Below are 72,089 nucleotides of genomic sequence, written 5' to 3' on the forward strand. Positions count from 1 at the left end.
GCATTGTTGGGAAAGAAAAACACTGGTTAAAGTTACTGGCCCAGAAATCAAAATGCTGCAGAGACAGACATTTGCACCCCTTGAAATTTGCACACAAGACAAAGGTGTCTATAGGAAGAAAATTTAAGTTCCGAGGCTACATACAGGAAACAGTTACAAAAACATAGTCACCTCAAACACAAGTTGATAGGTAACACAGGAGGGTGTCACATCTCTATTCCCGAATTTCAGCTAAGTGTTTTTAGGCTGGTTTTGTAATTTACATTAGAAAATGAAGCTTACATTACTGAAGATGGGAAATTAAAGTTACGTTCTTAAGGAGAGGAAACCTTCCCCTCGGGTCAGTTTTCAGAGGCTGTCACCTAGTTAATACATGGCTGCCATTACCTTATTGCACTGGAGTGCCCGATGAAGGGCAAAACGCCCCCGCTTCCACGCTTAGCACACATTCAGTACCCTCGACGGCGATCAAGAAGACAAGATAGCTCGAAAAATTGCCCGCTTTTGTACTCGAGAGGAAGGTTCGAGAGAGATCTGGACTAATACCCTACACGCCCCCAGTTTTAATTGGCCAATTAAAGAAAACCCTGATTATTTGAATACTAAATTCCCAAAATTTCTAATTGATTACTTTTCAAGTTGGCGGAAAGAGATCGAAGTGTTGACAACTGTGATACACCAAAAAAAAAAAATCCAGTCAGTTTAGGAAACCATAAAATAACACATCACTCTGCAAGTAGTGACATCTGTTGACCAACATCCCAACTTCTTGCACTAGTTCTTGCAAGTTTTAGGAGTAAGATGTCAGTTCACAAGGAGCTTGATTTGAATGCACGGGGCAGGTGTACCCTCGTTTCTACAGTCTCAATATAGCCTATATGGCATATTTAGATATAATTACAGCTACTCAAGCTGCTTTACGAGACTGTACTTCACTTATCATCCTCTTCAGTTCTTCAGGTTTAATTTCACTGTCATCAATGTTCTCCTCCAAACAGGCAGCAAGAAGAAAAATGACTTTAGTTATCAAAGTACACATCTAGGAAACTTTAACCCTCTGAACAACAACCGAAATCCACTTAACAGCTAAATTAATACTTTCAGTATAAAATTCTTATTACTGGGATTACTGAAGTTTTGCTAGTAACTGTACTCCTATCATAGTTTAACAAAACAAACATACTTATTGACCAGTAAGAAGTAATGATGAACTTTTAATTCATGTTTGAAAATAAGAAGTTTCAACAGCAAAGTGAATTATTCTCATGTGTAGTGGATACACAACATTGTGTGTATGTCTACCCCTTAAGTTATGTTTCCTGGTACGGAGTTGGGTATGAGGCGAGGTGATATTGCATGGCATGTTTTTATAGCCGGTAGCCCCTCCAGACACCAATCCCATTTGAGGAATCAATGAATATGAAAATGAATAGTTATGAATGATTGATTGGGTATGGAGGTAGAAGAATCAACTGTGGCCAATGAATTAAAACTCTCCACAACCTGCCTGGAAGGGAAAATTGAAAACTAACAGGAAACTCTATTCTCAGGAGAGCCGCAGGTTGGATGCACACTAGGGTGGGCCGGAAAAACTGGAATTCTTTTTTCCAAGTCGTAATAGCCGGAGAAAAGTTCCTAATTGGGGGAGAATAGAATGGGGTAAAAAAGAAACAAAGTAGGTTCATTTCTTCCGGTCGCGCACGTGCTGTAAAATTTGCATAAATTGGAATCAATAATGATTTAGAAAAAAGAATGGTTCAAATCGGTTAAGGTCTTCCACTCGCGCAACAGCCGTAAAAAAATCTAATAAATTCTCGCGCTCGTCGTAACTCGCTCGGGTCAAAGACCCTGACGCTCAGCCCACCTACCACTTTCGCCACCACGCCGTGCCATTGTTGTTTCAGTCTGCACATATCCCTCGTGTTTGATGTGTGTTTCATTCGCTCTTCCAGTTACTATTGTGGCTTTTGCATTTACTGTATTTCGATGTTTGTTCTGTGTAACATTGTGACAACGGTGGTATATTATGGCTTTACCTCAGAAACTCATCACAAGACAGGTATTTGATTGCCCTATATTTGCTGCACCTAAAGACTTTTCTCGGTTCGAGTAAGAGTCGAGTAGAGTTATTATATTCAAATATTGACAAGTTAAGCAAGGTAGAATATTATCGTAAAAATATACATTTTCCGAATTTATGCAAATTTTACAGCACGTGCGCGACCGGAAGAAATGAACCTATTTTGTTTCTTTTTTCCCCTTTCTATTCTCCCCAATTAGCAACTTTTCCGCGGTATAACGACTTGCAAAAAAGAATTCGAGTTTTTCCGGCCCACCCTCGTGAATTCAGAGCCCATTCCACTCAGTATAGGTACATAACATTACATTTAACAAATATTGTTATTCTGTTGCCCCAATTACCAGCTGCTTCATAAAAGTGACAGTAGCAAATATCACTGTTCCTTATTCACATACATAATTCCTCCGCGTTTTATTCATCTTCCAATATATCGCAATCTGGACAGCACTAGAAACACTACATTAAACTAAAATATTCAGAGTAACGTATGCTGGCCCCGTTTGTTAAAGGTAGCGTGCCTACCTCTTACCCGGAGCACCCATGTTTGATTCTTCTCCAGGTCAGGGATTTTTAACTGGATCGGAGGGCTGGTTCTAGGTTCAATCAACCCACGTGATTAAAATTGAGGAACTATTGATGGTGAGATAGCGGCTTCCATCCAGAAAGCCAAGAATAACGCACAAGAAGATTCGTCGTGCTGACCACACAAAACCTCATAATCTGCAGGCCTTTGGGCTAAGCAGCTGTAGCTTGGTAGGCCATGGACTTTTGGGGCTATTATGCCGATGGATGGGGAAGCAAACTGTAACTTATAAAGAACAGTTTCTGGAGTAAGGCATGAAATAACATTTTAACATTCGAAGTGACAGTTAAGTTCATAGTCGAGAACTTCCAATTCTTCTGCTTCAATGAAGATGAGAAGTAGAAAGAAACTGATCAGGGACATGAGATAGCTTGAATTGATGAAGCGAGAGTCTGTCTAACTGAAGAGGGTTTCTTATAGAAAAAATGTAGTTAAATAAATAACGTATCTCCTTCTTGAGAGAAATGTACTTTATTAAAATCCACTTAAAAAATTAGAGGGTTCTTCTGTATCTGCAGTCCATGCTGGCTCGCATTTAACAAACCCAGGTTCCTAGATAACTTTCAACCTGCAAAAAACAAGCTATATATATTAAAACAAGCCCAGCATACAAATTATGAATCACTTTAGCCTATTGAATTAAATATTAATAATTCGAAAAACATGCCCATGGCTATGCCCTTAAACAAATTCACAATTGGTCATTATTGAGTTAAGGGGAAATGACAACTTATTGTGATTCTACTCAGAAGAACAACAGGAGGAGTTCCTACCCTTCAGTGAATAAAGCCATTCATAAAAAAAATGGAATGACAACAAAATATGATGACGGATCTATGCCTACATATCTTTTATCACTTTTGTACAGTGCATGCACAACACACACCAGCTGCTCAGAGTTATGAGAGCTAGATAAAACTAGGCCCTATTAATTTTGAGATGTGTAACTACACCGTCTTCATTTATGTATTTCTCATTAACCTAAGACACAGGTGAAGTTGACAGACTAGCTTTGTAATGTTTGCACTTGCCACTACATACTCACTGGTCGTCCACATGTATGTCTCAACTAGTTTTCCTTCTGATATCAACCTGAAGTATTCACATGCACACATATCGCCAACTTTGAAATATTTCCTGTCTTCTTTCAGACTGAATTTTCTGCCTGGTGAGGAAAATTAAATGTCTATGTCGAGTGGGAAATCTTCTTGAAGCCTTGAGTAATGTTCCACATTGTGATTGTGCCTCTAAATATAGTTGTAGTAGATGTACACTCACTCAGAAAATGTCATGGGATAACGGAGCACTGATGCGCAGGTGTGTTGTCTACGCACCACACGCCCCCTGTGACAGCGACAGTTGTATAGAATACCTAATGAGCAGTGGCTGTGCAAATGACAGGTGTAACATGGAACGTCGTCGTGAGGTGACACCGTTTGAACGGGGTATTGTGGTAGGTGCCCGACGGATGGGAAGTCGATTTCTGAAGTGGTGCCGGAATTTGGCTTCATACGATCAACCGTGTCCAGGGTGTATCGTGAATGGTTGAATGCGGGTGTCACCGTCCACAACAGACGAACCACCGGCCGTCCAGCCACCCTCGATGACCGTGACCGGCGACATCTGAGACGGAACGTCACTAGTGACAGACGGGCAACCGTGCAACAAATCACGGTTCAATTCAACACAGGCCGTTCTAGACGCGTCTCCCAGTGGACAATCCGTAGCAACATGGATCCTATAGGGTATGGGAGCCGGCGCCGCACACGGGTGCTGCTGTTAACCCAACGTCATCGGGCACAACGACGCGCATTTGTCGCCAGTCACCAGGGATGGACACTGGAACAATGGCGTAACGTGACATGGTCGGACGAATCACGATTTCAACTGCACCATGCCGATGGGAGGCACCGTGTATAGCGCAGACCACGTGAAGCGCTGGATCTTGCCTGCCTCGAAGGTGCGGTACAGGGCGCTGGTGTCTCTGTTATGGTCTGGGGTGCATTTTCCTGGTATGGAATGGGACCCCTAGTTGTTCTGGAAGAGACGTTGAATGGTACACGGTATGTTGTGCTGCTCGGAGACCATCTCCACCCATTTTTGGCCTTCGAGCGCCCAGACGGTTCTTCGGTGTTTCAAGATGAAAACGCGCCGCCACATCGCTCCCACGTCGCCCAGGAATGGTTCCAGGAACATGCAGCGGAGGTCCAACGACTGCCATGGCCACCCAGTAGCCCCGATATGAACCCTATCGAGCTTATCTGGGATGTCCTGGAATGCAGGCTCCGTGCCATGGATGATGCACCCACGAACAGACCAGCATTGGCGGCTTGGTGACGATTTGGTGACAGCTGCGTCCAGAGGACTACCGGGGACTTGTCGACTCACATCCACGGCGTCTCACTGCTGTTCGCAGGGCCAGAGGAGGCCCCACACGCTATTAGGTGACTATCCCATGACATTTGCTAAGTCAGTGTATACACAATCTTAAATTCGTAAATACTCTTATTAGCACTGATAATTTTTGAGATTGCTTTTTATGTCCTACTACTTGATAGAGAGAAAAACATGTAGACTTAAGACAAGTTTTCTGTTTGTTGCTTGTAAAGATAAAAAACATGAAAAACTTGTTATTGCCTCACAACTGGAAGTAAAGGGTAAGACCCACGCAGGTGACTCAAGAGTGAAGTGAACAAGTTGTGGCAAAAACCTGTTGTGTAAATTGCTGTATACTTTTTGAAATCAGCACAGTAATATAACCTATATGCGAAGGGTAATCAAAAAGCATGGTTATGAAGCTTGAAGTGAATCATCTATACCTTCTTCCATATAGTAGTGATAGCACACATATAAGGTTATTATTCAGCGTAGTCTGCATAACAGATTGGGCACTTGTCGATTCGTGGGTTGAGTTTGAATATTCCCTCCTGGTCAAAATCCTGTCCTTGCGGGTGTGGTGTGGTATCTGTTCAAATCTATTTCTACTCATTGTATATGGTGGTTTCCTTAAAAAAAAAAAAGGGAAATAATTTGTTGAAAATGTGGAAATATTTTACTCTTAATGTTTACTTTTCAATTGAAAAGGTGGAAATACTTTACTCTTAATTTTTAATTTAATTTTAATTACAGTTCAATACGGACCATTCAGAATTAAATTCACATCTCTTAATGACTGAATTTGTATTGTAAAGGTGGAAATATTTTACACTTAATTCTTAATTTCATTGTGATCCTCTTGTTGTCCTGAATCAGCTCCTCCACGTCCGGCTCCATAGCTAAATGGTTAGCGTGCTAGCCTTTGGTCACAGGGGTCCCGGGTTTGATTCTAGGCAGGGTCGAGAATTTTAACCATCATTGGTTAATTTCTCTGCCACGGGGACTGGGTGTATGTGTCGTCTTCATCATCATTTCATACTCATCACAACGCGCGGGTTGCCTACGGGCGTCAAATCGAAAGACCTGTACCTGGCAAGTCGAACATGTCCTCGGACACTCCCGGCACTAAAAGCCATACGCCATTTCAGCTCCTCCACGCGAGATGTGTCCATTTCTGTTGATGCTGTGCTGGATCGGCCACTGTGATCCTGGTCGGTGACTTTCCTCTACCTACCGCAAACTTTCGATAACATTCTGCAACATGCTGACGTGACATTTCAGTCTCTCCGTAAACCGCTAGCTGCCAGTGAATTTCAGCCTCAGTTACACGTTTCGACAGCAGAAATGAAATAACCGAGCGGATTTCTTCATGAGACCAGTTTTCCAAGTGAGTCGCCATTTGTGTTCACCTACAACAAGCTCTATAGGTGGCGGGTGACAGAAACTCTGCACAGTTGCCAACCACATGTATTACAAGTACCGCACACTACTAATTTCTCTCTAATAGATTAAACTGTAGGAATATCAGCCCTTTAGACTCAGGTTTTGATCATCGCTCGCAAACAGCATATATATTAAATTATTAGCTATTTAATTATGTTTCTGTTCGTATATGTTTATAAAACGTAAAACCTAAATGTAATCATATTGCACATCGTAAATGTATGGCAAAATGAATATTACATTTCTTTGTTTTATTTTAATCTACTTTTCCTGTTGTGGTTGTAATCTAATGATAGTTGTAGCGATATATCTTCCCATGGAAATGAGAATTTAACGTGTGGAAGCTTGGGGAAAAGATACTGGGCTATGCCGAGGTCACCTGATACGACAGTACCTGGGTTGAGATTTCATTGTTCACATGTTATCATTTAATTTACACATCTTCCAGTGGATACTGTTCCTCCGTTTTACGATTGAAAGAAATCTTCGCACGTCCTCACACCATGTCGTCATACCGGGATTACTGAAGTACAACTGGACAACGATGCGCTCGTAACAACAATCAGAGGGAAGAGATCGGCAATTCGAAAAATGAGGGTACGGGCAAAAGTAACACAAGGTCCATGAAGGGCATCAGATATCCTAAGACTCGAAAACCTAAGACGGGCGTTGTAGGAAAAAATAAGTGTTGACCAAGGAAGGTCCGACAGAAAAGGTCAAGGTGAGTACCCTTACACAAACAAGTGGAATCAATAACCGACTCATCTATGGAATCCGTAGTCGCCAACATACGCAGCCAAGGTAAAGCCTCTGGGCACGCTGGACCCCCTTTTACGACTGGACACCTCCCCCAACCACAGAAAAGCGCGAGAACTCCATCTGGCTGATTAAACTGTGCATCATTAGTGATGTACTGTACCTTTCCAAGGCATCAGTACATGAACCAGTTACCATTGTTCATAAAAATGACGTTAGAATGGAGCACCATCGGTGAGCCTCGAACCCAGCCAGGTTTGTCGAAGCCTCACCCTCCCCTACTAGAATAGTTCGCTAGCCGAGTCGGTATCGCATTTTCGGGTCTGTGGACTGTCCGATGGGGCGGTAAGTTCTTTAGTAATAGTCTCTATAGTAGGGGGGAAAGTTAATTATGAGAGGAATACCATTTCATTACTAATGAGAAGAGAGACAATATCTTGTATAACCAATTTTTACTTATACTAGTGAAACACATTATTTACACGGGTATGCCATACAAACACTTTACATACAGTAATTTGGGTGATCTTGACGTTTAAATGTTCGGTAGTTTTTTTCTACACTTCATTATATGTTTAAATATTCAAACTTAAGAAGCGTTCCCTCTCGAACTATTACACTACCTCAGACTCAGAGAGGCGTTTTCTCTCTAATTATTTCACTTTACACTTACATTAAATCACACACATATTTAATCAGTATGGACACACCCCGCTGTAAATCTGTTTACCTGCCAAGAATTAATTTATTCAATTTGCATCAAATTATGATATAAGTTTGCTAGTATCGTATGAACTGAAATAGGCAATTTACACTCCCAATCCTTTGAAAGTCGCGTTACAACCCTTCCTTAAGTTAAACGTTGCCAAATATGCAGTATAATAAACACGCTCATTTCATTAGGATTTTTATCAACACATATATCAGGACATTATTTACACAACGTTGCTACCTATGGACAAGCACTTAGCGACTTCAATACCAAAACATTATAAACATAGCATTATAACACTTCCTGCAAGAAAAGGGGCAAGAACAAATACATTTCACATACACAATGAACCACAGGTGGCCTTAGTCACCTGCCGCTTGTGACAGTAAGCTTAACTGTCTCCTGCAATGAACTCAGGACCTTCTGAGACAGGGTATATCTGACCTGGAATTCCCTACACGCTGTGAATAATTAAAGAAATAAATTGGAGGGGTCCTTCATTTAATGCTCATCTGGAATCACCGCGACGTTGATAATACTTAAATCGATGCACGTACTCGCTGCACCGAGAGGCACGAAATAGCTCCTTGTATCTGTTTACTTTCAGTGTAGAAAACACTTTTCTTCGTCCCTACAGCCAGGCTCGTAAATCTATTCAGCTGATGGCCTTCCAAGACCCATTTCTAAAGGGCGGTCACTGGGCCGCCTTCATACAATGACTTCGCGGTAAACGACCTTGCTTTCTTGTTCTCGAGCCACAATGGCCTCACACTCAATATCGGCTATGTCCGGCCGTAATTAACATATTCACAACACGAGATCCACTTCGTGTACATTACTAAAGAGTTCCAAGGGAACTTCACATTTTTATCTCACAGTATATATCACGGCTATGGCATACTCATTCGTTTCGTTTCTCCTCTCGATACCTCGAATACCGTGCTATTTATTGATGAACTCCTGCCACACGGGTCCAAATTAACTTGCGCATTCGCGAACTAATTAATTAACGATGTAATATACCCACTGTCTCGGTGCCTTGTTCCAGGTGCCTTAGTTACTAATTAGGAGGGATCTCTACCAGGTGAAGCGCACCAAAAAAATGAATTACTGGAAAATCTTGATGACTCGTATATGTTATGGAAAGACGATACCTGGAGTCATTTTTACAGAATATTTAAGCCTTCTCTACTTGACAGCGCTTCACACTTAATTAAGCCAAGGTCCTTATAATTACGTCATGCATTATCGAACCCTTATACAAGGATGGAAGTAAAATATGGTCGTCCCAAAACCATGATGAAAGTATTCTATAAAAGACTCAAATAAAATGAAATTATAATTATTATCCCTCTGAAATGGCGTGCTTGCAATCTACGTTACATCTAAGTGAAAAATCTACATATTTACAATGTAAAGATGTAAATACTTGGAAATGTACTCAGCCTTCTGGATACCACGTTCACAGCTTTACAGGAGGGCACGCCATGGGCTTAAGCTGCTTGCATCACGTCATCGGCGATGTGAAGACCCATGATGACTTCCCGGCAAATCACGAACATAACGGCTTGATCTGGTATGACGTTCTCGACGTTCTCTGCTACACCAGGCGAAGACAGCAAGGCGTCTGGTTCTCTCTAATATACAGGCAAAATTCTGGCATTCAGCTGGACGTCGGCGTTCACTCCGGCGTTCTCGTAGACATGTAAATGAGGGGAAATTATCTCAAGTGAATGCGTTAGTTTAATACACATCACAATTTGAATATATGGTTGGATCTGCTCAATAGCACGAGCATTCCAACCCAATGCCGGTATTGTCTCTGTAGCCCGACACTGCTCCCTTCTCATGTACCTATTCTTTTATAAACAGCATACAGCTATTCTAGGTCCTGAATAAAGAATGTCACTGGTTAGGCCACTACTGGGTTAAAATTTCTCGTCTCACGCGACCACACTTCAAGCATATTCTATTTCACCTAGTCATGCGTAAGTCAGGCTCTCAACTGCATCATGGATTTATAGACGTGACACTACCCTTAATTATGCCGACACTGAGCCGTTCACGCACTTTCTTTGTATCTCTCATTTATGTCGAGAACACACACGCAACTCCACGCACTGAGATACCTGGCCATTGAGGTTAGTTGAGCCGTATTAGTTTAGGCACATATGAGGCTCGACGCACGACCTCTTCGACACACGGACAGCGGTCATTATGGTTTCGTACCGTTCCTATTTTATTAATTTGCGGCACACTGTACACGCTAACATCTCACTCAGATTGTGATTATTTCCACATACTCACAGACTTTAATGAATCACTGCATTACACTGCTCAGATTACAAGATTATTTCTTCACAAACGACTCACACACAAACCACGACGAAATACTACCGTACTGGCGTTACACTGAAAATGCACTGGGTAGTGTCTCCTTCTCAGCTCTTGAATATATAGGCGCGCTACGCTAGAGATCCGAATGCTGAGGGTGGGGGAAACATGCAATCCTTTCTCACACGTTGGTCCGTTAATACGCAACGTATAGTGACGAACAGGATATCAAATTATAGCTCTTGCATTCTCATTTCCACCGACTGACTGTTTTTGAAATAACTTCGTAGATTCTCAAGCAATATTAAAAGCGTCCTTTTGTCTCTGGCGGTGAATGATGACGAGCACAGGGGATTCCTTGTGTTCGCTGTCACGGTTAGGGTCCAACATCTGTTAGTCATTAAGACGCGCCCTTGTTTACAGCGTAGTTACCGCTCTGTTAGTTAAGTAGATCACTTCTCGGTCTCATAATTATGCGTAAAATTCCCCGATTCAAATGAATGTTTGCGCTTAATTATCCATTGGGTATTTTTCGATTTATATAAATTAACAGAAATAAAACAGTTGAATGCGTTAAGTTGGCAGTGGTGAATAAGCGAGGAAAACAGGGTATAATGTTAGTTTTCACGTTGGATATACTCTCTGGGCTCAGCTAGTGACCTAGATTCTTTGTCACGTGATAACGCGTATCTTTTCATCTCGCTCGTGGTTGGAGTGAGAAAACTTCGAGTACAAGCGCTCTTGCACCGCCTTGCTGCTAATTACCAGCAACTAGAGCTCGGTCGCGCGACTCTGGATACTGCAAATCGAGTCCTGGTGCGGGTGGAAAAATTCTAACTTGGGCAGTTTTTATCGTAGAATGACGTGGAAAACGGCATATTTCATCTCCTGGATATCATGACATACCATAGGTGACGTTGTGAACGGTCACAGTACTATGTTCTGTGGTTGGGGCATTTCATGGCGCTCAATAGCAGAAACTATACTGTATTTAAAGTTAGCAACTCTCATGTCTCTCCCCTGGTCCTTGTCAGTTTGCTCCTTGAGGAGAACTGGGACATCCAGCATACTGAGAGTGACTAATGTTAGCTCGTCATTACCAGTACTGGTGAGTTCCCTGGCACAAGTACTGTTTGTGGTTTATTTTGACGAAACGCTCGTGACGCTATTTGCAACGCTAACATCTCCGTACTTATTAGTGATATCTCCATTACAATAATATCGTTACAAAGTAGAACTTTAAAATATGACACCAAAAGAATTATTTGACGTCACTCTTCAAAAGAAGAAATAACACCCTATTTCGTCTGCACCGCGCTCTAGGATAATCCGTGTAACTTCGAAACCATCGATCAGATTTCTAAACACGAAGTGCCATGGGCAGTCCTATGTAATACTTAAAATCATTTCAGTTGGTGGAGTCTTTAACGACGGACGTCTCATTGAAAATATATTTTGTTAAATTGTTATCAAAGGTCCAACTTTAATCCGCAATAAAGCAAGCGAAACGCCCGATTACTGCAGCAGTGATAAGAAGACTAAATTATGAACAGAATGAGACCAAAGCAGCCCTGCACGCACAAAATTATTGAGAGTGCATCGATCAAAAGAAACACACAAGTAATCTCATACTTCTCATATGATTACCCTGTATTTAATAAATGATTGTTGAAATAATGTAAGTTAAGATGAAGAAATAATAAATCAATGTATATAGTAATTGATAAATTATAAAGTGTGATGAAATAAATAACAAAAGAAATGAAGAAATTAAAAATATTATGTTTTAAAAGTTTCGCTGATTTTAAGGTCAGTATCATCCTGGAGTTTCTCGATGTCCATTTATCTGTTGTGTTTTCATAATTTTATATAAGCTGTCTTAAGTTTCATCTGGAACTCTGCAAGCATAAGGTGGTGATCAATGTAGACATCCGCTCCTCCCCTTTTCGTTGCTGAAGTGTTTTGTGCGAGACTTAGCCTATTTTGAGGTCTGCCAATGAATTGCCCCGGGAGCACTGACAGTCGCTGTTTGAGGTAATGATCAGTTCGAAGGCGTATATAGTACCGCTGCACTCACCAGATCACAGGGAAGGGAGGAGAGAAACTCAAGAACTGCGCTTCATGCACTACCAGAAATGCCTGGTTGCTATGGAGAGGAACAAAATAAATTTCAAGGACGCTACCAGCCCTGTGTGATATCCCTGCAAGCATGCGCTCAAGTAAACTGCACTGTCATACAGAAAATGCAGGAAAGCTGCTGGTGCTGAATGCCAGGTGCTCTACAACCAAGGACAAGATAGACAGGCCTTGGTGCGGGATTACCACGTGATCATGTCAGTCTCCAATATGGCGAAGGTTCATGTTGTCTTGTGTATGTCCGTTGCTACAAGATCATATATATTTTAATATGCAAGTATCGTTTAAATAACATTCGATGACTAATTTTGTTGAGAAGAAAGATACTTTTGCATATGTAATATTATTTGTTTATAAATATGTGTACGTGTGAACTTATGGTGTAAGTAAATTTCGTTATCGTTCGAGCGGGATAATGATTTCAGAAGCGCGTGCAAGGTTTGGAGCTTGAAAGGTATAGTAAATGGGATACATGTTTGTTCTTTTTGATGAGATATCTCTTAGCACTCGTGTACACCTCTCCGTGCAATATGCTATATATTCCGGTGAATTAGGTACTGTTTGAGACAATGCTGAGATTGTGTGACCTAACTTACAATGAAGCATGCCTCATCACTGTAGCGTAAATGGGCGCAAGTCCAATTACACCCCTGCAGGAGCGGCTGTTTCTACGTTTTCTCTTCCCAAGGATGAAAATCGGAAGGCTAAATGGCTAAGGAAAGTATGAACCGATTTCAGAGGTCTAAAATCCCCGTTTATCTCTCTCAGACATTTTTCTGAAAGTGATATTATTAGAGTTGACAAGTGGGTTTTTAAAGGTGAGTTTAAGGAATTTCCTCCAAAAGTTACAAAACAGAAAGAAGGCGCAATTATTGTTGTTATTATTATTATTATTATTATTATTATTATTATTTATTTATTTATTAATTTATTTATTTATTTATTTATTTATATATTTATTTATTTATTTATTTATTTATTTATTTATTTATTTATTTATTTATTTATTTATTTATTTATTTTCCTTAAATTGTACATGTACAATTTAGGGGTGGTAGATGGAGAAAGGGCAAGCCCCACATTCACGGAAGTGCCTCCATCTCCACATGTGTACATAAACTCTACTGAATATTTACATACAAACTTATGTAGACAATTTTAAATTTACATATTTACACTACAAACACTGTACCCTTAGAATAATGGTTTTCTAATTGTGCCAAAGTACTATATATATATCTCTTTTTTTGCTAGTTGTTTTACGTCGCACCGACACAGATAGGTCTTACGGCGACGATGGGATAGGAAAGGGCTAGAAGTGGGAAGGAAGCGGCCGTGTCCTTAATTAAGGTACAGCCCGAGCATTTGCCTGGTGTGAAAATGGGAAACCACGGAAAACCATTTTCAGGGCTGCCGACAGTGGGGTTCGATCCTACTATCTCCCGAATACTGGATACTGGCCGCACTTAAGCGACTGCAGCTATCGAGCTCGGTACTATATATATCAGTAAAACAAAAAGTGTACCGAAAAACATTAGCAGATATGGAAAAAGAAGGTCTCAGTGTGGCAAGCCTCAAGTCAAACCTCGAATTTATTAAAGGAAAGCTTATTTCTAGTGCTGATGATGTCTGTCTGGGAGAGGATGGACACTGCAAGTTCATGATGGAACAATTTATTGCTTTTAACAGATCTAACTGCAGTGCCTGGTCCCACTATTTCAGCTTCTATGGTTATTGGCAGCAACCTTGTATGTAATGTAGTTATTATGAACGAGAAGTTGGGCTTAGATAAGATTCCCAATGTTCAGTGGATATACTTCGATAAACTTGTAGAGTTTGTAAACAATAATATAGCAATAGGTGTTAACAATGGTACTGCAATAGATAATTTGGTTGAAACATTATCTGAAATTGATAGCAACTGTGAAACTTCAGATTTCCTGAGAGACCATTTGGTTTTATAGAAAACTCCTGCAAACACTAGGCAATATATAGGTCACACTACGTTACTTGCTTGTTCTCTCTTCCTTCATTCAACAGCTGCTTATATCGCTCTGTACAGTAGAAAATTGTTACTTTTACACCACCCGAGGAACATTAAGAAGCTGAAAGGTGCTTTTTCTCTGGCTGACTGGAGTACTGAACTACTTAAAGAGTAAGGTGAGACTGTTGGAAGAAAATGAGTTAATTGTGAATGTACATATTGATGAGATACATGTAAATCCTCAACATAATTTTAATCCAGGCACAAGTTTCGCATCCAGTAAAGACAATCCAACCTGTGTGGCTAAAGGAGCACAAGTATGCCATGGTATCTGGTGTAATTTCAAATTATAAACAGGTAGTAACAATTGTACCTGTTAGCCACATGACATTCATACGGTTTGTTGGTGAAGGTTGTACAAGAAATTGAGAACATAGGATTCAGAGTAATAGATTTAGTTTGTGACAATAACTGATTAAATAGGAAGACTTTTGGGCACTTTTCTGTCAAAATGAATTTTATCACATGGAATAACTTTTCTGTCAGTCACAAATTAGAATCTGTAGTTCCCCATCCCTACGATAGCGACAGGGAACTCATATTTGTATTTGATGCTGTGCACATAATTAAATTTATTAGGAAAAACGGATGAGTAAAGGATATGTAATTGCCTCACATTTCCAGATTTCGAAAATTTTGATGAAAGTTCTGAAAGCAAATTCAAACTTTTGGAAACTCTCTATCAAAATGAAAAGAATGCACATTTTAAGTTTGGATATACTTTATCCTACAAGGCAGTCTATCTAAACTCATTCGAAAAACAAAACCAAAACCCAGCTCTGGCAATGAAAAATTATTGCAGCACTTGCGTGTGTGTCTAAGTAAATTATTTTCCTTTCTTGATTTGAGGGCACTTGCCTGTTTATTCACATTATCTCTTCATGGTGGAAAACAGCTAATGTAAAAAGTTCATTTGAAGGGGAAAATTTTAATGACAATTTTAGGGAACCAATTAGAGAAGGTGGGGATTTTCAATTGCACTTTTTACAAAAATTGTCATCTTAGTTAAAGACATCGAGAATTAATATGTCTACTAATGAATCATCCTCTGCAGAAACATTTCAGGCATTCATTATATCTGTAGATTCATTCATTCAACTCATACAGTATTTGATTTCTGCATACAAGGTAGATTACTTACTAATTAGTAAGTTTCAGAAGGATGTGTTAGAGGGAATGCTACAGGAGTTAAGTGGAGCTAACTACCACATATCATTCTTGCAGTTAATTGAGAGCAAGAGAAAACTCAGGTTTAAGTCTTTAGTGATGTTAGCAGGCAGGAATGGAAATATTTCATGAACAACACTATTACCATGTTGTGATGAACCACATACCTCTGTGCACATTACACCATTCAGTTCAGTTTTGAATTCTGAATTTTCGATACGGTGTATATCTGGAAGAAGTACTTCCAATTTTAAGTCAGACTGCAGGATATGTAGGCAGGAATGTAATATATCAATTGTGAATTGTGAGCTTCATGGCCGCAATGTAAGAAAACTGTGAATGTTGAAATACCACCTGAGTTCAAATTAATTGACGCATTAGACAGATGTACGCTCATATTACCCTCGGAACTGACTTTCATTGCAATTTGTGTTTTATGGTTAGTAATGCAGATCATAGTTGATAATTTTAAGGGCAAATTTTAGCTTGCATGAATCAGCTGGGACCTCCGCAGAGATTGCTATACTAGAATGGTAATAGATTTGAAGAATATTCTTTGTATTCCTGCAAAGTGGCCATAAAGTCAGTAAATATTAGTGACTACGGTTGTAAAATAATATTGAATAATTAAGTAAATTATGAAAACATGATGTAATGCTGACCGGAAACTTAAGAAATTTAAAAACGCTTAACACGGGATGTCGGAGGTGGCAATTCTAAATAAATATATCTTTAATTTAAAATTTTAGCCTATATGACCCTAGCCGAATTTTATACGGAATGGTCACTTATGAACTTAGATTGTAAATTAATGTACGTACAGGAAATACCATCGTTTTACTTCGGCATGAAAGCTGACTCAATTAGTTACCAGAGTTGGGAAGTAAATTATTGCCATACTATATTCAGTTCATATTGTCATGAAATTAAAATATGAGTTACATATGTAAAATTGTAAAATATTACAAACTTTCTGAGTTTGATTTTGGTTCTCAACTCTGCTTTGTTTCCATTATTTTGGTGTACCCTCTCCTGTGTTATTAATGCCTTTCAGAAGTTATTTTTGGCAGCAGTTATTTTACCATTTTCAAAAGCAGTCAATTGTTACCTTCTGCAAATATCCCAATTCAATCTCGGGAACATCAGCTGTAGTGCATTCAACATAAACGACTTCACTCATGGAAGTATATATGAACTAATACAGCCGTAGGACCAAAGAGAAAAGTAGGACAATGGAAAACTGGGGTGAATTGGTAATTTATTTTTGTAATCTCATGTAGTAACAAATGTGAAGGAAGTGTATTGTATGAAATAAATTTAATTAATTGATCTAATAAGCATATTTCTAATTATTTAAAAAGTAAAATTTTCTATCATGAAGAATTTCGGTGATTATTTGATTAAAATAAAAATGTCTATAGATACCTTTCAACCCTCAAATCATATGTTTATTTCCCCTGCATTTTTCACGACGATTCCTTCTTTTTCAGTCGCTCGCGATTCATAATATAGCTGGCCGTATAAGATGCAGAGATTACTGTTACAGAGTACGAATTCTTGTAAAATAAAGAAGGCTAGGTTATTCATGTGGGGAAATCCATACTAGCGCAGTTGTTCGGCAAAGACTGTATGGGCCACGTGACTTCGCTCGTTCGTGAGCGCGCCCGCGCCTGTCTTTATTGTTGTCCTTGGGCCGCCCCCACAAAAAAAATATGTTTCCTGTAACTTCTAGTGATGGAACATTCGATTCATTTTACTGAATCGATTCATTTGATTCCGTTCACGGTACTGAATCGATACAGTGATCCGATTCACGGCACATTAGTCACCGCTCCTACTGCGTCTGTGTAGTATGTGCTGGTAAGACAGCAGCAACAGCATTCAGTGCTCGCAGCTGCCATCTGGTCTTCATACTATGAACTCCTTTCTTAGAAAAAATATGCTAGTCACTCTGATACATCAAAGGTTTCCGGGGACGCAGGGTGGGAAATGTTAGGATTAGGAAGGTAGCAGCCATGGCCTGAATTAAGATACAGTCCCAGCATTTCCTGGTGTGAAAATGGGGAATCTACGGAAAACCATCGTAACGGCTGCCAACGGTGGGGTTCGAACCAACCATCCCCCGAATTCAAGCGCATAGCTACGCGATACTAACCGCAAGGCAACTCGCTCAGTCATTTTTGAAAATATGAATTTTTCTATCAGCTGGGTTTTTTTAAATCGTCATATTTTGTATAGACTACCCGAGATGTACAGTAGCCCGCTGGTTTTCTGATTCAACATACTGTTGGTTATGTTAATGCGTCTGTCCACATGTGATAGAAGTCTTGTGCAACGATGTGACATATGAACTGAGAGAATACTGGGCCGTTCTTCCCAATATAAAGCAGGTACTTTTGAGTGATCATGAGCATGACTCATAATCATAGCGCAGGCTAGAGTCGAGTTTAATTGTCAAATGTCACCTAAGTTATAATACTGAGATTCATTAAACTAATAAATAGTATAACCTAATAGCCTACCTACTTACTAGCTACTTCAGAATTATGTTGTGACTACCTTTTCAACACTGTAAATAAATCCATCTATTATTTAAACCTCCCTGTAAGAAGAGGACAGTGAATGGAAATGGGTATTTTCAAACGAGCTGAGCTCGAGAGTCCATTATAGCATAAGATTCTTTCAGTGTACCATGGCTCACTGTCTGTCTTGCTGCAGCGGAAGCTCGGCTCTCCGCCAGTGTCCAGAGAGCCGATAAGGAGCCGTGTGTATCTTGTGTCTCACTGAGCCGCGCGCTTTCACGATTCTTTCTGTGTGCCATGGCTCACTGTATGTCTCGCTGCAGCGGAAGCTCGGCTCTCCGCCAGTGTCCAGTGTGCCGATCAGGAGCCGTGTGTATCTTGTGTCTCACTGAGCCGCGCTTGTTCACGATTCTTTCGATGTGCCATGATTCACTGTCTCGCTGCGGCGAAAGCTCGGCTCCCCGTCAACGTCCAGTGAGTGCGCCACTCAGCACTGTCCGCTGGGAATGAGCTGAATCGTGTGCCGTGAGCTCGCCGTTCCTGTGAATCAATTCACTCGCACACTTGAATGAATCGATACACTGCTTCGAATCATTCATTCAGTAGCCAACACTAGTAACTACAGCGAGGGTCAGCCGTTGGTTTACGTATGGAATGAACAAATTAAGAACTTACGCCGAAATGTAAAAAGTTACGTAGCAACAAAGAATCTGCTAGCAATGCTCAGTAGGGATATACGTTGTACTCCGTATCTTTATTGCTTGAAGAAGCTTGAATGAAAAAAGTAGGATTGTGATGCGCAGGAATATTTCCTTGTAGGCCTCAGTATTCGGAATTATAACCGTATGTTCTCACACGTCAAGAGATGAGGCGAAGGGCAATTAGGAAGCGATTACGCTGTAGGGGCCGGCACGTGACCACGGGGCGACGGTAGGAAACAGTTGCAAGCTTACAACATCGCGTAAGCTTTTGTACATCGGTCCCACGAAACAAAAACATCCCAGTGACCCTGGCACTGCGCGGTCGCGATTGCCGGTTTGTACCGTGGTTGATAAAATAATGTGCTGTATTTAAGTTGCAGTGTTGGGAAGACTGTGACAGGATAGTGAGCTGTAAGTTAGATCCACATTTTGTGTCATATTGGTGACATTTGTAATATGGACCGTTTTTTTCATAAAGAATACAAAACTATGTACATCCTCGGTAAGTTATGTACACGTATTTTTATTCTAACAGCAGCACTAGCATGTAGTAGTAACAAATGATCGCGGACGCTTGCCCAAGTTCTACAGGTAGGCCTATTCGTTTTCTCCAATGCCCGGGGACTAATTGGAACCAGAAATTTTACCATCAAACGTGCGCGTAACTATTTTGTAATTCGCGGGCGTGATAACTCAGTTCCAATGACTCTATCGTCTCATCAGCATGGCCAAGGCTTGATTCCCAGTCAAATTTTAAAATAGTAATACACGTTCTATTGATTGGGATTCTACTAAAAACCGCAGATCCCGTCACTTCCCTTTCTTTACTACTTTTGAACCATAACCACATCATTTATGGCGGTGTATTTTGAGTATCCAACCTTTCTTCGGGCTTACCTTGTGCCTTAAGTGGTGAGTTGATGCAGTGGCGTACCCAGAAAATAATTTCAGTGATCCAGGCCAGTAGGGTGGATACGACTTTTCCTTGGGAGGGAGTATAACAAGAAAGCAGGTCCTACCGAGTGCGGTGACGGTTCTTCAGTGGATATTGATGGTCTTTCTTGTTACCATGTATGACGGCCATTGAAAGGGGAATGATCCGGAGCCTATAAAACAAAAACCGATGTAAGGATCGCAATTCAATTCCCTGCAGAAAATGTGGGAACCCCATAAGAGTGCTGAGGTCCTAAACTGGCTGCTGGAGGGACGTGGGTTCACAAGAGCGAGCACGCGCACTACATACAGTCGTTCTGGTAACATTGAAATGGAGGCTTCAAAAGAAGAACAAAGAGCGTTTCCTGACAGCAGAAGGAGTGAGGGAACGAATATTCGTTGAATAGTTGCACAAACGTACGGAGAACACTGAATGTCCGTTGAAAGGGTCAAGGCATGGTACAAGCGATTCAGGGAAGGACGGATGTCGTTGGCCGATGATGTACGATCTGGAAAGCCACACCGCATTACCGATGCCATTGTTCAGCAGGTGGATACCCTCATTATGCAAGAAGTGCAAGTTAACCGTATCAGCCATTGCCGCAGAGGTCGGAGTGAGCGCCACAGTTGTTCACACCATCATTAAGGACAGATTGAAATTTCGCTAAAAGTGCGCTCAGTGCGTGCCTCACCATATTCCACAAGCGCAGGAAGCGTGTCGAATGGATCTCTCTCTGGAACATCTGCTGCGCTATGAGTTCCTGTCACGAGTGGTCGCTGGGGGCGAGACTCACAACGACACAGCCTCCAGTGGAAGCATGCCAGGTCGCCGCCAACGAAAAAAACGAAGGTGAGCTGAAGAGCAAACTATTTACCTCGGACGACGACGTCAGTGAGTACGTACGGAACTGTTTCACAACGCAGCCTCAATGATTTTAGGAGACGGCCATTCACCGCCTTGTGCCTCAACAGTGCTGGGAAATACTTCTGAAATAACGGTACAGGGGCTGTTCTATGATCCAACTTTGCAACTTTTCATTTTCCACTTTGCGCTTTTCAATTCATCCTTTGTTCCACCATCAATTTTCAGATTTGTATTGCAAAGTGAAAAGTGAAAAGTTAGGAATCTTTTCACTTTTCAAGCCTCTTATGTTCCTCCATCGGTACAGAAATGCAAAGTGCAATGAAATGAAGTGAAAATTTTTCGGAAATCTTGCAAAGAAACGATTTCCTTTTCAGCTGTTAATTAACAAGTAACTACGCTAATTTCTTGGAGTAGAATGGGATTTAGTGATAAAAAGATGTTACGACGATAGATTGTATTACCATCAAGTGAGGATATTGATGAAGAATCCAAAAAGAAAATGTGCAAAAAAGGATTAATTTTCATAACATCACTTCGACGGAATTTCGCGACCGTTTCCGTGTTACCCCAATACAAGCTGATTATATTTTTAAATGATTGGTAATTTATTGAAACCTACAGCAAAAGGAAGTCAATCCCTTTCGGAAATAAGAAAAAAATTATTGTATTCTTACATTGGTGAGGTAATGGTGCCCGGCTCTACGGTGTAGCAGCAATGCAAGTGACATCAGAATCAACTATTTGCAGGACTGTTACTGAAATAGTAGATGCTATATTAAATGTAATATTTCCTGACATAGTCCGTTGGCCTGATAATCAACATAATATAGCGAAAGGATTTGTAATGAAGGGTGGCTTATTTGTGCGGGTGTGTTGACGGTATTCTCGTCCATTTTTATGCTCCTACTGAGCACGAAGAGGTTTATGTTATAGACATGGGCATAATTCTATCCATTTTATTTTTAAAGTTGCCGAAAAGGATGTGCCGTTTCTCGTTAACAACTTCTAGCACAACCAGCTTCTGTTAATTATCCTTCTTTGTCATTATCAAAAATCAAAACTTTAAAATTATCGGTACCACGATTATATCGTCTTCACCGAAAAAATTAAACAAATCATGGAGTATAATAACGTTTGTATATGGAATAAACTTGATCGAGTCTATCTAAATACTGACAGCATTGTTTGGGTGAAGAGTATGACTGCTGCAGCTGTGAGTGACAATGAGAATAGTGTACGCACTGATTTGTGTGCATCTTGTGACGGCACATGATGAAGCGAGGCCACCAGTCCCTTCATGGTGTATCGATGGAAGTTTCTGCGGACACAGGCAAAGTGTTGGACATAGAAGTAGTTAGTAAACGTAATCGTATGTGTGCTGTTAGGAAAGAACATAATGACAAGCAAGAGGAAATCGAGTGGGGGAAGAAACATGAAGATACCTGTGGTAAAAACTACAGTGGTTCAAGTGGTGATATGGAGGCTGCTGGAATGAAAGCAATATTTAGTCTTTCTGTCCAAAAGTACGTTGTTCGGTGTGTAACGTATCTCGGAGATGGAGACTCCAGTGCTTACAAGGCAGTGTGTGAAAGCTAATAATATGGAGCTGACTGTATAGTTGAAAAACAGGAATGCATAGGGCATGTCCAGAAACGGATGGGAAGTAGGCAGAGGAAGGTAGTAGCTGTTTCGAAATGGAAAACTCTGGAAGATGGGATGACACTTAGTCGTAAAAATAGACTCACTGCCAAGAGAATAAATGATATTCAGTGCTATTATCGTATGACAATCAGGAACAACATACAGGATGTGAAAGCAATGCAAAAAGTTGTGTGGGCTATTTACTTCCACTTGCTGCCAACAGATGAGCACCCAGTACATGGTTTGTGTCTGGAATCCTGATGCAAATATAAATAAGCAGAAATCAACGAAGTACCATTTGGAATAAATTTCCTGCAGCCGTGATGAATGATATAAAGCCTACTTGTACAGTCTTAGGCCACCCAGACTTGCTGAAGAAATGTTTACATGGAAAGACGTAAAATCCAAATGAGAGTCTGAACAGTCACATTTGGAAAAGCTGTCCTAAAACCACATTTTTATCAGCAAAGGTTGTACAGATTGCAGCTTTTGATGCAGCAGTAGTTTTTAATAATGGAAGTTCTGGAAGAATTGGCACAAATCGTAACACCGGTTTCTCTCCAGGTGAATTCACTTTGAGGATTTTAAAAGACGTTGATGACAAACGTTTTGCTGCTGCAGATGCAGATTTGCTCAGCACATGAGGGCATCAAATAAAAATTAACCACTACTTGAAGAGACTCAGAATACGCCTGTGGTGAATTTTAGTGAAGAACTCCAAGTGTGACATGTGTCCAACTTTAAATGCATTTTTCTAGGACCGTGATTTTTTCACATTCCTGCACATTTTCTCCGGAACTATCAGAGATTATGACATTAAATTTTGTACTGATGCACATGTAAGTTCAGCAAAGGATTTGCTGGAAGTATATTTTGATAAATCAAACGGTACCTCTGTTACAAAAATGAAAATATCGTTAAAATGGTCCAAAGAGTTATGAAAATTTTAAATGGCTTGTTTTTTAAAAATACTTTAATTCAAACATTTTCTCATCCACCGATTTCTTTATACATATTTTGACAAAAGCTGCGCTGAATTTCAGATGTCTGTCGCCAGAGGTGTAAGAGGAAAGGATACCGGTACAGAACACTTATTCAAAATTCTTCATTTAATTTATTATAATTATTTAAAATAATAAGTCATGACACTGAAAACTTTGGTAGGATTCCTTAATGTATACTGTTTTGAGTTGCTAAGTTTCAGTTTCATGGTTTAATAATAGCCAAAACATTAAAAAATTTCAGGAGTGTAATTTGGCCTACATCTCCTCTTAAGGCAGACAATTTCAGTTTTCGGAGCATCGGACACCTTCCGTTATTTCCCTCTGATTAGTGTTGAGAGGTGTACTTCCTCTTAAAACCACCACCACCACCACCACCACCACTAAGCTTACACATGCGCGACCCTAACAGCAAGATCAACTCGCTCGGTACTGGGTTTACTAGGTCAAAGGTAACCTTAAGATCATCCATTATGAACTATAGCCTAATTTTTTATTATGAATGCGACTGACACTCACGATATACTCTTTATAAACTTCACAAACCGCTGTAAAATACTGTTTTTACTATACTTGGTGCACGTTTGACAGGAATAGGCCTACATCAAACCAATGCCCAAGCACAAGACATAGAGAGTGACACAGAGAGGACCATTATGGAGAATCACAGTGAATCACATACCAACAGCAGATGGAAACAAAAATAAACTCTCAGGGACAAAAGATAAACAGGTAGGCTAACAAGAAATAATCATTTATGATAAGTTGCGGAGAAGGAACATTATCTATCGTCAACATTCAGCTGAAAACATGGCTACCGTTGATGAAAATACCTGCGTCAGCGATGATGTCAGGCATACAGCCCCTCTATGTTGCTCTAGCTCGTTGGGTATTTACAAATAGAGGATTCTTGGGGTGTTTAGTAAATTCACAGAGGCTGCACGTGACTTACCGTCGCTTGCTGGTACAAGTCAAACATAGACGAGACATATCAAACATACCCAAAGCCAAATAAACAAAAAATTAAAGGAAAACGATACCACAAGTGGAAGAGCTAGGATCACAAAGATCCTAAGATAAATTTAAATTTCTGGCACTATAAGAATTAGTTGAAGTATCTCGAAAGAAAGGTCAGAAGATTTTTCTTGCTATATAAAGTAATTATTTAATTAGTGAAACAAGTGATCTAAAGTACATTAATGGGAAAACCGTCTTCTAAATTAAAATGCAAATAACTAATTAAAATCACTTAATTAATAAATTAAAACTTAAAGAGGAGTGTATTAGTAAAACAAGTGAACTAAAGGACATTAATGGAAAAGCCGTCCTCTAAATTAAAATGCAAATAACTAATTAAATCACTTAATTAATAAATTAAAGACTTAATGAGGACTGCCTTTAGAAAAATAAGATTTAACAGGACCATGGTCTTGATTCTTAAAACTGGTAGTAAATATTTGGTAAAATAAAAGCAAGGTATTTTCTACTTTACAAATCACCTCGAAGATTTCACCACTTATTTCTTTTTCCTTTTTGCTTGTGCCAGAACTATGCAAATATCGGTCAAAGCGCTCACACCCCAAATTCACGTTTAGCACGTATAATCTGTCCCAAAAGACAGAAAAAAGTGACCAAGAAATGGAAGGAAAATCAAATAAGTAACATTAAAGAATGGATCACTTGCAAATTTCCACCAAGAAGCAAGATGAATACAGGTCAAATCATTTAGGTCATACCCACTCGAATCAACAACAAAAGTCGCTATCACCAAGACTGCAGTTGCCAAGGAAAGGAGAACATGCCTATAAAGCTCAGAATTGACCAATCACGAAATCAGAAATAACAAGAAGGAAAGAAGTACAACAAGAAGTTAAATGCATAAAACAGCAATAAATGAAATTAAACAAGTAGGAAAGGAATAACACTGAATCCAAAACCCAAACTGACATTCCGAATTCCAGGCGAAATCTCACTCAATAAATTAAACCTATTATGTTGCTCAATACCATTAATAATTAAATAGCTTTCAGGTACGGTATCCTCAATTACGCAATTAATATATAATAATAATAATAATAATAATAATAATAATAATAATAATAATATTAATAATAATAATAATGAGAAACTGCTGGCGATAATAACGGCAACACTAACTAATACCAAATCCAAAGTAAAATTCCAAGCATGTCTCTCTGAACCCTTTGAGATCAAGACAGGCGTTCGACAGGGAGATGGGCTGTCACCTCTTTTGTTCAACTGCGTACTTGAGACGGTAAAAGAAAGAAATCTTTACAAACCCGTAAGGATTGGGACAAAGAAAAATGGAGTGGAAATAGATTGCTTAGCGTTCGCTGAAGATATAGCCCTTATGGCAGAAAATTTCGAAAGTGCAACAGAACAATGTGTTGAAGGAAGTAGCAGAACAAACAGGTTTACAAATTTCCTTTCAAAAGACAGAATAATGTCAAATATCAAAGATGATACGGCACAACTAAACACCAAATATGGAACGATAAACCGTGTTAGTAAATTTAAATACCGTGGGGAATGGATTCAGCAAAATGGACTTGACAAAGAGGCCATAGCACCAAGAATCAAGAAAATGGAAGTCACTTTCCAAACCACCCGCAACATTTACAACAAAAAGTGCTTTTCCCTGAACACAAAAATTCGTCACTACAACACTGCCATCAAACCAGTATCACTGTATGCATCTGAATGCATTATCCTATCCGAGAAATGTTTGCTTGCGGATATAGAGAGGAATGAAAGAAAGATCCTACACACCATACTTGGTACAAACTACAAAAATGGCAACTACATTAGAAAATCCAGGCAAAAAGTATACTCTAAGATAGAGAAGATCAGGGACACAATGCGTAAAGGCAGAGTTCGCTTCTACGGTCATATACGACGGATGATCGACTCTCGATGGACGAAACGTATCTTCAGTATATTTGACGCAAAACAAAAAACGGCAATGCCATAGTACGTTAATGTCAAGAAAGATCTTAAAGAACTGGGCCTACAAGCAGAAGATGCAAAAGACCGAAATATTTTCAGAGCAGCATCAAGACTTTTGGGACTTTCCGGGACGAAAAACGGGCACCTGGTGCTAAATGGACAGAAGAACGTCGTGCTAAACACAGTGAGCTAATGAAGACGATGTGGATCAAGCGAAAGATGAACAAATGCCAGAATGTAAAGTGAGGCTTATCGTGGTCCCTAGTTGGCCGATTAGCGAAGATGTTGAATAATAATAATAATAATAATAATAATTGTACCGGGCGGTACACCTCCACGCCGCTAATTTAAAATGTGCGCCAGTTGAAACTCCTCTGCTGGAGGAAGTCTGAATCTTATTGACGGTAAAAACTTTCAAGTTTCTCAGAAGATGTCACTACCTGGAAATTTTGGAGTTTTTGAAATGTGTCATTTTCGACGTATTTTTGTTTTGCTTGTAGTAAGAAGTATGAACTTTCTCTTCTAGAGGACACTACTGAAGATCAACAATAGTGCACCCTAGTGCGGAGTGAAAGAACTTTTTTTTTGGAGAAATTTTTATTTCAAAAGTTTGTTTCTTGTTAAATTTCTTTCTGTTATTGTTTAAGTTGGCTGTATACCCCTCTCTTTCCCCTTGTTTTGTATTTAGCCAATCCCGAATTTCTTTTATTAATTTCTGACCAATCGGATGTATCTTCCCCCAACTTGAATAGGCTGCTGTATCCTACCCAATAAAGTGCTTGTGGGAGGGTGTTTTCATTCCCCTAACGCCTCGAACCTTCCGCGAGAGTATATAAGCTGCTGATTTTAGGGTCTCCGGGCCACTTCTGTTCCATCTTTCAGTGTGTAAAGTACATAGCAGGGGGCGGGAAGCGCCTCTTTCTCCGGCAGCGGTCAACAACCAGGTAATGGCCGATTAATTACTTCTTTTCTTGCTTGCTCAGCAGTTTAACTCTCGGGGCGGGTCCGAAGTTTTTCCATTATGTAACCTTCCTTAAAATGTAAAGAAACTTGTATTTATTCTATCTTTTAAACTACATATTGGGATAGAGAGTGCTTAACCCTCTCGAGCTCCCACTCATATTGTTTTGAGGTGAACTTATTTTCTCAACCTATTCTTCTTTAACATTATGTAAATTTGTTTCTTTTCTTAAGTCACCTCCGTAGTATGGGATTAGCCCTTGCATCAGTGGCCTAGAGCCAAATTAGGTTTTGAAACAAATACATTAGGAGTGCAGATCGCCTCCTCTCAAATTGTTATTTTAGAGGTCATGTAATTACCCCTTTTTTTCATCTAATAGACCTCAGTAGGTTGGGTATTTTACCCCTGTGTCTATGTCCAGAGAAGACAACTTGAAGGTGGAGTTTGGTGTGGCCTTTGAGAGGCTTAAAGTTGAGAGCGAGTGGCTCTTTTTCGAAAATTGAGTGTTGTATGCCTCGTGGAGGCTTTTCGGTGTAATTTGGAGCAAGTGCTCCTGAGCATGAATGGGGTTTTCTGCCCCTCTGTTAATACTTATTTTGAAGTAAGGTTGGGCTGATTGCCCAAGCATTGTAAAGTCAGGGCGCGAAGCCCGAATCCTGTAAATATTCTAACTACCGTTGTGACTTGCTACTCTGTACCTGCCATGCCTGTTATGAGCTCCCACTCATATTGTTTTGAGGTGAACTTATTTTCTCAACCTATTCTTCTTTAACATTATGTAAATTTGTTTCTTTTCTTAAGTCACCTCCGTAGTATGGGATTAGCCCTTGCATCAGTGGCCTAGAGCCAAATTAGGTTTTGAAACAAATACATTAGGAGTGCAGATCGCCTCCTCTCAAATTGTTATTTTAGAGGTCATGTAATTACCCCTTTTTTTCATCTAATAGACCTCAGTAAGTTGGGTATTTTACCCCTGTGTCTATGTCCAGAGAGGACAACTTGAAGGTGGAGTTTGGTGTGGCCTTTGAGAGGCTTAAAGTTGAGAGCGAGTGGCTCTTTTTCGAAAATTGAGTGTTGTATGCCTCGTGGAGGCTTTTCGGTGTAATTTGGAGCAAGTGCTCCTGAGCATGAATGGGGTTTTCTGCCCCTCTGTTAATACTTATTTTGAAGTAAGGTTGGGCTGATTGCCCAAGCATTGTAAAGTCAGGGCGCGAAGCCCGAATCCTGTAAATATTCTAACTACCTTTGTGACTTGCTACTCTGTACCTGCCATGCCTGTTATTTCTTTATTTTGAAAAGAAAATATAACCTTGTTAAATTTTAAATTAATTTTACTTTCGTAGCTTGAGACCTGTTCACAACCCCGCACCTTCTTTCACGCATAACTACCACAAAAACACGGTAACAAGTGGTAGCAGAGCGTGGTTGAATGGGTCTCATTTTAGCCCCTTTTGACGGCTAAACATTGTTTTGATCCGAACTCTAACCATTTTCTCAGTTGCTGGAAATTTTTGAGTTTTTCAAAATTGTTCTGTCATCATGCCCGGCCCTCGCGATGTTCTCCATCTTAACTATTTGCGCAAGGAGGAGTTGATCTATGAATTGACTATTAGAAATGTGCAATCTGGAGGCACGGTTGCGGTAGACACAAACAAGCTTAGAGAGTCCCTTGATTTGCCCATTTCCATCCCCACCTTGGGAGAGAAAGAAATTGACGACTCTCTTTCCACGATCGTCGAGAATATTACTGGGCTAGCATCTGTAGTTAGTTTTTTTGATGAAAATGATCCTTCTCCTAATCAAATTAAGCGTGTGCAAGCCAGGCTATATCATTTTTCAAATAGAGTTAACGATCTGTTGTCTCTAAAGCTGAATGACGTTCAGAAAAAGGAAGCTAGTACGTTGCTTGAAAGTATTTCTGAATTATCTAGCAAGGTCACTCAATTGTTAACTGGGGAAGTTCCTCCCAAAATTGATCAACCCACCACGATGAATGTAGGTAGCGAGGAAGAGCCTCCTAAGGGAGAAGTAAATAGGAAAACCATCGCTGCTCAAACAACCTCTGCCCCATTGGACGAGTCTGAACGCCGTGCATCGTTGAATAATATACGTTCGGAATTAACTTCCTTGCCATTGAAACCTTTACCTACTATGTCACCAGGTTTTAGCAGCTTGCCTCATCCATTGGCAACGTTGCTCAGAGGTATCTCTAAGTTTTCCGTTAATACCACCAGTGACGTAATTTCATTTTTAAGACTTCTAGTTGAATTTCAGGATCATGTCCTTGTGTTTTCTCTTTCTCCATGTCAAATTTTGCAAATCATCTATCCTTATGCAATTGGTATTCTCTCTGACAAAATAGTAAGAGCCATAGCCGAACAATCATCAATTGAAGACTTCCACGCCCACTTGCTAGCTAACTTCATCCCGGCTAGGGCAAGGTCCTCCCTTATTCAGAAGTACTATTATCGTGTACAGCGTTTGGACGAAAATTTGGCTGATTTCATACAAGACATTAAATTCTATACTAGGGTGTTTGCTCTTCATTGTCCTGAAGACCAGATTGTACAGGCTATTGTAGAAGGAATTTCACCACCCTATAGGTCATATTTGTGTTTCGCGGCGTGCCCGCAAACTTTCTCTGAACTTGAAGCGTTGGCCGTCTCAGCGGAAGGAGTGAGATACGCCGATTCCTGGCGTGTCGCGAAAGAACCCCCGCCTTCTTTTAGTAATACTCGGCCTCCACCTCGCCGATCAGTCACACCTCGTAAATGTTATGCTTGCTGGTCGCCCGGCCATCTTCGCAATAAGTGTCCACTGATCAAGTCTAGTAGGGCAAATAATGGAGCTGGTTCAGCACAAGGCTGTTTTAAATGTGGGGCTTTCTCACATATCGCCAAGAATTGCCCAAACTCAAATAGCACCCCCTCCTGCTCAACTTCTGGTGCAAATTCCACCAATGCCAATAATAAAATGTGACTAGCGGCTTCGGCTGAGTCGACTAATTCTGCTTCCCAAGGCTCAGCACCTGGCAAAAAGGTCGTGAATTCAGGGAACGTTCAATTTGCAGATCCATCTTTCGAATGCCCCAAAGAATGTCTTAGGATTGCGGCGGATATCCCCGCACCTGTTCCTTTTCTTAAGATTGAGTTAAATAAAGAGCCTATAACCGCTCTATTAGATTCAGGCAGTGTTTGTTCAATTATTTCGGACCAATGGTATTCAAAATTGAAGTCTGTTTGTAAATTACCTGACTATGACTCATCTCCTGTTCAATATTTTTCGGCTAATTCTTCCCCATTAGAAATTCTAGGTTCTGTAAATGCCAAAATTCGCATTTTTAAATTTACATGGAAAATCAAACTGTTTGTGGCTAAGCACTTGTCTTGCCCCATCATACTGGGAGCGGACTTCATTTCTCACACTGGTCTTGTGCTCGATCTCCAGAGTAGGTCGTGCACATTCAAATTTGCGTCCAATTGTAAAATTCCCTTGTTAAAGTGTAATTCTGTGTCATGTTCATCTATTTCGCCTACCCAGGATGAGATGTTGTTAGACCTTAGACATCTACCTGAGGAGCAGGCGGATAGTATTCGTAAGTTGTGTCAGTCGTTTCCAGAGGTGTTCTCTGATACTCTTGGTGTTACTGACCTTATCGAATACAAAATTGAGGTCACGGATTCGATTCCTGTCCGTTTTCCACCATATAGGCTATCTCCACCTAAAATGAAGGCTCTGAAAGAAATCATCGATCAGATGTTGAAGGACGGTATTATTAGGCCCTCTAAGTCGGCGTATTCTTCGCCTTTTTTTTCTAGTCCCGAAACCCCAAGGAGGCTTCAGGCCTGTCATTGATTATAGGGCTCTCAATCGGAAGGTGGTGTTGCAATCTGTGTCCCTTCCTGACCTTCATTCTTGTTTTTCATGGTTTCGTAAGGCCAAGTTCTTTATTATCTTGGACTTGAATCAGGCCTATAATCAAATTCCCCTTGCCGAAGAGTCTAAACATCTTACAGCGTTTGCCACGGACTGGAATTTATACGAATACAACCGCGTGCCTTTCAGGCTCCCCACTGGAGCAGCTGTACTCACTAGGCTGCTAGATAGGGTCTTCTCCGACATCAAATTTGAGTACTTGTACCACTACTTGGATGATGTCGTCGTATTTTCAGAGACTTTTGAAGAACATCTAGATCATCTGCGAGAAGTTCTCGATCGCCTTCGTAAGGCTGGGTTAACTGTCAAGTTGTCCAAGGTTGCCTTTGCTAGCCCTCTATGTCATTCCTAGGGCATATTGTGTCACCTGATGGTGTAGCAGTCGATCATTCTAGAACACAGGCCATCCGTGATTTTAAACCTCCCAAGGACATTAAAGGTATCGCCAGGTTCATTGGTATGGTGAATTTCTTCAGGAAGTTTATTCCTAACTTCGCTAATAGAGCGGCGCCCTTAAACCTTCTTCGTAGGAAAGGCATCAAGTTCGAGTGGGGACCTTCTCAACAAGCCGCCTTTGAAGATCTTAAATTAGCTCTCTGTAATGCCCCTGTCCTTGCTATGCCTGATTTCTCAAAGAAATTCATCGTCCAAACCGACGCGTCGTCGTCAGCAGTAGCTGCAGTCCTTCTTCAACAGACTGAACTAGGGAGGCGACCCATCGCCTATGCATCTAGGACTCTGTCGGCTCAAGAAGCCAAGTATTCCATCTATGAGCTCGAAGGTTTGGCAGTCTTATTTGCCTTGGAAAAGTTCCGTCTCTATCTGGAACATGTCAAATTCGACTTGGAGACAGATAATCAAGCCTTAAGCTGGGTCTTAGGTAGGCCGCGTCGTACTGGTCGTATAGCCCGTTGGGCCATCCGTATTTCTGCCTTCCAATTCGATGTCAGGCATATCAGAGGTACCGAAAATGTTGTTGCTGATGGACTCAGCCGTATGTTTTCCAACGACGTCGAGACCCGTGAACCGGTCGACAGTTCATCACCTTCCGAGTCCATACTATCTGATGTTAATGCCATCTTAACAGATGCTCCCATGCTCTTTAGGGATATCGAGAAATACCAACGTGAAGATCCGACGCTGGCTCCGATAATGGAAACCCTTTCTTCTGGGGAACATGTTGTCCCTTATGTTCTGAGGAATGGTGTTCTATGTTGCCCTTCGAGGCATGATAAGATGATGAAGGTTGTCGTTCCAGCTGTTCTTGTACCTATGATCTTCAAGTATTATCATGAGACCCCATTAGGAGGGCATCTTGGTATCTTTAAAACTCGTGAGAAGATTCGTGAAATGTTCATCTGGAAAGGTATGGACGGTGAAATCCGTGAACTAGTAAAAGCTTGTAAATCTTGTTTGCTCAGTAAACCCACCATGTCCACCAAGGTAGGCCTTTTGTCTTCGCATCAAGCGTCGCGCCCCATGGAACGCCTGTATATTGATTATGTAGGACCCTTCCCCCAGTCAAAGGGAAATGCCAACAAGTTCATCTTTGTATGCGTAGATGGCTTTACTAGATTTTCCTGGTTATTTCCGACTAAGCTGGCTACCGCGCAGTCCACCATTACTTGCCTAAATTCTATTTTTGCTTCTTTCGGTCCGTGCCAATATATTGTATCTGATAACGCTAAGGCTTTTACATCTAATCTTTTTCGTAAATTCTGTTTTGACTTGTCCATCTCTCATGTAACTACTTCTGCTTATTACCCTCAACCATCGCTGGCTGAACGGGTTAATCGTAATCTCAGGTCCGCGCTTATTGCCTATCATCATGAAGATCATTCCAGGTGGGACACGTCCCTGCATTGATTAGCTTTTGCTTTGAATTCGGCGGTTCATGAATCTCACAAGTTTACTCCAGCTTCTTTGATGTTCAAGTTCGTTCCCAACACGCCGCTCTCTAACCTCTGGTCTCTGAGTGACATTCTACCCGAGACAATAAATCCGGATAATATTAAAGATCTTTGGAAGAAGGCTAAAGCCAATCTTAAAGTATCTCATGAAAAGGTTAGGGAAAGATATGATCGTGGACGGAGACCCACCCATTTGAAGGTAGGTGACCAGGTGATGGTCAAGAATTTTGTTCCCGCGGGCAAGCTTGCCCCCAGATTTCATGGGCCGTGTATCATTCTAGATTTCCTTACGCTGGTCACATTATTATTAAGCAATCCAGCCACCGAGAGGATATTTAGGGTTCACCTGTCACAGGTGAAACCGGTGTAATTTCTGGGTTAACTTGCTTCATATAATCGTGAAAGGAATATGAAGGTTATATATTTTTTTTTTTTGAGTTTTCACTTTGAAGGCATTCTGCCCCTTCTATAATATTTTGTTTCATATGTAAGTTTTTGTAAACCTTCCCCGCGCGGTTAAACTGCCGTCCTATCCTTGCCACGGCCATTACCACGCTCCCGTCTCCTGCTCCACTATACACAGTGGCTCGCATATGAAATGAATTTCTGCACGCCGCTGGCCCCTCAACCTCTCCACAAAGCCTGTGCCCTCAAAAATGATGATGGTCCAACAATTCTGCCGCCTAGCTTTAATGTTTCAGTGCCCCCGCAGCCGCGCGGCGCCGTGCTGCGATTGGGTTAGAGGAAGGGCCCCCTCTTCCCCAGCGAGGACCACATGTGCACGGCGAGCCGGAGCTCTCCTCCCGGCCAAGGCTGATGTGCGGCGCACGACCTGCTACTTGCCCGCAGCCTGTATATGTTCACCGCGGGCGCGGCGTGCTTCAACACCACTGCTCCCCTCATAGTGCGGGCGAGCGGTATCTCAGGGTACTTGAGGGGTCCGAGCGGCCACCTCTGGACGCAAGCTGCAACGGCCGGTCTGGCCATCCAACTTAATCAACATCAACTACTTGGACAGTTACTATCAGCAATTACTACACTTGGGAATTCAACAACAAAATCTGGTGGACTTAGAAAATTTTTCCTCAACCTTAAAACTAAAGTTTTCCTTCTCAATTCAACCTTCTACAAACATTAAGACAGTACTTCCGCTGTCACTAAAAGAAATTTTGAAACTGAATGAAACTAAATTTCAGCCATTTCGATAAATGCTTCTGCAATCAATCTTCATATCCACATCATAACTTGGACCTTGTTTCAAACAGATTTCATGTGTCACCCCTGGAGGAACTTTTGGGGGGGAGGTCTGTACCGGGCGGTACACCTCCACGCCGCTAATTTAAAATGTGCGCCAGTTGAAACTCCTCTGCTGGAGGAAGTCTGAACCTTATTGACGGTATAAACTTTCAAGTTTCTCAGAAGATGTCACTACCTGGAAATTTTGGAGTTTTTGAACTGTGTCATTTTCGACGTATTTTTGTTTTGCTTGTAGTAAGAAGTATGAACTTTCTCTTCTAGAGGACACTACTGAAGATCAACAATAGTGCACCCTAGTGCGGAGTGAAAGAACTATTATTTGGAGAAACTTTTTTTTTCAAAAGTTTGTTTCTTGTTAAATTTCTTTCTGTTATTGTTTAAGTTGGCTGTATACCCTCTCTTTCCCCTTGTTTTGTATTTAGCCAATCCCGAATTTCTTTTATTAATTTCTGACCAATCGGATGTATCTTCCCCCAACTTGAATAGGCTGCTGTATCCTACCCAATAAAGTGCTTGTGGGAGGGTGTTTTCATTCCCCTAACGCCTCGAACCTTCCGCAAGAGTATATAAGCTGCTGATTTTAGGGTCTCCGGGCCACTTCTGTTCCATCTTTCAGTGTGTAAAGTACAAAGCAGGGGGCGGGAAGCGCCTCTTTCTCCGGCAGCGGTCAACAACCAGGTAATGGCCGATTAATTACTTCTTTTCTTGCTTGCTCAGCAGTTTAACTCTCGGGGCGGGTCCGAAGTTTTTCCATTATGTAACCTTCCTTAAAATGTAAAAAAACTTGTATTTATTCTATCTTTTAAACTACATATTGGGATAGAGAGTGCTTAACCCTCTCGAGCTCCCACTCATATTGTTTTGAGGTGAACTTATTTTCTCAACCTATTCTTCTTTAACATTATGTAAATTTGTTTCTTTTCTTAAGTCACCTCCGTAGTATGGGATTAGCCCTTGCATCAGTGGCCTAGAGCCAAATTAGGTTTTGAAACAAATACATTAGGAGTGCAGATCGCCTCCTCTCAAATTGTTATTTTAGAGGTCATGTAATTACCCCTTTTTTTCATCTAATAGACCTCAGTAGGTTGGGTATTTTACCCCTGTGTCTATGTCCAGAGAGGACAACTTGAAGGTGGAGTTTGGTGTGGCCTTTGAGAGGCTTAAAGTTGAGAGCGAGTGGCTCTTTTTCGAAAATTGAGTGTTGTATGCCTCGTGGAGGCTTTTCGGTGTAATTTGGAGCAAGTGCTCCTGAGCATGAATGGGGTTTTCTGCCCCTCTGTTAATACTTATTTTGAAGTAAGGTTGGGCTGATTGCCCAAGCATTGTAAAGTCAGGGCGCGAAGCCCGAATCCTGTAAATATTCTAACTACCTTTGTGACTTGCTACTCTGTACCTGCCATGCCTGTTATTTCTTTATTTTGAAAAGAAAATATAACCTTGTTAAATTTTAAATTAATTTTACTTTCGTAGCTTGAGACCTGTTCACCACCCCGCACCTTCTTTCACGCATAACTACCACAAAAACACGGTTACAATAATAATAATAATAATAATAATATATTATCAAGGTGAATGTAGCAACACTACCAGCATACGATTTAAAATCAAAACTCCTTAGGATGAATGAATGAATGAATGAATTTATTGAACTGAACATAACAGGCTTTCGCCCAGTTACAATGTTCCAATAAAATAAACACTCACAGACTATTTATAGCTAGACACTAACTACTTACTACTTAACTACTTCTAAATCTACTTTGTAGCATCCTGCACATGGGCGGATCGCCAGCTCCACATGCAGCACACCACCTAACTAAACTAACTACTTTACTACATGAATATACTACTTAACTACTTCTAAATCTATTTTGTAGCATCTTGCACATGGGCGGATCGCCAGCTCCACATGCAACACACCACCTAACTAAACTAACTACTTTACTACATGAATATATACTAAATCTATCCTAAATCTGTCTGGCCGTGACATCACCCCTGGTGAGGAACTGCTACCACCCTTCCCTGGGATGTCACGACCAGACATGTCTCATGAGGCTCGGAAACCGATACCTCATAGACCCTTTAAGCTGTCAATGTTATTTCCTCACCACTCCTTCCTGTAACAACCCACATGTGAGCGGATTGCCTAGCTCTACATGTAGGCTATCACACCTATATTTCACTGCCGAGACGGATACCATAACTCGGCTCATCTTTCACTGTCTCATTGACAACTTACTTCCCCTAACCTAACACTATTCACTACTTTACTCTACTTTACATGTGCAGACGTACCGAATCAACACTTTAGCTTGAGATAGGTCAGGCCTATCCCCGCCTCTTCCAACTCCACTGTACGTCATCAGCCAAAAACAAATAAACTAACAAAACCAAACTAAAATAAAACCAAAATAAAATAAAACGGGCAGACAAACAACCAACAATCTCATTAGAAGGTAGCCCAAACAAACTAACTAACAAAACCAAAGAACTAAAACAGGCAGACAAACAACAATACCTAAGGAACAAGGGAACAAAACTGAACAGATATGAAAAACGAAAATAATACTAAACTTATAATTATTGTCGCCCTTAGTTATTAGTGAGTTAAACTCTATAATGTTCCATATCTGTGAATCAAAGTTGTTTTATGTACATACATGATTACAAAACTTCGTTATTATTAACCCATACAGAGATGATACTTCAGAGATAACTACTCTCCGTATGTTTTCTTCTACTGACTATAATCAATTTTAAACTTCTTATTCATTGTACGGGTAACTGGTCGATTTGGAGTCTCCCTCTTCCAACTTCGGTCGTCCGAAGTAGGAGAGCCGAGACTTGGTTCATCCTGAAATACTAGCATGCATTCCTGTATGTGTAGCTTAAGTGTCCCATAATATCCTTTTAACCATGTGTACTCGTGCTGATTACGCTGTTTCATCATTTTTTTTTCAGCAGCATGTGCCCCTTCCCTCATGCACTAATTTCATTTTTTTCTCCCACAAGCTTTTTATAATTGTGAATAATTTTGATAGTTTCCCTGGCCTTCTCCATTCCCTGTTTATTAATTTGACAAGAGTATAGTACTCAGATTCTCTTTCCATTTTATTTATCTCTTCCGCTTCCAAGTATTTAACCCGTAATGCTCTTGTACTTTCACACTGTCTCAAGAAATGTGCATTTCCTAACTCCTTTTCACACAATAAACATGTATTTGCGACTTCTGTAAATGCCTTATTTTTATAAACTCCCATCAACCACCATATCATTCCCCTGTATTCTCTTTTGGTTAATTTATCATGTATTATTTTCATACCTGGGTATATATTCATGAATTCCTCCAGAGTTCTCCTATTATTACCCTCAGCTCTTAGCCTTTGTATTTCTATATCTGCTACCCTCTGTGCCACTCTCCCACAGACTTTTCTTTCTTCTAAACCGTTGTCCCAATAGTTCCCCATCCCAATTCCTTCTAGTATTTTCTTTAAGTTGCCCGCCCAGTACCCATCCTGATACCTCATTTGGTGTCGGTAAGCTATATCTAGAATTTCTCCCCCTCCTCCCCTTTTTAACCTAAACCAATATTTTATTAATCTCTTAATTATATCCACTTTTATATTAATGTCAGTACACATTAATCTTGCTCCACTATTCGCTGTACTTATTGGTAAGCCTGTAATTATTTTAATAAATCTACTAGTGACTGAATCGAGCATTACTATTTCCTTTTCTGTGCCCCATACTTCTGAACCGTATATCATTTTAGATTTAATCACAGCGTTGTATACATTTCTTTGTACCCTAAAATCAATATTAGGCATCCTGTTATCTAATATTCTTATACTAGCTAGGGCTGCTGTACCAATCAGTTTTGCTCTCTTGACGTGTTCAGACCAATTTCCATTTCCTGATATGATAATTCCTAAATATTCTAACTTATTAACTACTTCCAGATTTACTCCTTCAAGATACCATTTTTCCTTTTTTGCTAATTTGTTCCCTTTTTTGCACACCATTACTCTAGTTTTCTGTGCGTTAATTTTCATATTCCACTCTTTACAGTACTTCTCGATACCATCAATACTTTTTTGCATTGCAACTGGCGTTAGTGTGAACAGGAGTATGTCGTCAGCAAAGACAAGACCAGGAATATCCTGATTTTCTAAACACGGCAGTGCTAATCTTTCCTCAACTTCAAATTCTAGTATATCGTTAATGAACAATAAAAATAAAATCGGTGACAATTTACATCCCTGTTTCAAACCCATTTTAGAAATAATATCTCCTACTACTACTCCTTCTTTGACTCTCACAGTACACTTTACTTCAGCATATATCTTTTCTATAGCCCTTATCATTTTACATGACACTCCTACTTGTCTCAATCTAGTAACGACTGCCCCCCTGTTCACAGTATCGAATGCTTTTTCTAAATCTATTGATGTAATATAGAGCTTTCCACGTTTTTTCTTTACATATTTGTCAATAAGAGTTCTCACAATAAAAACATTATCTGGTGTTGTTCTCCCTCTTCTGAAGCCACTTTGAAATTTCGAGAGGATTGAATGTCTCTCTGCCCAGTTCCTTAGTCTATTTGCTAGTATACCCGTATATACTTTCCCCAATGTATCTAATAAGGTAATTCCCCTATAGTTCCCTGGATTTAATCTATCCCCTTTATTTTTGTATATAGGGTATATAATCCCCTCTTTCCAAGCTTTTGGAAATATCCCTTTCTCGAATATTTTATTGAATATCTTTGTCAAAATTTCCAACATGCCGCTTCGTTCTCCCACCTCTTTCCAAAATTCATATGTGATACCTGAAATTGCTCCTGATTTTCCCTTTTTGGCTCGTTGTAACAGATTCCTTATTTCATGAGTCGAAATAGCCTCATCTAATTCAGGCAGAGTGACACTCAAAACCCTCGAAACAGTAATCCCCTCATGCTGAGCTCTCCATGTGTCTTCTTTATTCAATAATTTCTCGAAATACTGGACCCATGTACTATAACTTATATTGGTCCCCCCAGAGCCCGACTTCTTTTTGGTTATTTGATTTATTTTATCCCATACTTTCCTACTGTCATTGTCCTTGCACTTTTTATTTATATCTGCAGCCAACTTTTGTTGCCATTCCAACTTCGTCTTTCTTAACAATTCTCTGTATTCTTTCCTTTCTTTACAAAATTCGTTTCTAGCTACTTGACCACCATCCACCCTGTATATCCTAAGTGCCTTCATAACTTGTGACTTTTTCTTTACACATTCTGTATTATACCATCCACCTCTTATCTGCGTTTTACTTGGATTTTGCCTCATACCTTTTCCTGCCATTCCTATTAAATTTTCTATCCTGGTTAGGGCTTCCTCCACTCTATTCTCTTCTATCAATTTTACAATACCTATTTTCCAAATCTCAAAATTTTCTCCATTGAAGTACTCTCTGAATTCATTTCCTAATTCTTCTCTCCAACGATACCTAGCTATTTTCCTCTCCTGTACGCTATCGTAAACGATCTCTTGCGCTCCTATCTCTTGAATAATTAATTTTATAGTTACTGGCATATGATTTGCCTCTGCCCAATCCTTAATGCTTATCTCTTTGATAAAACTCCTTAGGAGGTATTAATCACATTAATCATAATAAACCGTTTTACATTTTAATTAAGTTACAGATGGAACGAGGGCTACAATTTCTTCCTTGAGACACTAAAGATGCGAAGATTTCAGAGGAGAAAACAAATATCCAGAAGTCATATTTGACAAGTCCCAGAAGGAAGAATAAAATTGGAATGACGGTGATCTTATATGATGTCTTCAGATTAGTAGCAACGCCTTGGCGTCTCTAACGTAATACTCACTCAGGTAAAATGAATTCAGTAAGAATAAAATAAAAAGAGGACACCTTCCAAGTGTCCAACTCGTCGGCTGAATGGTCAGCGTACTGGCTTTCAGTTCAGAGGGTCCCGGGTTCGATTCCCGGCCGGGTCGGGAAGTTTAACCGTCATTGGTTAATTCCAACTGCCCGGTGGCTGGGTGTTTGTGCTATCCCCAACATCCCTGCGACTCACACACCACACATAACACTGTCCTCCACCACAATAACACGCAATTACCTACACTTGTCAGATGCCACCCACCTTCATCGCCTTACAAGGGCGACACCTTCCAACTAACCAAAAAGTAAATGGTTCTGAGGGTATAAAACCCTCGCACAAACGGATTTTATCCCGGGTTCATAATGTAGACCGAAGGCAGACACTTATGAGCCCACCAAACACGTCTCACTCTCATCATGGCTGATCGTCCACTCAACTCGGCAAGCTAGCCCACACCAAGGAGGAGCCTCTCCAAGCCTGCCCAAGCGTTGGAAAGAAAGCGAGAACCAAGTTAGACTCGCTCCAAAGGTGACCCGACACGGGACCCAAGAATATTACTCGTGGCGAGTTAATTAAATACATAAGACATTAAAGGTAAAACATACCTCCCAGGGCGGAGAGGATAAAAATAAAATTTGGCGATATGAAGTCCTACAGAAAGTAGAAGTTGAGTACAAGACGGAAATAAATTCCCATAGGCACCAATTTCTAGAGCGATATTGCCGGTCCCAGGATATAGTGGGAGAGGCCTAAGAACACGTCATCTAGGTGACAAGGCCTGCCGACTGAATGCTGAAAGGCTTAACAATATATAATTAAAATGTATGTATGGTTATAAAAATGAGTAAAATCTGCTTTGCCCAAGAATACTCTGGAAGCAGATTTCAGTTATACAAATGATATACACCTCACATTTCTTTAACATTTCTGATCATGGCTTAACCGTTACATAACACTTCAGTTGAGCCATCGCACGCTAATGACAGATAATTTCAACTGTCACGAGGGAAGCTGAAAACCGACAAAGTTAAGAACAATTTCAGCTGTTACCAGTAGCTTTCAGGGAGATTATTATCATACACTAATCACTCAGCTCATGAAATGGGAAATAATAAACACGACTGTGAACATGGCATGTCATAAACGATATAATCACTCTGATACACGACATACTTAGATGATGGTTACTCACTCGGAGGCATTTGGCAGTTCCTGGTGTATAAGTTAGTTTTTCACGTGTATTGGTGTTATTTGAATTACCTGTGACATTAGTGACGTGATTTCTGTTAATTTCTTCCAAGTGTTCCGAGTATTGAAGTGCAGAAATATTGTTTAACTCTTCTTTGACATTCATCATACACTTGGAAGACAATCATCTACAAAGCCGCGCTCCTAAGAGAAGAGTAATACAAAACAAAACATGTTGACAAGAACTCAACTATTGACTGTTACTGTCGCCATTTTATTTCTCCTTTTACACACGAACAGCGCTGTGTCAGAATAACTTCACATGTCGTGCAGAATTTCAAGACCATGAGAACATCAAAAGCAGAATTGTATTACGGTAATACAAGAAGTCAATGAAGTTGTTTCTATCAAGGAATACAAGTAGCGTTAGTAATGTGTCAAGATGTATAAACGAAGTGCCTTGTGCACATTGCCGTAAATTCCACGTGTCTTACGAACCATATTAGTAAGTCACGTATTCTTGTACTTAGAGGAAATTCTGACCACCCCAACATCATGGAGGATAATCAACACGGCTCCTCGAGATGTACACCTATCAACAGCATGGAACTGAAGAATTTGCCACTATCAAAAATTGGTCCGCTTCTTGTTCAGTTGAAATCTGGTGTCACTATTCTGCGCGTGTGTCAAGAGGTGCTCGCTCAACCGTAGCCGACGCCTTGAGTGAAGTTGTTCGCCATGTGGTGGATACCAAGAATACTAGTACCTGTGAATGATCTTCTTTTTCCTTTTGCTGCTCTCCGTGTTCTTCAGAAATCAGATGAGGTAACCAAACTTACGTCGTGGGTTGAACTGAGAGTTCGATGTTGGAATGAGGTCCACCGTGATGCCATACCCTGTTCTTCTTTACATTGTTGGAATTCTCACTCTTCTCTCAGTTCAGTCTACGTCAAGAGCGTGGAGAACAAACTTTCCGACGGTGACGTTCGGGGAGTAGTTCTGTTGCTTATTTCTGATTACACTGTCATCACGCCCGATGCGTCTGTATTGGAAGGCCTTCGTGAGAATCTAACTACCAACTTAGGTCCATGTCAAGAACACGATTCTAAGGAGCAACTCATAAGATCTTCTCGAGGTCTACTCGACCTCATCATTTCTGTCAGAGTCTCTTTCGAGTTTCCCCCACTATTTTTTGGTTCCTCACTCAATGCTTTGAAGAAGAAATGTGGTGGCATTCTCCCTACTGCTGTCGGTACCGTTTGGGGTCGACTAGGTGCGAAAATCTTACGTTACAGAATCCGTATACCTGCTATGGACTTCTTATCTTCCCACCTACTTGGAGTGTGTGTTCCCAATGGAGCTGAATCTGCTGTCCGTGACGCACATATCTATTACTCGTCTCCTACGAAAGCCTTCGTCAAATTAGACTTTCGTAATGATTTCAACGAGTTCCATCGTGATGCTATGTTGTTGGCAGTCGAGAATGAATTTCCTTCCATCTATCCAAGTTGGTGCAGTGCTAGGCTGGATTCCGCCAGCATGGACACCACTAAGTAAGTAGAGTAGTTAGTAAATTGTTTTGTTTGGTTTATATTATTTTGTGTGTTTTTTTGGGTTCATAGTTAATAGTTTTAGTGTAGATAGTTATAGTTTTACATTATATATAATAGTATGTTAGTTTATATTGTTTTGTTTGGTTTATATTGTTTTGTTTGGTTTTTTTGGGTTCATGTGTATTTTATTTTCTTTATTGCCTGTAACCGATGGTGCAAACTAGGGTGGCAATAAAGAGTTATCTATCTATCCTTCCATCTATCCGTATGTATATCAGTGCAGCTAACAGACAAGTGACCATTTCCTTGATGAAGAAATTATACTTTCACAATATGGAGTTGAACAAAGTGTCCCACTCGGTCCTGCACTTTTCGCAGTTACTCTTCAGTCGATTGTCAACTCCATTAATACCAAGTTAAACATTTGGTATTTGGATGAAGGTACCACTGCTGATGAACCTGACTTCGTCCTTTCATCCCTGAATAACATTCGCACACAAGCTTCAAACATTGGTCTATATCTTAATTTTTCTATGAGCGAACTGGGTTTTCTTGGCGTTCATCGGGAAAAAACTGAGATACTTGCACGAGAAGTTTAATGCTTCTGCCCTGGAATTCGTCTTTTAACAACATCCAATACTTTTCCAGTTGGTGCAGCGCTATCCCCTGGAGCTCTGTGCAGATTATCGGCTGAAGGGACGACGAAATTTAAGTCGTTTATATCACGTCTTTCCACGGTTTCGTCACATTAAGCCTTCTTCTTGCTCTGCGCTTCGTTTTCCATCCCGTGATTGATGTACTTCTTGCGTTGTTCTCCGTCTTGGCGTGAGACCCCGATATCGAAGGAATTCGATTTTGTGTTTAAAACCGGTCGCGAAAACTTCCTCAAGTGCTCCCTGAGTGGAAATACCTGGTTACCGTCTTTTCCTCCTCTTCGTTCTGAAAGCCTCGGCATTCAGCGTGCTGCGGATATGGTGATTCCGACATTTTAGCGTCTATCCACGTTTCTCTTCGTCTTCTCGAGGCTCACCTTCCACCTGGTGGATGTCTGGACCCTGGTGCTGCGCTACAAGAGAGCACATCTCGGTGGTCAAGCTTGGTCGGCGTAATTCCCCCTGATATTGGCAAAAGAAGTATTCAAGCTGGTTGGGATGCTGCTCTTATCAGTCATCCCCACTCGCTTCTGCAGCAGCCAACTAGTAGTCTTCAAGACAAAGCCCGTCTCCTCGCTGCTGCTTCTCCTGAATCCGCTGCATTGCTCCAAGCATTACCGTCGCCTTCTCTTGGTCTTGATCTTTCCAATGAGAGTTTACGTATCGCTGTGGCTTTACGTTTGGGAGCAGCCGTCTGCGAACCTCACCGGTTTTCAGCTTTTGTGCCTATGTTGATCGACGTGGCGTCCATGGCCTTTCCTGTTTGAAAAGTAAAGGCAGACACATACGCCAGTACATTATAAACGATGTCATATTGCGGGTTCTGATTTCAGCAGACGTTCCTCCTATACGAGACCCCACTATCTGCTGTCGTTCTGACGGTAAAAGGCCAGACGGAGTGACACTTGAGCCATGGAAAAGAGGCAAATCTCTCTTGTGGGATTTTACCTGTGCCGACTCATTCGCCCAGTCCACCCTTCCCCTATCATCACTGAGTGCTGGAGGTGCACTCGGGAATAGGAAATATGCTAAAAGAAGAATATACAGCGATTTGTTAGACAAATTTTTCTTCATTCCGTAGCCATTGATACGAATGGTAACTGGGGTAACGAGAGCTTAATTTTATCAAAGAGATTGACCAACGTAATGCTCGGATTTTCGGCGTTACGCGATCAACTGCTGATCTTATTCAGCTCAACATCATAGCGTGGTAATGTCACATCCATTCTTGAGACACCACCACCTGGTAAAGAGCTGGATGAAGTTTTTCTTCTTTGATGCATGACTTTGTATCTTATCATATTCAGGATGTATTAGATTACTAATTTAATAAATATTTAAACACATAAAATGCATTTCTTTCAAAAATTCATGTGATTTGACATTTTTACAACAGTAACAGAGGTGTACTGTACCACTGGCTGTTTAGGATGAGAGATTATCTATAATGAGGTGTATCTGATACACTACCGAACCACTTCCTTTTAACCAAGTTCTTCTCATAAAAATCAACTGTAATAAGCATAGAATTTACTGGAATAAATACATATTTCAGAACAAGCATTCCTAGTTTAAAAATACGAGTAATTTTTACATTTATTCAAAAATATTGAAAGAATATGACAATATTTTGGATCCACATCACGAGTGATATTGGTGGAAATTCAGGATACAGGAAACTTCGAGTCCGTTGACAAATAGGCCTCACATTTTATACTTGCAGGGAAGAGAATACACTTCAATATCAGCTCACCGTTGGATCTGTCTCTGGAAGCGAATGACAACGTGTACATAACCTCCTCTGTGATAACCTAGGGCTACTGGGCTTCTCATCACCACATTCTTCTCACTTAACATCACCACCGCAGCCACCTGACTTTCTAACATAGATTCAAGCAAATTCGCTCACCACTAATGGATATACACTTCAAGATCACTAATACCAAAATACAAGTATATCCCCGGTTCCATTACCTTGTATTTTTATCAGTCCCGTATACAGCATTAGTTGAGGCTTGCAGCAGCATGTCTAGGAAACGTTAAATCAATATTAACGGTATCTACGGCAAAATAGGGCATATATTCGAATGTATAATTTGAGGTTTTACTGTAATAATCATTGTTATATTGAACTGAAATATACAACATGAACGACAAAATTTTTATTAAAATACACAAAACTTTACACATTTATACCTTGATAACCTGAAGAAAATACCTCTCTCTTTCAGCCTAAATAAGTCGTATGAAGTACCCAGTAACCAGTGCCCAATTAACGCCGAGTACTAGTGCAGGGACGTTTTTTTCTGTTTCACACTCTGTCAGCACTCCTGTGTACTACTTCACACTTACTATCCTAGTTCACTTCATCACGCGCACATGTGTGCCACAATTTTCAGTCTCCAATCTAAATAATAGTAACAGCCAGGAGAATGAGAAAGGTTCATTTGAAGTTTTGTTCGAAAACCAAGGGATTTAAGGTGAGACAGGCCAAGTTTTAAGACAGTAGAGTGTAGAGCTAGAGCTGAAGGGCTCATTTTTTCTTTACTCTGCTGTAGGTCAAATCGAACCAGTCTCGTTTATTAGATTTGTATTCAAGGTCACGACCTGACGGAGGAAATTTTGGCACTCGGCGTATCTCCCAAAACACTGAAAGAAGATACAAATGCGTAAAAATATTATTATCGCATTGGTGGAATTAAAATATCCAAACACCGAGAAGGAGTTCTGCTAGATTAACGAACGTTGGTAGACGTATTTACACATCTGAAAAATGAAGTTGATTCAAATTCCCCGCAAATGGCATTAGCGTGGCTCTAGTAGCGGCCATATGACTTTGCACATCAGGTTTGCTTTAAATGCAGGCTGTACGGAGCGAGAGCGTTAGTTAACTGTGAGATTTGACAGAGTGACTGTGAGAGGGTCAGGAATGTCTTTACGACGACGACGAAGGGGCCAGTATGAACAGCTCACTGCGGTTGAAGGGCTACGTGAAGGTGGATTTTCCTTCCGCGCTGTTGCAGAACGACTAGGCAGGATTGTCTTCAGTATGCATGCGCCACGGGAAGATGCTCTCCGGGCGTCCCCGTGGCACCACCGAGAGTGTATGGCTGTGGCGCAGCGTACTGTAGCGGCAGTTGGCACCACAGTAACGTCGCCGTTGTACGGTGTTCATTCCACTTACGTCTTTAAGACAAAGCCCGTCTCCTCGCTGCAAAGTGGCCGTGTGAAACATTTAGTGGTAAGTTTTTATTCTAACATCCAAGATGAAAAGTCCTAGTGTTCATTTCATCCATTCTCACGAAACCGCTCATGTTCTTTCCTCCTACAACTGACTACATTTCCGCAAGCGCAAAATACTAGAAACAGGCATAGAAACAGTATCAAGGGAGACATGACCTCCATGTCTTGATAAACAAGCTGAATAACCGATTGCGTTTATATAATGAAATCTCTTGGTGTTTGCAGAATATCAAGCGAGAGCACATTGGAGGTTGAAGTGTACGTCCGCTGTGTTTTCGGATTAAAGCCGGTTCTGTCTCGGTGCCAGTGATGGCCATGTGGTTAAAAGAGGCCTGGTGAGCGCCTGCACTCCACCTGACTGTGGCTTCCACACACTCAACTTACACCGGCAGTAATTACCTATGACAGCAGGAGACTTTGGTGGTTATGCCACGCACCCTGACTGAAGCTATTACGACACTTTGTGCTTCATTCCTATTTTCCGACATAATAATGCACGCCGCGGTGCAGCTGTTGTAACCCAACGTGCTCTACAAGATGTCGGGATGTTGCTTTGGTCGCCGGATCCCCCCATCTGCGCCCCGTTCTGCACGTATGGAATATCACTGGACGACAACTTCAGCGTCATCCACAACCGGCAATAACCGTCCCCGAATTGATCGACCAAGTGCAAAGGGCATGAAACTCCAACCCAAAAGCTGAAATTTAGCACCTGTACGACACAATGTCTGGATTCAAGCGTCAGGCGATTACACCAGTTACTAACGGACTCGCGCGGAAAGCAATTTAATATGTTAACTTGGCAACATTCCTTACTTCATTTTGTTGGAAATATATTCCGCCAGTGTATTATTATTATTATTATTATTATTATTATTATTATTATTACCTTGGTTTGGTGGATCAGCAGAGGTGAAAGAAGGTGCGGGCTGGAATGGGTCTAACTACAAGGCCGAAAGATGAATTAAAATTTCAATAAAGGTTACATTTTCCAAAAAAGAGCAAACTTAAAAATTTTCACATAGAATTTAACAAATACAATCAACAAAAATCCAAAAATCAGGTACACGGTATAATTTTATAAAAGAAAGCCCGAGTTTCGGGTGTTTACAAGTTTACAAGATTTTACAAGATCTGGGCTCCGAGTCCCAATTACTCAATCCTTGAGCTACTAGCCCAACTTTACCAAGGTACACACAGAAAACCCCTTTATTCAAGGAGCACTTGCTCTAAAAAGAAGGCACTTTCACCACATCAGAAAGAGCTGACCCGCTCTCATTTTCCTAAGCCTATAAAGGCCGTAACAGACTTTACCAAAATTTGCCCTCAAGGCACAACTTACCATGAAACAGGGGCACCTTGTACCCAGCCTACATGGCCTTAATTGAAAATGATACCTTAATTTAAATGGCCCTAAAAACAAAAGGAATGGAGGCGTCAATTAGCACTCCTAAATACATATTTTAAAACCTAAGAGGCACTAGGCCAATGACACAGGGGCCATCCCCAAACTATGGAGGTGACTCGTATACAAAATAAATTTAACACATGAAGAAGGAATGGAAGAACGGTTACGAAAACGTAGTCACCTCAAATTCAAAATGAAGGGGAGCTCAAGAGGGTAAAGCACTCTCTATTCCCAATTTACAGTTAAAGTTATATGAAAATTTTACAGAGACCGGAGAGATTTTGCATGTTTCAATGAATAGTTTATATATTAAAGGTTTCAGACCTGCCCCGAGGGTTAAACTGCTGAGCTAGCAAGTAATAAAGATGTTAAACGGCCATTACCTTGTTGAAGAGCTGCTGCCCGAAGAAAGAGGCCCTTCCCGCCCCCTGCTACATATCCATACACTGAGCTAGATATTGTTCGAGTGGCCGAGAGACAAGAAAATCAGCAGTTTTTATACTCTCGAGGAAGATTCGAGACCTTTCATGAATAATTAAGACACACCCACAGGCGTTTATTGGCTGGCTAAAAGTTACACATACAAAAATTGGGGAAGAAAGACACAATTGGCCGAAAATTAATGACAGAAATTATTGATTGGCTAACTTCAGAACTGGCGGACAGAAAATATTTATATTGCCAACCCACAAATGAAAGAACGAAATTTAGTTTTAGGGAAACTTATGAGTATAAAATATCTTCAAGAAAAGTTCCATCACTTCGCACCAGGATGCATGATCATAGTTTTTGATAATTAGTAAACAAAAATAACTCGAAATTAATACAATGACATCTTCTGATAAACGGCTGAATTAATTCAGTTTTAAAGTTCAGAGTTTCAGCTGTAGAGGAGTACTTTATTGGCGCAATATTTAAAATAGCGGTACAATTATTATTATTATTATTATTATTATTATTATTATTATTATTATTATTATTATTACAGATAGTAGATAAACTTACTCTCAACATTTCCTAAAGCTAAAGTAATAATCATACTTTTCTTTCTTATCGAACCACTTACTATGACGAGGAAGGGGAGGTTCGTTTGTTTGCCGATTTCAAAATAGTGTGAGCACATTGTCATCGGTGCTGCAGGGCAGACTAACATTAATGATCAAAAATACCACATCGGTTAATATGTAGCAAAGATGCAAGTTTGATAGGAATGAACGTGACAGATTTGATGGAGGAGTAAAATAGCTGAGCAGCAGTGCCAAACTGAGTCAGTTGGTTTGAGAGACCTGCCGTCATGTTCTTGTCCGAAATATGAATGTTTTTAAACTCCACATTATTTCAAGTTTGTCATTTCTCAAAGCCAACAAAATACACTATAATAGAAATTTATAGAACGAAGTGGTGCCTACAGGCATAGACACAGAATCAGGAAGGACAAGGTCTACCTGTCTTGATAAACAAGCTGAGTAACCGATTACCTTTACAGAATGAACTATCTTGCTGTTTGCGGACTGTGTTCAGTTTGAAACACACACAACTTACTGTATTAGCGTATTTAGACAATCGTGCTGTATTGTACTGTCTGCAAAGAAGTAAATCTCTCTTCATGAAGAACTTTATCGTTCAATAAAAGGGTGTTACTCACTGTAGAGGTGCGTGCTGGTGGTCAGCGATACTATCAGGCCTTCTTTCCCGAGCAGCCATTTACCCACAATTACTGTTGCAAAGGGAATCATTTAATACCTAATACCAACAGATTCAAAACAAGACTTAAAATTCTAGCACACAAGGAAATGATCACGTTGGGAATTGCTTTCCAGACATCACTACTTGCATACTTATTTCTCAGTGTAAAAGCTGGTCACACCATAACTGCAAAGTGGCCGTATGAAACATGCAGTGGTAGATTTTTATCCTAAAATCCAAGATGAAAGAAAGAGTGTTCATTTTATCCATTTTCACGAAACCGCTCATGTCCTTTCCTCCGACATCTGATTACATTTACTGTCGTTGTCAGCTTGAATGTTAAACACGGCACTGAAGCTTGAACAAAATTCTATGAGAGCAATTATGAGTCCTACGTTCCTCCGGGTAATGAAATCTCCTCGCACAAGATTGCAGGAATAAAGTTTATGTTTATAAGTAGAGTCGCCAGCTGTTAGGATATGATCTGTTGTGTTTGCAGGTTTGGCGTCTCAACTCTGGGCTCCGGGGTCAACTTCAATTTGTCCGTGTAAAATAATTTAATAATAATATCATTGGCTTTCCGTCACACTAACTACTTTTACGGTCTCTGAGGCGCCGAGTTGCCGGAATTTACTCCCGCAGTAATTTTTCGCGCCAGTAAATCTACCGACACGAGGCTGACGTATTTGAACTCCTTCAAATTTCAACGGGATGACTCAGGATCGAATCTACCAAGTAGGGTTCAGAAGGCTAGCACCTCAACAGTCTGAGCCATTAAGCCGAAAACATATTTAATAGTGCTTAAAGGAAAATACATACATTTATTCATCTTCTCGTTGCATTATTGGCTGTCATAGTGGGATGGAGTGATCTGTTTAGTTGCTACCTGAAATGTTTGAATTAAAACACTTATTAACTCTCAGTGATGGGTTGATAATCAACAACAACCGAAATCTACCCCAAACTAAATAGTAAAGCTTAATACATGCAATGTAAATACCATGTCCCTTATGCGAACAAATCAGACAAAATTCCTAATCAAATAAAAACAGCCTATAAATAGTATCATATCCAACGTTGAGTTGTAGATTAGGTGCACCAGAATGAACTACGTAGGCTAATCAGCATCGGTGAGGATCGAGTCAAAACAGTATGTTCTCTCATTTGAAGATTCCTCGTGTGGCAACACATACGTTGACTGTGAATATTCATAACTTCACTGCAAAATATCGAAGGTTCAATTGCTCGTCCTCTATTAATCATCACTTGACAGCATGCCTGAACATTCCAGGTTAACTGAGACTTGAGTGTTCTATGATTAATGTAGTGAACTCGGGAGTGCCCTCCAGAAGATTTGGAAGTAGGAGAAATATCTCCATAAAGTACACTTCTATTACATTTTTATGGACCTCGTACACACGGCTCTCGAATTCATAGCTGTGTCACTCCAATCGTCTCCATCATGGTGAGGAATTACGATTTATAACTACGTACGTAGGTACATTATCAGAGGAAATCTGCTGTGTTAACAGCAAGAAAAATTAAATTTATGAATGTGAAAGGTCCATTACCGTAATTTACGAGTTTTTCTTCACTGACCACATTGAAAAACACTTCAAAAATGTGTCATCTCCGATGTCGTGTTATTTTTCACTACTTTCTGAATATCTTAACTATAGCACCAGATGTTTCCAGTCGCGTTATAGGTTATGGGAAATTTCCTTAATCCATCTTTGTCATAAAAATTTCTGAACTCATGGGTTGTACCTTTGTACAGGGAACTGAATATTCAGATGTAAATGAATAAATGGTTTGCGCGATTTTACTGTAATGCTCTGCGCAATACAAGTCAGCATTAACTCAAGTGCCTCATGAAGTAAATACAGGCTGTGCAGGATGAGGAATACGTTGCGCAGTTTTCCTGCATTTCAATATTTTCGTTTCATCCTTCATGCCATCATTAAATTTGGCAATCATATTCCCACAACAAACATGTATATATTTCAATGTATTATTAATACGCCTGGGATTGAACTCAGGTATTGTACAATTGTAATGGCAGCTGAATCTCGAGCATTCAGTGAATAATTTGTGAGATTTAACTGATATGTTCTGCCTATTACAACTTAGCTTTAAACCAAGTGCCTCATCTTGTAACTATACGATGAGGTGGTATATTGCATCGTTGTATCAGAGCCCCACGCCACGCGGACAATTCAATACGGGTGCCCTTACTAATAAGCAACATCAACATTGGATGGAAGCAAATAGCAAATTTCGTTATTCACCAAGAGAAAATAACGTCAGATTTATAGAAGTTTAATGAATTTATTGAACCCCACCAGACAACGATCCCATGACCTAATACGGAGTGCTTTTATCGCGCGGATTACGTTTAGTAGTCCACAACGAGGGAAGGCTCCGTTTCTCAAGCAAGGTAGACAAAGAGCAGGGCGCGTCAAGCCCCACTGTGTGAGAGAGAGACGCACAAGCGCGACAGTCACAGGAATTTAATAACCCAAGCTTTTTCAATTTGTTCGGGGAAATACAATTGCTAATTGTGAGAGGTAAAATATGAGATGCTTCAACGTTCGAAAACGTAACGAACTGATTTCTATCTAGCACGGGCACCCGATATGGGCGAAGTAAATAGCCGAAACAGCCAAGATATAGTTACGGTGGCTGAGAACGAAAGGGTATCAACTCAAAAAATTAATTTTTTGGGATTTTTCTGTCAATGTTTACCATATGCTCACCTCTACAACCTCCGAAATTCTAACAACGCAACATCTAATGCATTCATTTCAGCAAGCACTTCAAACAGTTTTCATTGTTGTGAAATTCGTCGCTTTTCTTAATTCAAAAGGCTAGACTTATCAGTTGTAACTCTTTTCCACATTGTAAACACCACGTAATATTCGCGTACACACGAATTTCCTTAAAATTGTGAATCACGTCTATTTTTGAGAGGCAATGTTTTAAACTGATAAAACTCTACACTCTTCTCTTGAATAGCATAGATTTTGAATTGTAACTCTTTCGTCCTGGGCCATCGAATTATGCAGCCATGCCCAATCGTGTTTTAATTCATCATTCTGGCAGAAGATATGAAATTACAGCGAACCTATAACAGGAAGTCGGCTGCCCTCAGAAAGAAATGTTTGTTAGTGTCTGTTGAGGGGGCCGTGACTTCAAAACATGAGGATGCGATGCTTCCCCTTTCTTGTGTCAGGAGCTGTTACTAGAAGAGCGTGTCACCCGTCGAGAAGTCGGATCTCTTTGTGAGTTGTACATTTTGCACTTCTTTAAGAGCACTTACAGAATAGAATCCAGTAATTAATTTGGAAAACCTAGAGGTGGGAACAGTGGATTTGTAAGTAGATTCAATAATAATTGAAACCGTTAATGTGGGCGCTGAAGTAGACAAGCTTATAAAATTTGTACCTACGATTGGACGAACTAAGACCATAATGATGATGATGATGCTTGTTATTTAAAGGGGCTTAACATCTAAGGACATCAGCCCCAACTAAGTCCATTCGGTGTTATTTAATTTCTTCTTATGAGTGGACGGACTAATTCCAGTGAGGCAAGTAAGCACACCAAACAATATCTGGTATTTTTTCAAAGCTGGAGCCCTTGAGTTCGAATGCCGCGCGCGGTAAACGTGTATCATACGTTCGTGTGGCCCACTAGTTGGAAGAAGTTTAAGTGAACCATTACTAAATAGTCCCATGTTTTATATAGCAGTGATGCATCTATCCACCTATCAAGAATAAAGCCTCACAGTTATGGTGGTCGATATCACAAACGGACCCATGAACTTCCCTGAAGTCAATATTATCGCCATGAAACACTAATCGGCAATGAAAGACACTGCGAGGCCCATGTTCATCAAAATAAATCTGTAAATATAAATCACTTGTGATTCATTGTGCCGAGTTTAAGTTTCCTAATTACCTAGTATGTGATTGGTTTAATGCATGTCCTCTTTTGGTTGATGGATTGCCTAAGTGAATATTAGTTAATGCGGTGTAGATATTAGTAATCGCGAGTGTACAGATGAATTTGCCTAACGTTCATCCGATATGAAAGTAATTTAGTTTAGAAAATATTATAACTAATGTTGAAATATTTATTTATATGTTGTCATAGACTACTCATTGCCTGATCAAAAACGTGTCAGGCTTCAAATATCATGGCAAATCCATCAACAAGGTAACATTAACCGAATCAAACATTCCATGTTGATCAGGCAGAAAAATATAGTTTCAGTGGAAGGACACTCAGAAACACACTAATATTTTAAGAGTGAAATATTTAAACTTAATTTAAATTCTTCCCCAAAGGAAAGCTACCCAGAAAAACTAAGGTATGACAAAAATCCATAGCACTACAGTAAGAAAGCATACTGTGCCGTGGGAAGTCTCCCCCGGCTCTTGGTATTTTATTCAGCCTGGCCAGGCTCTAATCTTACGTGTAATCTAATATTTGTAACTGTTTTCTTTTATCTATGTATTTTATGTATTCATTTCTTAGCCTGCCTTCTCCCCTTAATAAAGTGTCATTACTTAATTATTAAGTATGGCCTCAGAGGAAGTGGATATTTCCCACCCTGCAAGCGTTTCCCCTCTTCTCATGCCTCCATGTCTTTGGGATACTTCCCCTGCCCCTTTCGGGGATCCAACCGTTGTTGACTCGCTCGACACGTCACCTCGCCCCTTGGGCAAGGTATAGGTTAACCGAACTGAGAGAGAAGATTCTGCTTCTCGTGCTTGAAGGCGACGCACATACGACCTGGTGCCGTGCGGAGGTCGATCTAGGTTCCACTGACATGGAGGGAGGAGCTGAAATTTCTATGGTTCCCCGATGTCTTACCAAGTAAGAAAGGGTATGAGGTGGTTGGACCCCTTTTAGTATTGTAATGATATGAAATGTAGCAGTTAGGTTGCGCAAAACTTATTTGTACCTTTCTTGTAAAAGTCTTGTTGGCGCGTTTACGTAGAGCTAATGCTCGTTATTTCCTGTACTATTTTCCACTCCTGCCGCGGCAGTTTGTTCATGAGGCATGTCGTACCCCTTGCATGGGGATCTTTAAATTGTAAAGTCTTTCATTACGAGTTGTAAAACCACGGGTAATGTTATTTGAGCTTCCTTATAATGAAGTGGCAAGGTTTTACGCACCTTCCTGTAATGCCAAGTAATGTGTAAGTCGCATCTGTTAGAAACCCGAAGAGTTTCTATGCAGTTCTACGAGCTGTTTGGATGTTATGGTAAACTTGTGCTTTCCTAAATTGTAATAGTTTTAGATTGTTAGCCGCGTTATTTTCTAGAATTACCTGTTGTATTTCGCGATAATATGAAGTGGGATACCCTCCTCTTAAGCTTGTATTATCTGCATTTTTAAATTACTTGGGCTGATTTCCTAGGTGACCTTGTGTCACGGTTGTAAATTATATATTATAAGAGAGTGTTCTTACTATATATTGGATAAAGAGTCTGAGATAGTTTATGCTTAAGGTGCGTAGCAAATGTTATCAATACGAGACAAGTTTAAAACTGTTATATAATACGGTTTTGGCACTTTGATCTCGAGTGCTTATCTGTCCAGCCCCATAGGCCCACCACTTCCTTCTCTTTCGCTACGTTCCCAGATGTTGGCACAGTTCTGGTAGCAGAGCTTGGTTGAATGGAGCTGTCCTGGGATCAACCACAGTATAAGCTTGGGAGAAACGTGTGCCCTGAGGGTGTTTCCGTATGTGGGATCCCTGCATTTCTTTATTTTTGCCGTAAAATGGCTACTCGAGATATAGCCTATCCTAGGGCTCTCCGGAAGTAGGAACTTTTGTACGAATTAGCTATTCGCGGCTTGGAATCTAGAGGCACTCTTAAGAGTGACGAGGTATTGTTAAGAGGTAACTTAGACAAAGTAATCTCTGTGCCCAACCTAACTGACAGCGAGGTTGGTGGAGCGGTCTCAGTGACTGAAGCAAACCTATCTGACATTTTGTCAGTAATGCAGTTTCTAGAGAGCGATGTAGCATCGAACCACCAACTTAGAAGAGTTCAAGGTCGCATTACTCACTACCTTCACCGCATCGAAGACCTACTCTCATAAACCTTGAAGGAGGAAACTAGGAACCAAACTAAGCATTTAGTCGCTAAGGCCGGTAGCCTTTTAGAGAAGGTTGACTCGTGGCTTAGTAAGTTGGCTGTTAAGGACAAATCTGCCCCGCTTGGTGTAGTTGTAGGTGAAGATGATTTGGGTAAACATAGAGAGAATTTAGAATCGGTAGAGCAGCTAACTTTACAGTCAACCTTATCATCGTATTGAACCCTTGACTTACCATTCCATCGTTGGTTGGCCACAGCTGCTATAGTAGAGCAATATTGAACTCTTAAATCTTGGGGTCGTTGCGGTAATGTTTCGGTCACGATCTTGACCAAAAGATGGGGTTCAGAAGAGAGCCTAACTACTTGAAATGAGGAGCAAGTATGTGCTTACTAACTTTTATTGAATTCTTAATGCCACAAAAAAATTATATTTTTGTATATAAATCCTTGACCAAAAATAAATGATTAATTATTAACTGTTTCAAACGCAGTCACATTGCACAGCGTATATATTTTCTTTTACAATACCGAAGCATTTTCTTCGGAGAAAGCAGGAATCTCATAAATTAGTGGACAGCGAAACTGAAAAAGTGAAAAGAAAACCTGAAAATTCGAGCACCTATTAATCCAAACGATAACTGAGAATTAATCCACACGATCCGTGGAAAATCTGACCTTCAACAAGTAGAACGCCTGATTTCCTCTTAATTAAGGTTATCCACCAGTCGAATACCCTTTCGGATACGGAACACCCGCCGAATGGACCCTTAATCGAACCAAATTGACAATCAGCTGCTTTGGATAGGTTGCGAAACATTATAGGAAAGCATGGTTTCACTACAGTTAACAGCAATATTCACAATTGAAACAAAATTTCACCATGTATTTGTCATTTCATGACAACCTTAAGTGATAAAATAATCCCGATGCTAAAACGTGCATCACCCAAACAGCTGTTCAGAAGGAACCAACAACAACACGATCCGCGAAGATCTTACGTTATGTCGTTATGAAGGAACAAAACTGCGAAATGCAGGAAATACATATTCATCACGCATTTAGAAGCAATGCCTAACACTGAAGTTAAATAAAAGTGGTAAATCACTCAAAAAGTATTATTATCAAACCGGCTTTCAGGTTAGAAATGGTTACGTTACGCTTAATAAAATTACAAGTCCACATGGTAAAATAAACAAAATTACAGAATTCTTTCCTATTTAACAATGACTACCATCACAGATCCATCTACTTATTGTTTGTCCCAACACACTACCTACAAATGTATCAATTGATCAAACTCAACTACGTATAAAAAGTGAAAGAACGACAAAGATTGAAAATAAAATATATTACCGGCTGACGAATCGAATCCGCATTCGTAACTCAAGTCTCACACTAATACGTTGAGTGTCAACATGCACACTGCCAAAGCAAAAGCGGACGTCAGGACGACAAAACAATTAGGTCCGTAAACTAAAATAAAATACCGAAGTTATTTGAACTCAAACACACATGGCGCACTGCAGTAATTATTCAATCACCGTTAGCTCAGTACCCAATATTGGACAAACCTCATATGCCGATAGTGGTTCCATAATCTTAGGTCCACACATTCCAGCTGTTGAGGGCTACACACAAGTTTGGCCCTTTTATTACCGAACTAACACTATTCACATTGCGTATACTACTGAAGACACTACCATCGACCAGGTCACTTCACAAAAACATCTAATCTAAGACTTGAGTATGTACAGCTGACATCCCAGACCTATCGTCGGGCCTATTTAACGCCTGAGCACCCTAACACTAACCTCTATGTACACGTACCTTCCTAATTCTATCGTTGAGCGTGGACTAGGACATCTCATCAGCAGTATACTCCTAGGATAACATGTGACGTCCTAAATCTACTGTCGAGCGGAAATTGGGTCGTATACGCTTCCTCTAGCATATCAGGCGAACTCGTAACTTTAAACAAACTCTGATATTTTTAGCTGTAAACCTGGTCGAAACTAATAACACACAACGAAACAAATCTTGCCACAGAATGAACGCAAGTCGGGAAATGCAATAAGTTCATATCTTGTTACTAAACGTGAAATTGAAAATAAATATCGCGTGGCGAACAATCCACAACTCAAACACGATCTCAGCATGCTCAATGAAGTTTTGGAAAAGAATAATGACTTCCAACACACGTCTGACACTACTTGACTATCGCCCAACAATAATCATCAACTCAGAAAAAAATCCACACAGCAGTTTTAGGATAAAGCCCTTAAATCGCCTACCGTCATTTTCCGAAATATTTCACTATCCAGTGAAACGAAATCCAATTAATCTACACAGCCAAACCTATCGCTTTAAAACGTCCAATATCTCATCCCACAAATGTTTCCGATTTAATGATAAATTACCGCCTTGTAATTTATGAACTTTACTGATTGGAAACTTGTCATTACAGTCAAATAACACCAACCGGGTATTCAAAATGCTCTTCTATCCTTGAGGTCATATTATTCTCATATTCATTATACTGACTTTACGTAACTAGTCACTTGATTTTTACTACCAAGATTTACAAGTCTTCACCAGAAATCGTTTCTCACTTTGGATCTTAACTTGAAATTTATTTCCTTACTGTGCCTTGCACAATAATCATCTCTAACCAAACTTCTCCAGGTCACAGCTTTCGGATTGTTAGCGGAATATACTACAGCCTGCCACATAAATCTTACATTTAATATACAGCCTGTCTCAAAAATTATTCGCTCTCGGCAAATATAGCCTGTCTGAAACTTCATTCTCATTGCCTTCTCAGGGCGGTGTTATATGAAATATCCAGGCTTTCTCTACCTTCAACATTTCTACAACTCCTATCTCCACATATATAAATTCTTCGCTCTCAATACATTTTCTTATATTTCAAGACTTTTTCAAACCTCAATCCTCTAGTGACAAACAACTTTTATAATAATATACCTTTTCATTTTATTTCACTGTTACTACAACTTTCGGACCTAGAGAATACAACAACACACCATGATTTTCCATATCATCGATATACACGATGTCATAAAGTTTTACTTCCCATGAATAAAACATAACTTTATCGGATTTCACTGGAATTTTCTAGACACCCGCAAACCTTGTGGAACATACTTGTTAAATCCATTTTTAACATAGGAAAATTTCATCCCGCGGTAGACATTATTATTGTTATTATTATTATTATTTCGACAATAATTTTCTGAATTCCAACGATATTAGAAACTAAGACATTCGCCACGACTACGTTATCGTTATCACCTTCCTAATTTTGATCAATTCGGACAATACATCAAAGAATATTAACACAATATTTAAACTTCATTTTTTATAGTTTCTTGATGTAAATTTTACAACACTAAAGATTTTCACACGCTAACCAGAAATATAATACCTTTGTATGATCATTACAAAATATCAACCCAACACACGCAATGAAAATTAGTAGGGACAAACAATAATCTAACTACAACATTGATACAAAAATATTTACAGACCTGTGATCGTAGCCATTGTCCTGGATTCTGGCTGCATCAAGCCAGCAGACCTCGTTTATTTAGCCTTCCATAGCTAAATTTACCATCATCTTCTCATACATACAACTTAAATTACACACTTTCCAACGCACTTTCAAACGTTTAGCAAGCGACGAACACTGCTCAAATAATCACATCTACTGCGTTCATAAGACCACTACTTCCTTTCACCCTACTAAAAAGTCCAGGTGTTCCAACAGATAAGAAACCAGACCCTGTAGTTCTCATCCAGAATCTAACAAATATTATACGCACGCACTGAATACAAAGAGGAACCCAATTACTTATTCACCCAAATATCTAAACTTTCAAAGTTTCCATTAGCGGAAAATTAGAAACTTTCTATCATCTTCCATTATAACAGTATATTTGAACCATAGCCATGAACATGTAATAAGTTATTTGGAGACCAAATTTTCACACTTTTCTGCTGACGAGTGACGCGAGATTCGCGGCTCCAACACCCAGACAGAAACTGTGTAATGTTCGAAGGGAGATTTATTTTATACCCTATGGGGTGACGCTACTCACACCCTGAAGCTTGATTGCACAATCTGCTAATTCCGCATCCAATAGACCAATTTTTCTGAAATTTGTTCCATAACTTCGGACAGACTTACGATTTATTTCGGTGTTAATTTCATAACTTTCCCATACTCGCAACAGGCAAAATAAATTATTTCTGCCCGGGCGTTTCGCGGGTTTTCTTCATCCATCGACCTTGGCACGTGTCGCTAGTCCGCGGGTCGGACGCGGGTTCGTCTCTAGGCTTAACTGCATTTAATTTTACCCTGGGGGTTCTGTCTTCACGTAGGGTTTAAGAATAATTTAGATTACTTATTTCTGGATTTACTGTGTTGCCAAAATCTCTCGTTACGAAGAATTCCTTGAATTTGAACAATTGTTGGATATTCGAAGTTCACCGGAGTGTCCCGGCGTTTCACGAGTTCACAGCTTGCTTGACGCGGGTAGCTCGCTCCCACGAAACAGAGAGGCACTTGAAACGCAAACATGGCTGCTTTCAAAAAAGTAACTTTTAGCTGAAATAATTATTGAGGAATAAAAAAATAATTTTATTGTAGAATTATGGGTTTAATATTTCTCGCCCTTTTCTATTATTCCCCATCCGTTGACGTTGATGTTAAAAGAGGTTCCATATTATTGTGTAAATTCAGCTAGCGATACTGTTTCTTTCCTGCGTTCTCTCGTAGAGTTCCAAGACAATGTCTCGGTCATTGGATTATCACACACTCATATGTTACAGATTATTTATCCACTTGCTCTTGGTGTTTTGTCCAAAAGGATGGTTAATGCGATTGCTGAGCATATGTCCATTCAACAGTTTCATGCATATTTATTAACACATTTCATTCCGGCTCGGGCACTTAATTCCTTTATCCAAAGTTACCATTTTAGAGTGCAGCGCGTTGACTAGTCATTATCGGACTTCATTTCTGACATAAACTTTTATGCGAGAGTCTTTGCGTTGAACTACTCGGAAGAGAAAATTATCTCAACCATCGAAGAGGGGATTTTTCCTGTTTACTGCTCCTGTTTGTGTTTTGCGGCCCATCCTCGCAATTTTTCGGAGTTGTAGGCTGTGGTAGTATGCACCGAGGGAGTTCGTCCTGCGGACTCTCTGCGTGATCCCTCCGTGCCTAAGGCTCTTAGTACTCCTTCGTTACGCAACTCAGGGAATGTAAGGAAATGCTATGCCTGCGGCTCATCAGAACATCGGCGAAACCGCTGCCCAGTTAAATTTTCGGAAGCGCGGTCTTCTGCAGTTAGCACTGGCACAAATGGGCAATCAAGGACCATTAGGTTGGTTTTGCTTTAAGTGTGGTCAAGCTGGTCATTTGGCGAGAAATTTTCCGTGAAATTCGAGTTCCAGCTGACTAGGTGAGGGGGCAGTCGTGGATATTCCCACTGATGAACCCCAGTCTATAAATGGTGTTAAAGGTCTCCCTATTGATCATCCTGCTAGTAAGTGTCCGGTAGAGTGTTTAAGCATCTCGTCCAATCTTATAGATCCTGTTCCCTTTATTAAGGTTGAGGTTGGTAACGAACCCGTATCTGCACTGTTAGACTCTGGCAGTGTGGTTTCCCTCATAAGTGAGATGTGGTATGCCACCCATAAGTCAATTTGTAAGTTTTCGGACTTGGAACCTGTTTCATTTTCATGCGTATCAGACAACTCTTCGAACGAGGAGATTCGGGGTTTGGTAGGGCGAAAATTCGAATCTATAACTTCTCTTGGAAATTTCCATTTTTTGTAGCTGTACATTTGTCGTGCCCCATCATCTTAGGAACATATTTTTTTCTTATTCTGGATTAATTTTAGACTTCCAGAATCACACTTGTTGCTTTAAATTTTGTCATTCTGTAAAAACACCGCTAAGTTATTTTAATGCTGCTTCTATCCGTTCTGTTACGCCCCCTCAGAGCGAGATGGTGTGTGACCTTAGCCATCTGCCTGACGATCAGGTGCAGAGTGTGACGGAGTTATGTGGCGCATTTTCCGACGTTAATTCGAGAAATTGGGTATGACTAATGCGTTGGACTATAAAATCGAAGTCTCGGATCCTACTTCTGTAAGAATTCCTCCTTATTGACTATTTCCCGCTACGGGCAAGGTCTTGAAGGAGATAATCGATAAAATGCTCGATCACGGAATCATTCGGCCTTCCACCTCAGCCTACTCGTCTCCCATTTTTCTCGTCCCTAAATCGCAGGGCGGCTTCAGGCCGGTTCTTAACTATAGGGTCCTAAATAAGAAAGTTGTGTTACAGTCGGTTCCTCTCCCTGATTTACACTCGTGCTTTTCATGGCTTAGGAAGGCCCGCTATTTTAAGGTTTTAGATCTAAATCAATCTTATTATCACATTCCCCTGGCAGAAGAATCTCGCCATTTAACCGCATTCGCCACCGACTGGAATTTATACGAGTTTCGTCGGCTCTCTTTTGGCATTTTTTTCAGTCGCCGCGGTGCTATCCAGGCTACTAGACAAGATACTTTCGGATCTTAAGTTCATTTATCTCTACCATTATTTGGACGATTTAGTCGCCTATTCGGAAAGTTTGGAGGAGCACTTGGTACACCTCAAGGAGATATTGACCCGTCTCCGTAGGGCTGGGCTCATGGTTAAGCTCTCGAAGGTCTCTTTTGCGAAGCCCCAAATGTCATTCCATGGACATATCGTTTCTCCTGTAGGTGTGTCTGTCGATTTATCCCGAACTCAGGCTATTCGCGAGTTCCCCCCTCCTAAGCAGGTATAAGTGTTTGCTCGTTTTGTCGGCATGATAAACTTTTTCCGGAAGTTTATCCCCGATTTTGCTACGCATGCTGCCCTACTGAACGCTCTCCGTCGGAAAGGTGTTAAATTTGAGTGGGGTCCCTCCCAGCAAGCAGCCTTCGAAGACCTCAAGCTAGCTATCTCTAACGCCCCCGTCATTGCCGTGCCTGACTTTTCGAAAACGTTTGTGGTTCAAACTGATGCATCTTCCCCTGCAGTCGCTGCTGTTTTAATGCAGGACTCCGAGTTAGGGAGACGTCCCATAGCGTATGCATCCAGAACCCTTTCTCCCCTAGAATCTAAGTACTCATATATGAGTTGGAGGGACTCGCTGTGCTATTTGCCCTCGAGAAACTTCGAACGTATTTGGAAGACGTCAAGTTTGAACTTCAAACGGACAACCAGGCGTTGAGATGGGTCTTGGGTAGGCCCAGAAGAACTGGTCGTTTAGCTCGTTGGGCAATAAGGATTTCAGCTTTCAAGTTTGATGTCCGTCATATTCGGGTCACGGAAAATGAAGTAGCCGACTCTCCAAGTCGTATGTTATATCCCAGCATTGAACAGGAAGACGACTTAGACCCGGATTCTTTAACATCCTTGTCGATTTCTGGGACAATTTTGGCCGATGCTCCCCTTCTATACCATGATATTGCTAAGCTTTAAGCTGAAGATTTTGAGTTAGGACCAGTTATTCAGCAGTTAAAGAAAGGGAGCCCGGTTGCTCTTTATATTCTCAGAAATGGAGTTATTTGTTGTCCTTCTCGCTACGATCAAAAGATGAAGGTGGTGGTACTCACGGTTTTGATGCCAAGAATATTCAAATATTATCATGAAATTCTTCTTGCTGGGCATCAAGGAGTATTTAAAACTAGGGACAAAATTGGGGAGTATTTTATTTGGGAAGGGATGGATTTAGAAAATCGAGAGAACTTGTCAAGGCCTGTAAGATATGCAGGATCAGTAAGCCGGCGATTAGTACCAAGGTAGGACTATTGTCATCGACTCAGGCGACGCGCCCCATGGAGCGTATCCTTATCGACTACGTCGGACCTCTCCCCAAGTCGAAAGGAGTGGGGAACCGTTTCATCCCAGCTTGTGTGGATGGTTTTTCTCGCTTTACGTGGTTCTTTCCGACTAAGTGGGATAATGCTGATGCCACCATAAATGTTTGAAGAGGATTTTTTCTACCTTTGGGCCCTGTCAGTTTTTAGTCTCTGACAATGCAAAAGCTTTTACGTCTAACCTGTTCTGGAAGTTTTGCTTTGGTCTGTCCATCTCGCATGTTACGACCTCAGCGTACTACCCTCAACCGTCGTACGCAGAGCGGGTTAGTCGTAATATACGTTCCGCTCTCATTGCCTTCTATCACCTGGATGTTTCGAGGTGGGACACATCTTTCTCATGGTTAGCTTTTGCTTTCAACAATGCTATTCATGAGGCGCATAAAATGTCGCCCTTTTCGCTTATGTTTTCATTCGTTCCTAATTCCCACTATACAACTTATGGAGCACGAGTGACTTATTACCCGAGAATATTCACCATCCTGATATTAGGGCTACTTGGAAACGTGCTAGGCAAAATTTGAAGGTTTCTCATTTGAGGAAGCAACAAAGCTTCAATCAAGGGCGTATGCCTACCAGCCTGGCCATCGGCGATAAGGTTTTTGTAAAAAAATGTTCCATCTGATAAGCTTTCCCCCAGATTCTGGGGACCGTGTACTATATTGGAGTTTCTTACTCCTGTTTCGCTGCTACTTAGGGACCCGGTCGGGCAGAGAATTTTAAGGGTCCACATCACCCAGGTGTAACCCGCGTAGTCGCCCGTTTGAGCTGAGGTTTATTATCCTCCATTTGCCTTGTTTCGAAATACTCAAGGAAGGTTTCCTAATGTTATATTGGCATTCTAGTAGTTAGCCTATGTTTGGGCGCTTTATGTATTATCTATTGTTTGTGTGTCAATTTTCCTCCTTCCACCTCACGCCTTAATACCTACATCTCGTTTACTTTTGTTCTCTCGTTACCTCCATGTCAGATGCCTTGTCGCTTCCTGGCCTGGCCCCATGCCTTCCCGTTGGTCCTTCCGTTACTCGGCAATAAGTTCAAAAGATACTGTCGGCTCTGTATTTATTGTTCCTGCTTTTTGGAGAACCCATCTTGCCTGAGTTCGCCGGGAGGGCCCCCGGATGCAACCGACTGGTGTATACCAAGTCTCCCGGAGCAGATCTTACCTGCTTATTATGAACTTCAATTAATTACATCGACCTGTCATCTTTCGAGTTGTCCTGCCCCGGTGCTCCACAACTCGTTACATGGAAGATTGCTTCGTTCTTCTGTGCTCTGTGGAAGGACTGTTAGGAAATTCAGTCTATATAATCTTCGACCAGTTCGCTCGAATTCGCATGTGTCGACGTTGTTGCCTATTTCTCGGCGCTTTACCATTGGACCTGTACTCAGGGACGTGTTCCCTGCTGCGCCGAGCAAGTTGCTTTCTTTGAAATAAGTCCTATCTTCATTGCCACTGAAATATGGTGTGCTCAAGATACCTTGATAATGAGTTAATTTGCCTTCTCATTCAAAAAGCTATTTCCTTCCCGTGCTTTGGTTTAAGGAGGGGAGATCTGTGTCGTGGGAAGTCTGCCCCGGCCCTTGGTATTTTATTCAGCCTGGCCAGGCTCTAATGTTAAGTGTAATCTTATATTTGTAACTGTTTTCTTGTGTATGCACATTTTATGTATTCATCTCTCAGCCTGCCTTCCCTCCCTTAAAAAATTGTCATTGTTTAATTATTAAGTATGTCCCCAGAGGAAGTGGATATTTCTCACTCTGGAAGCGTTTCCCCACTTCTCATGCCTTCATGTCTTTGGGCTACTTCCCCTGCCCTATTCGGGGATCCAATCGTTGTTGACTCGCTCGACACGTCACCTCGCCCCTTGGGCAGGTCACGGTTGACCGAACCGAGAGAGAAGATACTGCTTCTCGTGCTTGAAGGCGAAGCACACTTACTATTAAAAGCTACATTCCTCATCATGCAAGTAATCAGAAAGAAAACCGTTTTATTGCACAACTAAGCAGGGCATTTCTGATGAAAAATGGAGGTAGAAATCTAACTAAATATTATATGGAATGGAAATATAAAAATAATTGTCAACGACAACATCATTCGAGATTCTAAAATTAACGTAACACTGCTTGGGAAATAATAAATAATGAAACTGGTAGGAGGTTATAAAAGAGTCAACAGCCATTGCACCACATATTCTGATTTAATTCTTTACAAAGAAGTACAAACTGGAAAATAAGTTTGATATCTTTGAGTAGAATTACAATTTAACTCCTGATATTCTGAGTTACCATCAATTACAGATGTAATGATGTAAATTGTATGTGACACAAAATTATATTTTAAAGGTCTGTCCACGGTAACTGGTAGTATACATGAACTGTGTACAACTAGTGGCAAGTAAATAACAATATCCTTGTATGAAATTTCTACTGCTCATTTATCTCAAGTTGCCATCGCATTAGTGTAGTTTTTCTGAACATGAATTCCAATCCTCTAACAATTCAAATTTCCGTTTACTGAAGTACGAGAGTATTTACTTCCTCCTAAAATAATGTTTTAAAAAAGAACTACCTGCTTGTGCCGCCCCTCATATGATACATCACGATTACAAACAATACAGGTGACTACACATTTAATAGATTTCAGACAACTTAATAAGTTGTAGACTATAGCACGGAGCACTATTGTAGAGTAAATACACGTGCATAACAGTATTTTGGAGTGTCATCGAGCTCGAAGTGTGGATCTATAGGTTGCTGAGCGGCAACAAAATTATTCTATCCATACAAGAAAGCAAAGATCTACTTCCATTGTTGTTTTCGCAGAATTACACTTTTAAAGATATTTCCACAAATCGAACATCTAATCAGCCATACTCCACAGTAAATAGATAGAAGGGCATTAAGGGTAACTTATTGGACAAACAATCCTTCAGGCACAGCAAAGCTCCACGACACTTCCCCAGAGAGAGATAAGAATGTTATGTAATAATATCAATAATGTTACTGAGCCACACATCCCGGCTGTTGTTCAAGGAAAGACCTGTTAGAAAAAAGCGGCACTGTGGCTTCAATCATTGTTATGCTGATTTTTCAGTGGACATTTTCAAGTTTTTATCGGGTCGACTATTCTAAGAATGTTTTCAGTGTTTGGTATGCCATTTCTTTTAAAAATATATATTTGTGCAAAATTAATCACTAACATTGTTCACGTAATTGTTTCGATATTGCGTCTATCACACCTCGCCCGACCGTTCGTGTTAGGATTTTCACACTATTGTTCTAGGGTTAATATGGTATGAGTTAGCGCCCATCCATAGCGATATATACGATAATAAATTTTCTGTGGTAAAAATCGTCGATATTGCCAGTCCACTAACACACGACTGAGGCCACACTTTTCTCATGTATACAGTGCCGCGTTTTTCGAACAGGTCTCCCCTTGATCAACAGCCGGGATGTGTGGCTCAGTAAGTTTATTGTTATTATTACATAACATTCTTATCTCTCTCTGGAGAAGTGTCGTGGAGCTTTGCTGTGCGTGAAGGTTTGTTTGTCCAATAAGTTACCCTTAATGCCCTTCTATTTACTTACTGTGGAGTATGGCTGATTAGATGTTCGATTTGTGGAAATATCTTTAAAAGTGTAATTGTGTGAAAAAAAGTGGAAGTAGACTTTGCTTTTTTGTATGAATAGAATAATTCTGTTGCCGCTCAGCAACCTATAGTTCCACACTTCGAGCTCGATGACACTCCGAAATACTGTTATGTGCGTGTATTTACTTTATAATTGTGCTCCGTGCTATAGTCTACAAATTATTAACTTGTCTGAAATCTATTAAATGTGTAGTCACCAGTATTGTTTGTAATCGTGATGTATCATATCATAAGGGGCGGCACAAGCAGGTAATTCTTGTTTAAAACATTATATTAGGAGGAAGTAAATACCCTCGTACTGCAGTAAACGGCAATTTAAATTATTAGAGAATTGGAATTCATGTGCAGAAAAATTACACAAATCCGATGGCAACTTGAGATAAATGAGTAGTAGAAATTATATACAAGGATATTGTTATTTACATGCCACTAGTTGTACACAATTCATGTATACTACCAGTTACCGTGGACAGACCTTTTAAATGTAATTTCATGTCACATACCATTTACATCATTACATCTGTAATTGATGGTAACTCAGAATATATGGAGGTAAATTGTAATTCTACTCAAAGATATCAAACTTATTTTCAAGTTTGTACTTGTTTGTAAAGAAGTAAATCAGAACATGTGGTGAAATGGTTGTTAGTTATTTTAATTGTTATTCACATATATTACAGTGTGTGTATAAGGTATTGAATATCCAGTTTGCACTCTTCAAGAAACTTCCAACAACACCCATTACGACAATGTGGGCGCTATCCGTTAATCGCAAAAATGTGCCGTCGAATATTAAATTAGGTCGAAATATTCCCACATTGAACACAATGATGCGGACGTGTCTAATAACCGCCGTCTTTTTTCACGCAACTAAGACATATATATAAGCAAGTGCTTATTCAACTAAGTCTCTTGAACAAAACTGTTACATTGTTCTCAAGAAAATGGGATAGCTGCAATATATCTTGTGTTTTCGAAAGCTGGACTTGGTAATATTACTAATTATCGCATTGATAACAGGAGTGTAGATGCTCTCGAGGAAGGGAAAACGTATGTTGTCGAAGTATTGAAGATTCAGAAAAACGTCTACACGGAGTCATTACCAGAACGTGGACTATCACTAGTAAGCATAAGCATGTTTTGCTAAATAGTCTCGTCCGGACAATCACCAGTATGCGTATGTAGTATGTAGCTGTCCCAGTAGATGCGACTACCTAGACAACTTAGTACCACATTGATTACATCAAAATAGACGCAATCCAGTATGCGTAGGCAGGTGTTCCCGAAGATGCGATTTAGTCGAAAACTTGGTACAACGACCGTAAGAATGTGGACGCTCATCAGTATGCACATGCAGGTCATCGCGAAGTTGCGACTTCCTAGAAAACTTAGTACCACATCTAAGAGAGGAATGAGCACGCTCACCATTATGTGTTAACAGATGTTATCGAGGGATTGGCTACAGAGAGAATTTCTTATCACATTCTTAAGAGAAATGTCGTCGCTTTCCGCTATGAGAAAGATGTCGCTGTAGATGCGACTTATTCGAAAACTTACCACCACACTGATCACAAAAATCTGTATACTACTTCGTATGTGTTAGAAGGTGTCGCCGAAGGTGCGACTTTTGGGAGAATTTCCTATAACATTCTCTACAAAAATGAGATCGCTCACCGGTATGAGTAAGCAGGTGTCGGCGGAGATGCGACTTATAGGTGAACTTCTTATCACATTGATCACAGAAATTTGGTCGTTCACCAGTATGCGTAAACAGGTGTTCCTGATGCCGCGACTTTCTGGAGAAACTCTTACCACATTGTTTGCAAGAATATGGTCGCACACCAGTGTGTGCTAACAGGTGCTTCCGAAAGTTTGACCTTTGAGAAAACTTTTTATCACATTGATTACAAGCAAATGGTTGCTCTCGAGTATGTACCACCTGGTGCCTTCGCAGAGTTGACTTGTGAGAAAAGTTCTTATCACACTGATCGCAAGTGTATGGTCGTTCACCAGTATGTACAACCAGGTGGCTTTGAAGATGTGACTTTAGAAAAAACTTCTTATCACATCGATCGCAGTAATACGTTCGCTTTTCGGTATGTGTAAGCAGGTGCCGCCGAAGCCAAGGTTTCGTAGAAAATTTCTTTACACACTGATCACAGGAATATGGACGCTCTCCAGTCTCTGTAAGCTGGTGACGCTGGAGGTGCGACTTCTGAGAAAACGTAGATTCACAATTATTACAACAGAGTGCCCCGTGGGTGTTGGGATGGATTGGCCTTTGATCAGAGTCAGAGAACATGTGGAGGTTGCATTCATTACGAGTGGGCAAAAAGCACGTTACCTCACTTCCTTCTTTCAATATCTGGCACCTACTGCTACATGTGCCCACTGGACCTCTGGTTGATAATGCAACGTTCCCATAACTAGAAAACAGGAAGTTCTTACATTTTATGATTAAGATAACAACACCGAATATAATATCCAGAAGCAAACGCAATATATGTACCAAGATTGCTTCTTACCACATTACAAAGCGCTCTAAATCTCAATAATTTCACATAAAGGCTCTCACACAGTGGTTCCCAACCTTTGAAAGCCGACGCCCCCCTTTTCAGATACGGGTGGTCATCGCGCCGCTCTCCCAACCCCGTCGCTTCTATAACCTCTCCGATAAAATGACGTGGAGAATATAGACCTAACCTAATGACACTACATAATGAACTATTCCATTATTCATTTATGCAAAAATAATATGAAGTACGCGCTTTATATCTATGACTACTAACTTCATTTTAGCACAATACAAAGAACACAGTTTTACAATAAATCCTTAAATCAGTCGACAAATGTCAGTGAGAGGGTTGACACAGTTTTCTCTTGGTAAGATTGGGTAGTTTGGTTTGATATCTGAGGGAGCACAGCGGAGATCACTTGCAACATCAAGCCGACAGCACTGCTTTGTTTTTATGACACTCAGCGTTGAAAATCCTGACTCGCATAAATATTCGTTGAAAATGGGACAGTGACACGCAATGCTACGTTAACTATTTCAAGATACACTGCAAGAAAGTTTACCCTAAAGTCGCCCAGTTCTAATATTTTATAATCATCTTTTAGCTGTGAATCACACTTCAAACCTATGGCTTCTTCTTGAAGATGTGCCGGCAGTGCCACAATGTCAATGGCAAACGGATTTCTTGTTAACATCCAGGGCCATTCATATGAGGAGATATCGGGAAAGTAGAAATTGAATTATTGTGCCAGGGAATCCAAACGTGACTGAATTTGCACCTTAAGTTTATTTCGATCACGTTTATTTTCCGGCAAAATTTCATTTAAGTGGTGAAAGGATGAGAAGATGTTCAACTGAAGCCGGCGTTTCCATAACTGTATTTTTTCCAGGAAAGCTCTGATGTCATCAAAAGGAAGCATAATATTGGAGTTTTTGCCTTGGAGCTTTAAGTTCAAACTGTTCAAAGCTTCAAAAGAAATCGCTAAGGTATGCCAATAGGACGATAAAATCGGCATCAGTAAACGCTTCATACAGATCGTTCTTACTTTCACCAAGAAGAAAAATTTCAACTTCAGACTTTAATTCAAACAGCCGAGCTAACATCTTCCCTTTTGATAGACAGCGAACCTCTGTGTGGGAAAGGAGAGTTTTGTGATCGGCTTGAAGGTCAACACAAAGGGCTTCAAACAATATTATCTGTAAAGAGAGTTCACAATTCTTATTGCGAATTTTAGTGTGTTATTAAAATCTTGGGGCAAGGTTTTGGCCCCCAAAGTCTGCCTTTGAATTATACGGTGGGTTCCCATGATGTTTGGATTTTTATCTTTGGCCAGTTTGAGAAACCGAGAACGTGATCCAATCATAGCAGATGCACCATCCGTATATACATCCACTACATTTTCCCAAGAAAGTCCATGTTCTCGGAAAAAACTATCAATGGGCAGAAAAAACATCACAAGCTTTCGAAGTTGTTTTCGAACATTGGGAGAACAACACTTCTCTTAAAATTCCACTGTCGACAAATCGACAGTATACAATCAGTTGACAACAATGGGCCACATCGATTGTTCCATCACACTGAATTGAAAACACTGGAGATGCTTTCACCTTCTCCAAAATTCGCATTTTAATGTCTTCTGACAGTCCTTGAAGTCTGCACTTCACTGTGTTATCAGAAAGAGAAATTTTAGACAATTTCTACCGACTCCCTTCACCCAAAACTATATTTGCGGCTAATAATATACATGGCTTTACTAATGTTTCCCCGATTGTGTGTGCTTTTTTGTCTTTCGCAATCAGAAGAGCTAGCCCATATGATGCTTCCACTGCTTTCTCATTTTCTTGGTTAAAAGTACCCGATGAATCTAATTTCATACGTTTTAGCGAGTAGAGTTTAGCTGCAAAAAAATTATGTGGGTT

The sequence above is a fragment of the Anabrus simplex genome, chromosome 10, assembly GCF_040414725.1.
Source record: "Anabrus simplex isolate iqAnaSimp1 chromosome 10, ASM4041472v1, whole genome shotgun sequence".
Classification (NCBI taxonomy): domain Eukaryota; kingdom Metazoa; phylum Arthropoda; class Insecta; order Orthoptera; family Tettigoniidae; genus Anabrus; species Anabrus simplex.